At 42.8% G+C, this 72,089-nt stretch overlaps 2 protein-coding genes and 1 pseudogene across 2 annotated transcripts; 1 reads left to right on the top strand and 2 right to left on the bottom strand.

Annotated features, from left to right (window-relative positions):
- Positions 1 to 2,268: 2,268 nt before the first annotated feature.
- LOC127232948 (speckle-type POZ protein-like) lies at positions 2,269 to 3,354 on the bottom strand. The gene has a single exon (XM_051199267.1). The coding sequence runs from the start codon at positions 3,352 to 3,354 to the stop codon at positions 2,269 to 2,271; it is 1,086 nt and encodes a 361-aa protein (XP_051055224.1).
- Positions 3,355 to 37,338: 33,984 nt separating this feature from the next.
- LOC127232842 (chromobox protein homolog 3-like) lies at positions 37,339 to 37,890 on the top strand (annotated as a pseudogene).
- Positions 37,891 to 54,480: 16,590 nt separating this feature from the next.
- On the bottom strand, positions 54,481 to 58,135 carry S100a10 (S100 calcium binding protein A10). The gene is made up of 2 exons (XM_051199042.1): positions 57,959 to 58,135; positions 54,481 to 54,869 (listed from the first exon to the last, which is right to left on the bottom strand). The coding sequence occupies exons 1-2, from the start codon at positions 58,088 to 58,090 to the stop codon at positions 54,708 to 54,710; spliced, it is 294 nt and encodes a 97-aa protein (XP_051054999.1). The 5' UTR covers positions 58,091 to 58,135; the 3' UTR covers positions 54,481 to 54,707.
- Positions 58,136 to 72,089: the final 13,954 nt, after the last annotated feature.

Here is a 72,089-nt window from a genome sequence, read left to right as displayed (position 1 = left end):
GGAGTCAGTCTACCACAGGACCCAGACAGAATTCCAACTCTTAGGCATATACCCAAATGATCTATATCCATGAAACAAAGACATCTGTTCAATTATGTTCATAGCAACATTATCTGTAATAGCAAGAACCTGGAAGCAACCTAGATGTCCTTCAACTTAAAAATGGGTAAAGAAGATGTGGCACATTTACACAATGCAATACTACTCATTTGGGGGGGCAATGAAATCTTGAAATTCACAGTCGAATAGATGGAACTTGAAGAAACCATCCTGAATGTGCTAACTCAGTCACAAAAAGAGGAACATGGTATGTACTCACTCATATATGGATTTTATATTTAGATATAGGATCACCAGCCCATAATTCACACTGCCAGAGAAAATGGGACACAAGGAGGAACCAAAGAGATTCATACAAGGCCCCTCACAGAATGGGAAAGGAACAAGCTCTCCTGAGCATATTGGGAGTTGAGGGGGCAATGAGTGGAGAGAGAGCTAGGAGAAAGAGAAGGGGAGGAGATGAAAGCACATGGGACTAGGAAGATTGAGTCAGGGGAGGAATAGACGAGAGGAAAAAGAGAGAGAGAGAGAAAGATATTATAAAAGAGGGATCCATTATAGGTTTAAAGAGAAAACTGACTCTAGAGAAATGTCCAGAGACCTACAAGACTGACCCCAATTAACAATTTGAGCAACAGTGGAAAGGCTACCATAAAAGCTTTTTCCTGATGAGATTGATGAATAACTTATCCACCATCATAGAGCCCTCATCTAGTAGCTGATGGAAATAGAAACCGACATCCATAGCTAAACACCGAGCCAAACTGGAATCCAGATGCAGAGAGGGAAGACAGGACCAGGCTACAGAAACCCACACAGACAGCTGACCTGAACAAGGGGGAGCTAATGGGCCCCTAGAGTGATAGCTGGGAATGCAGCATTGGAACAACTCAGACCCCCTGAACATGGGTGTCAGTTAGAAGGCCTGGGCAGCCTAAGGGACCTCTGACAGTGGAACCAGGAGGGAGCACATTTTCCCTACTCCAAATGACTTGACAGATATTGTTGACACCTCCTGGAAGGCAACACCCTCCCTGTGGAGTGGGGTTGGAGAATGGGATGGGAGGATGGTTGGGGGGCATGGGAAGGAGGGCGAGAGGAAGGGAGGGAGGTAGAGGTGTCTGCGATTGATATGTAAAATAAGAAAAAATAAATTTTAAATAATAACCACAGCATGTGTACAGAGGACATAGTATAGACCCAGAAAAGATCTGTGAGTTCCGCTTTGGTCTCTGTGAGGCCCTAGAGTCCTATTGAGTTGATTCTATGGGCTCTGTTCTCCTGGTGTCTATGATCCCTTTGTCTCCTACATTCCTTCCTCTCTCTCTTCCCTGGGATTCTGAGCACTGCCTTATGTCTGTCATTGCATTTCAGTATGTACTCCCATCAGCTGCTGGAGAGTGTGGATTGGGATTAGCACCAATCTGAGTGCAGCAGAATTTTATTTATTTGACATTTCATTGACTTTTGTATGTGTGACAGGGAGGATGGTGCACAAATAGCTAAGCAGACCTGGATAGACTAAAATGGGCTTCTTCAAACAGAAACACCTTTGGAATCATAAAATGATTAATATGTTTTATTTATTTTATACTTCATTTAAATATTTTCTACAGAGATGGAGGTGCCCATGAGGACAAGAGGAGAACTTCATATTCTCTGGATATCCATTGACAGGTGGTTGAAAAGTCCTCTGTGTGTGCAGGGAACTGAAAAGGGGTCCTCTGCAAGAGCAACAATTCCTTTTGCACACTGACTTTGGAGATAAATATGTCTCTTTTTTTTTTGTTCCTTTTCTCTTGTAAAAAGAAAAAAAACATTCATGTTTGTTTTATCTTTGGATCTGAAACCTTGATCATATCTATTCCTCAATCCAGACAGCTTTCTCTAAGAAAACTGTGGGGATGTGCTAAAGGCCAGCAACTAAACTAAATGATCTAAGTTTTCAAGTCATTGAACAAAATTCAAACCAGTTGAGCAACAGGGTAGAGATGGGGTATTGTACACCTGAGTCATCTTTTTCCCCATCTCCCATCCCCCATCCCACTCTGCAGTTCCAGTTACAACTTATTTACTGTTCTGTTTAATCCAGAGCTATCCAAGATTCACTGTGAAAGCTTCACAGACACCATAGTCTACCCATGTGTCCTTCATAACAACACTGGCTACTATTCCTAGAAGAAAACTGAAGGCCACAGCTCACAGGGCCTAGTATCTCTTCAAACATTTGAGGGAGGGATGCAGGAAAGGACTCAGTGCAAAAGTCATGCAAGGGAATGCTTCAGCCACAAAGTAGGGATATGAGCGGACCATTGTCTTCCAGCTTGAGGTCTCAGAGACCTCTGAAGCATGAGCTGTAATGAAATCCAGTGTTTGAGTTTTCAGCTGCCCTGCACTGTACAGGTCAGCCAAGAAGAGAGTGTGGGCAGCATTCTCCACGGAGAGGTCCCTGCAGAGGACATCCTCACACATGACTTTCAAACGCTCCAGGCCATACTTGTCAGCAGCTGCCAGCAAAGCATCTGCCATGCTGTGGAGGTCTGGTGCCTTTCCAGTGTAAAGGAAGCCCATCATTGCCTGGAAGACTTGCGGCTCCATATCATGGATCTCAACGCGGTTTGTTCTATTCTCCTTCATGTCATGTTGAAACATGGCTCTGAAAACTGGAGAGCGAGCTGCTAAGATGGCCTTGTGAGCATGGAACTCCTGGCCAGCTACCACCAGGCTGCAGTCTGTGAATAGAGAATTCTCCCACAGCTCTCCTAGCTCATCTGCCATCGTGCACTTTGGAACCTGGATCCCTAGTGGCTTCCCGATCTGGTCACAGATGCTGAAGGAGTCTTGGAACACTGTCACCTTACAGAAGAGAGTGAGCTGATCTTCAGGGAGAAGCCAGTACTCATGATCCAAGAGGAAATCCCGAAGGATGAACTTTTTAAATCCCCATTTGCATCCAGGTAGGAACTTAAGTACTCTTGTGGTCCTCATTCCAAAGACTGTCTCTCCTTCAGAACTTAAGATCCAAAGCTGGAACTTGGCCCAAACATGACTCTTTGGAGCACTGATCAATACTAGGTAAACTGACAAGTAATCTGTGCTTTCTTGATCGACGCCAAAAGTGTGTACTCTGAAACACCATTTGTCATTGCCTCCTGTTGAAAACTTTGGGCTCTTAATGGGACGCTGCATTTCCTCCAGGAAAAAATGGAAGTTGCTGATGGTCCATTTGTAGCAGAAATTCTGAATGTTGATTTGTGCTAAGTTCCAGTCCTTGGCCATACTCTCCCCTGCCATTTCTGCTAGTGGTAGTTTGAAGTTCAAACTGGATCCAAAACAAACTGGGGTTTATTTTTTTCTTCACCCTTGGGACAGAATAATAAACTTGATTTAGAGTTTTAGTTTATGTTTCCTATGTGTTACAAGTTCTCTGAGGCTGCAACTTGGATATCTCTGAAATTTTCAATGCAGATTTCAAGATTAGTTTCACAGAAGACAGTCATGGCTACTGGGGACTATTAGATCATTCCATTTTCTAGATGGAATCTTACATCAGTAGGTAACTAGTTTTGAGAAGTATGCACAACTTTTGAATAGTTTGGAATATTTTGTACACTCACAAGAAAAAATGCTCTACTGGGGTCCTCTAGAGTAACAGAACATATAGACTGTATCTCTCCATATATGAAGAAAGGGGACTCATTATAATGACTTATGGCTACAGTCCTGCTAATCCCACTGTGGTTAGCTTTGAAGAGAAAGTCCAAGAATCCAGTACTTACTCAGTCCAGAAGTTGTTGTTGTCAGCTGCTCTTCAGTAGAAGCTAGAATTCAAAGAAGTATCCTCAAATGTCAGTGCTGGAATGGACTTGCTGCAAGGTGAGTGCAAGCAGGCAGACTGCAACAGCTTTCTTCTTCCAAGTATTTTATATGCTTCCAGCAGTAGGTGTGTCCCAAATTAGGGTGTGTCTCCCAGCCTCAAATCTGGATTAAAGGTGTGTGTCTTCAGCTCTTTTGATCCTGATCAGATGTTTGTCTTCTCCCTCCAAAGTCTGTATTTCAAGTGGATCTACCTACTCCAATTTATGCAAAACATTTCTCACAGTTTTGCCCTCCATTTTAGAATTTTAGTTATTTCCAGGTCTGTTCAAGTTGGGAACCAAGAATAACCATCACAAGTGCACTTTGTTTGACTGAGTTAACCTTTCATAAATAAAGAAATGGTTCCCATGCCTAAGAGTTGTAATTTACTCTTCTCCTTTTCTTAATTTTTCCTATCACCACACACCTTTAATCTCAGCACTTCGAAGGCAGAGGCAGGCAGATCTCTTTGAGATCAAGCTCAGCCTGATATACACAGATTTTTCGGGGACGACCAGTGCTTTACTGAGAAAAACCCTGTCTCTGAAAAACAATGTATTCACCCCATAAACATTATCCAGGAAGTGGCCCTTGTCTTCCCTTGGGGTTCTCAGTGTTGACAATATGGCGGTTGGAGTGAAAGAATTCCTTTGTGGTGGTGGGCACTAAGCAGAGCCAGGAGGACCCTCTGAAAATGATTGTCTTCTTTCCTGCCTTTTATTCCATCCATACTCACAGTCCCAGGCATGGCTCCACCAAATTTCCTTGGTAGTCTTGCCCCTTTTTCTCAGTTAATCCTTCCTGATACACTTAAGGGTGTACTATGAGAAGATCTAAAATACCTCTCAATTCCCTCCTGCTGACTGCCTAGATTCAGCTTCTCATTTCCTCATAGTCTTCATCCTTCACTATTGAATTCTGTCCTCTTTAATCTTTGAACTTCCAGGCTTACTCTGCTGGGCTTAACATTCTAAGAGCATTCTGGTTTGCAAAGAGTGCAGAATATATTCAACAGTCACTGAAGAGCATCTTCTAATGTGGAGTCTGGAAATTAACAAGTACAATCCCTTCAAATGAGTGATTTCTGGGATAGGGTACCCACCATCCTGACCCTGAACCAACCTGGTGAGGAATCACCTATGTCACTATGTGGCAACTTGCAATAAATACACCACAGGAAACAAAAGGGAAAAAAAATCAAACAGTCAAAGCCAATTGATTCATTTATCCTCTACTGAAAGATAGGTAGTGTTACATCCAGACTTACAGGCGAACCAGACTGGATGTGGCTGAGCTGATTGAATCAATGAACTTATTTCCTTGTGCTCTGGGCTTAGAATCTCCAAGACAAGAATAGCTGGAGAGAGATGACATGAAAAAAGCATTTTCCTCATCACATTGTAGAGTAGGATCCATCCTAAAGCCCCTCCTCCAGAGTTTCTGTTGAATATAGTCTGTATTTCATGGAAATGAGAATTATCACTCACTCTTAAGGACCAGCAGAATAATCATGGCACGGTTGATGTTGAAGAGGACAGAACCCACCAGTGGAGGAGGGAGAATATGAACTACTGAGAATAATTCTGAGTGATTGACATGAGAGGGATTTAGGATATTCATTAGTCCACACTATAGAGAAATATTGTTTGAGAGCATGCCTGACTGAGCAGATAGAAAAAACAAAGATTACGTGTTTGTTCATTTAGTGTTGCTTAGCTTTCCAAAGAGTTACATTTGGGCACTATTCTATTCTTCTTTGTTTAACACCATCAGTCCACTACGGAACAGCAACTAAGGACTCCTTTGACTCTCACTTTAGATCACTGAAAAAATGTCAAGGAGCTAGCCACTCATCAGTCTGTCACTATTAAGAAACAAGAGTGGCAGACACTTTGAAGTTCCAAATGGCCCACCTTCAACGTTGGGTGGCCTTGGGACGGTACTTTCAATCTCTCTGTAATTCTACAGGTCAAGGACAGAGTTTTTGACACTGGACCTCATGCCCCCCCCCCCCCCCCCCCCCCCGCCTACATCGTCACCTGGAAGGATTCATCTCCCTGGGTCCTGCCCTTCTGCACCCAAAATCCCCTGCCCCTTCAGACAGCCACTTGACCATCCCCATTTCCTCCTGCACTACTCCCTGCTAGGGGCTCCCGATGTTGCCCTGGGGGAGCAGCCAAAGAGACAGGTTCTGGCTGGCTGCAACAGCAGGTGAGTCTTCCTCCCAGCTGCACTCACTCCATGAGCCAGGTCACCTGAGTAGCACCTGCAGCTGAGCCTCCATGACTCACTAAGCAGCCACTGTTCTGTCTAAATTTAAGGAGGCTCCACGGAAACTTCCTATTCTCCCCCCTGACTCAAACCTTGACCTTCTTTCCTCTGATCCTCCCCCTTCTCAGGCCCAGGCCCCTGCTGCGCCCCAGACTCCACGACATGAGGACATGCAGGGGACCTCTCCTCAGAGTCCCCTTTCCCCGAATTCCATGACTCTGACTGGCCAGCAACTCCTCAGGACTCTCACTACTGAGGAGAAACAGAAAGTTAACCTAGAAGCACTCAAAACACGTGCCAGGGCCAAATGGGGCCCTGCCCACACCTAGCTCCCTAATGAGATTGGTGCCACTTTCCCACTGAATAGACCTTGGAACTACACCACTCCTGCCAGTAGGGAACAACTCCGTCTTTATCACCAGATTCTCCTTGTGGGTCTCAGGGGCACCAGGAGACGCCCAACCAATTTGGCCTTGGTAAGAGCAGTTACCCAGGGAGGGGAAGAAACCCCTACATCATACCTAGAGAGATTGATGGAGGCAGGCTTAAAAAGATATGGGGGCAGGGAGGTCAGAAAGAAACAGGAAGAAAAAGAAAAGAAGCGAGAAAGAAAACAGACTAAGGAACTAAGCAGAATCTTGGCCACTGTAGTGCAGCCCAGACTAGAGACAGGCAAGCAAGAAAAGCCCCTGGAAGACAGAAGACGCCCCATGCAGTAGAGACTATAGTCTGCTAGCCTTGTGACCACTGGCTCTCAATGCACATATGACCCACTATCAGACTCTGCTCTTGATTCCAGAAAGAATACAATTTGGGCCAGTAACCTACTTGAACCCCACCACCCTCCTGCCCGATCAGAGTCATGAGGAGAACATCCCTCATGACTTCCGGCAAGTGCTGGCTGAAGCACATGGAACACACCTGGATCTGACTGATAAACCTCTGCCGGATGAGACCTGGTTCACAAAAAATGTGAGCAAAAAGCTGGGGCTGCAGTGGTGGAAGCATGCTGCCACCCAGCACATCGGCACAGGGAGCCGATCTCATCCCACTCACCCAGGCATTATACTGGTAGCCTGTATGTTTTTGCTAATGCGCATGTACATGGGGAAATTTATAAGAGGAAGGGTCTACTGACTTCTGGAGGAAGAGAGATCAAAATCAAAACAGAAATACTGGATTTGCTATAAGTCCTATTCCTGCCTAAGAGACTGAGTATTATCCATTGTGTGGGCCATCAACTAGGGGACGATCCCATTGCCAAGGGAAACCGCCTAGTGGATGAGACTGCTAAGGAACCTCAGACCTCAGATCCTGCCTTTGCAGACTGAGGAACCTGAACGGCCTGCCAAACAGCCTCCGTTCCAGTACTCAGCTGAAGACTTAGTCATTCTGAGCAAGATGGGTGCAAAATATGACTCAAAAATCCAGGAATGAACATTCCAAGGAAAACTAGTTCCCCCTCAGAGGGAGGCTAAGACTTTGGTGACTGATTTGCACAAATTAACTCATTTGGGGGAAAAAACAAACAAACAAACAAACAAAACCCTTGCCACCTTGTTGGCCAGAGAGAAACTCTTTTTCCATATACCCCATATAGACTCCCTCATACAGCAACTTGTCAGCAAATGTGTCCACTGCGCCAAGGTAAACACTGGGAGACTAAAACTACCAGAGGTGTCAGAGCCAGAGCACATCGCCCTGGCACATATTTGGAAGTTGACTTCACAGAGATCAAGCCTGGCATGTATAGTAACAGATCTTTGCTAGTTTTTATAGACATATTTTCAGGATGAGTTGAAGCTTTCCCCACCAAGAGAGAAATGGCTCAAATAGTAGTCAAGAAGATACTGGAAGAAATTTTTCCCTGGTTTGGCCTGCCTAAGGTAATAGGGCCAGACAATGGGCCTGCTTTGTCTCCCAGGTAAATCAGCTGGTGGCCAAATTACTGGGGCTTGATTGGAAATTGTATTGTGCCTATTATCGCCAGAGCTCAGGACAAGTAGAGAAAAAACAGAACAGTCAAAGAGACCCTAACAAAATTAGCGCTGGAGACTGGCACTCGAGACTGGACTCAACTCCTCCCAATAGCTCACTATAGAGCAAGGAATATCCCTGGCCCCCATGGACTCACACCATTTGAAATCTTATATAGGGGACCACCTCCAGCCATTACATCTTTTGATTCTGATATATCTGCTTATGCCAATACCCCAACCCTACAGGCACACTTGCATGTGCTGCATGCAATCCAGGAGAAAATTTGGAAGCCCTTGGCTGTGGTCTATCAAAAAAAAAAAAAAGGACCACCAGTCAAGAGTCAAGCTTCACCCCTTCCAGATAGGGGATAGAGGGTCTATGTGCTGAGACACCAATCCAAGATGTTGGAGCACGCTGGAAGGGACCTTACACCATGCTCCTGACCACCCCAACAGCCCTAACAGTCGACAGGATTGCTGCCTAGGTATACACCTGGCATATTAAGCCAGCCCCACCTTCGGACCCAGAAGCAGCAGAATCATGGCAGCTTTAGCCCACCCAAAGCCCACTCAATATAAGACTCTCAAAGAAAACTTTTTAATGATTTTCACGCTCTTAAACCTAATATCCCTAAACTTCTATGCATCTCCTGACCCCCATGCTCCTTATGTTACTACCTGGCAGGTTAGAAATCCTGAGACAGAAGAAATTATAAACCAGATCTCCTGAGGGAGCTGATGGTTTTTAAATTTTTTTAATGGATCCCCTTCACTCACTACCCTAGTCTCTACAATCCTGGGGCTCCTGTTTACACCTGGACCCTGTATTCTTAATCGCCTACTATCCATAACCCAAGCCTTACTTCTTAGCCACCAATATCAGTCCCTCAAGCAATGAGAGGGACCTTATGTTTTAAGATTAAAACCTCACAAAAAAAAAAAAATGAAATGTGGGCATGAAACACTTTAGTTTGCAGAGCAAGAATGTAGGAAAGAGGCATGAGAATAGTTCTTGCAAGTAGAATATAGAAAATCACAAACAATGGACGTTGACATGGGTGGAAAGATCAGGAATTACGAGAACAAGAAAGGTTACTAGAGTGATGGGGCTAGTGGTTATGTGCTACGCTGATCTTGTTAAATAGGGTTAGTTACTGAATCATCAAACCTTTGTGGAATAACTGAAGGCTCTAAATGTACAGCCAAGAGAAAGCCAGAGTATGAAAGACATTAGAAACAAAGATAAAAAGTTTTTCACAGGTCTTGGCCCACAACAAGGAAATAGGCCCCATCTCTGGAACAAATAGTTCCAAATGAACAGCCCTTTCTGGGTCACAACTGGACAGCAGACAGTCTGAGGTCTTTCCAAGTCATTCTGTATTTTTTCCTTTGAAGAAGAACTGGTCACACCTGGGTGATCTCTCATACATGAGATCATACTTTGTAATCAATCTCCTTGTGCCCCATACATGTATGCTGATTTGCAGTCTTTCTCTATAAAAAAGAGCCTGGACCCTTTGAGGGGTGTGCAGCTTTCCCCAAGATTGCTGACACCCGAGTGTACACTGGTTCAATAAATACCTCTTGCTTGTTGCATCTCCTGGTTTTGGTGTTTGTCTCCCATCAGCCCATCAGGACCCTGAAATTAGGGTCTTACACATTATTATATTTCAGTATGACTTTCTCTCCCTGGCTTTTATCATGAAGGAGTATTGAATTTTGAAAAGTGCTTTTTCTGCATTTAATGAGGTGACACATTTTATTTTTGTATATTAGGCCATCCCAGTGTTTCTGGTACAAAAGTCTAGTTCATCAGAGTAAACTATCATTGAATATCCTGGGATTCAGTTTGCAATTACTTAATAATTGTTCTTTCATCTGTGTTCATAAGGTTTTGTCCTGTGGTTAAAGTATCAGTGTAATTTTATACTCATAAAACAAATTAGGTAATAATCCTTTGTTTCTAATTACTAGAATAATTTGAGGAGGATGCACATTAACTCCTCTTTGAATGGCCAGACAATTTCTGTGCCAAAACTATCTCATACAGATTTTGTTGTTGTTGTTTTTTGGGGTGGGAACTTTTAGTGGTTATGCTATTTTACCAGGATTTATCAGCCTGTTTAAAATATATAACTGGTCTTGGCTTCATCTTACTAAGTAAGCACTGTTTTTCTTTATTTCGTTTATCTTGTTGGCCTTTTACTATGATGAGTATGTAGTGTCATTAAATTCTTTTGATTAGCTTTTGTCTGCAGTCTTTTTTGGTAGATATAAGAAAGGAGTACACCAGCTTACTTCTTAGGCATGTTTTCTTGGACTATCTATTTCTAATTCTTTATTGTTAGGTAATGTCTACCCATTTTGTTAAGGTGGTTTTATTGCTTCAGCAGAAAGCAGAAAGGAGCCTGTTTTCACATCCATGGAGTTAGTCTGTGAATTTTTATGGGAAACCAAGACAACAGATGATGAGAGATACCAATGGTGATTGATTCCTAATATTTTGTTGTTAATGTTTTGGTTGTGGTGGTGATGTGTGTGTGTGTGTGTGTGTGTGTGTGTGTGTGTGTGTGTGTGTGTGTTTCCCTACATGTGCCTTTACTGCTCTCAGGTTATTTAATCCTTGTATTATTCTTGGTTGTAGTGAATCTCTTTAGGTTGGAGTTTTCCTTCTACCACTTTCTGTAGGATTGAATTCGTACATAAATATTACTTAAACATTCCTTTTTGAGGAATGTCTTAGTATTTCCATCTATGGTAATTGAAAGAATTGTTGGGTGTAGTATTCTAGGTCTGCATGTGTGGTCTCTTAGAGTCTACTGCATATCTCTATAGGCTCTTTTGATTTTAAAGTATCCTCAACACCTGAGATTATCAGGCTGCCCCACAATACTTTTTTGCAGTTTCTATTGTGATTCCAGAGACAGGATCTTGAGACATCTGAGACAGGGTTCTCAGAGCAAATCAGTGGGAAAAAAAAAAAGTGTGGTGCTCAGTGAACTCTAGGCCTGGCACTATCTGGGTTCCAGGTCCCCAAGACTACCTCAGATCAGTTTCTGCCTGATGCTTTGGAGAAATTTGATAACTCAACCTCCTGGTCTGTCACAACCTCTGCATGAGAAATCTGATTAAAACATTTGATAAACAAATATGTCCCCCAGCAGTATGTAACTCTGATGATGCAATAATCCAATCAAGCCAAATTAAACTTCAGGTTTTAATCTGAGTAAATATTCTGGGGTGGTTGCAGGAAAGAGAGGAATTCATGGGGCTTATCCTGAGGAGGGACCCTTAAATGCCCTCTGGAGGAGGAGTTTCTGCTTGACAGGTTTTCTCAGGGGTAGGATCTGGAGAGGGAGAGCTGGGGAAGAGTTGGGCTTCCACCTAAGCATCTCAGATTCTTTGGGTATACAGGCACTAATTCAAGTATGCCTACTTATTGTTCCTGTGGGACAGTGTGTGGAGGGGGATTTTGGAATCATGAGTCAGTGGGCTCATGCTCAGAGGGAGGTATGGGTGAAAAAGCATTTGGTTAGCTGCCATCCTGGAGACCTCAGCATCTATTCCTTCAGGGAGAGGAGGAGGCAAGTTTCTAGGAAGAAAACCAGTTCATTCACCTATGAAGACGTCTAGTCATGGAGAGAGTGATGACTGCCAGAAAGAAGGAAATAGAGATGTGCCCTGGACACTCAGAGAGACCCGCGTGAATAAGTAAGATATATGAGAGCAGATATGCCCTTCATTGGGACATCTTGAAAAGCAGGTCTCTGTTGCTGTATAGTACCCATGTGAGCGCATAGCTTGTGTGGATGGGACACAAAATGGAGGAATGATATGTTTTAAGAGTACGTAAGCCATGACAACTTCTGTTCCCCTGGAGATGGAAAATGACTGACTCTGTCCATCCTATAAAAGTGTACACAAGAATTAACAAATACGGGAGTGGGGTTGTGGTTGAAGTCAACCTGCCAATTCTCACCCAGTTGATTTCCTTGAAGCTAGTGCAGGGGCTGGCATATTTGGAGGGTCCCCTGCAGGTTGGGCTTGACACTCTTTCCCCAGGAAAACGCAGGTAACTGTAAAATTGTTGGAGTAGATTTTTACCTTGGTATCATAGCAAAAGGCTATGGTTTTGGGTTAAAAGGCATGAACCTTTTTCCCAAGGCCTTATTTTTTTTTTTTCCCCGAATGAGACACAACTTTAAGTCTATACTTAGAAGAGAACCAGAGGAGATTGAATTGAAGAGGTTGAGTGAGTGAAGGAGGAGGTGAGAATTGAACACACCTGCAGGCTTCCACACCCTTTGTAATGATAACCTGTCTCAAAAAGCTGGAACCAATAAAATCCACAGAAATTTAAGGACTCCTGAAAACTCTTCATAGTCAGTGCTCTAACAGTTTATTAAAAGTGCATTGATCAATGCTAAAATTCTGAACCTCTGAAGCTACATTTGAAACCTGTTAATCCTGCTTTATGAAGCCTGTGAGTGAGGCCGACTTGTCTCTGTTTTTAACAGGAAACTTAATGGATGAACTAATTAGCTACTAAAGTAGTTGTATCCTTGGGGGTGTCAGAGAAAGCTGTTACCTGGGGAGGGTATCAGTATCCTAATCATGAAACCCCACAAATCTGAGAAGGATAAACACAAGCAGAACTGAGACTGCTTTCCAGCTACCTAGGCAGATATCCCAGATTTTTCTTCAGTCATTGAGAGACAGAAGTTCCAGTCTTCAGCTGCCAAGAACAAAAGATCTGATAGACTTTCCTGTGGGGTAGGAATTTGAGGAGAGTAACCTCTTCTTGGCAAAGCAAATTAATCAATCCCCAGTGTTCCTCCCATTCACAGTCTTGTCAGCATCTTGGCAACAGCTAAAGAGCAAAGCTGTTTTTCAATGCCTGGCTGTCTTTGATACATTTTAGCAAGCTCTTGGTGGAAGTTCTTTGGTGGCCATCTATCTTTTTGGGAGGAGGAGAGGATGCTGTCAAGATCTGGCTTGTCTCTATCACAAAAAGCTTTTTATTTATTTTACATATTGATCCCAGTTCCCTTTCCCTCCCTTCCTCCCTCTTTCTCTCCCCCCCCCCACTCACATGTAGGGTGATGCCATAAAGGAGGGGTCATCTAAATCTGTCAAGTTATTTGAAGTAGGGATTAGGACTTCTCTCCTGTCTCTAGGTTAAGGGAGTATCCCTCCATGGGGGATGTGCCTGAAAGATCCTTTTGTGCACCAGGAATACATGCTGGTTCCACTGTCTGAGGTCCCTTAGACTGCACAGTCCTTCTAGCTGAGATCCGTATTCAGGGGGTCTGAGTCAGTCCCATCCTGGATTCCCAGCTATCAGTCTGGGAGCCTGTTAGCTCCCCCTTGTTCAGGTCACCTGTCTCTGTGTTTCTGGAGCATGGTCTTGTCCTCCCTCTCTTCATCGGGATTCTAGTTTGGCTCAGTGTTTAGTTGTGGGTATTTGCTTCTATTTCCAAAAGGTACAGAAGAGGGCTCCATGATAGTGGATAAGTTAGCCGTTGATCTCATTATCAGGTAATACCTTTACACTGTTGCTCAAGTTGTTAGTTGGAGTCAGTCTTGTAAGTCTCTGGACAGTTCTTTAGGTTCAGTTTTCTCTTCAAACCTATAATGTCTCCCTCTTGTATTTTTTTCTCTCTGTTTCTATCATCTATCTATCTATCTATCTATCTATCTATCTATCTATCTATCTATCTATCTATCTCTTTTCTGTCTTCTATTCGTCCCCTGACTCAATCTTCTTAGTCCCAAGTACTTTCCTCTACTCCCCTTTCTCCTAGTACCCTCTCCAATAACAGCCCCCTAGCCATGTGTCCCTTCCCCCTTCTGTGAGGGACCTTACATGAATCTCTTAGGATCCACCTAGTATCCTAGTTCCTCTGTGTGAATTATAGGCTGGTGATCCTTTGCTCTAGTTCTAAAATCGATATATGTGCCAGTACATACCATGTTCCTCTTTCTGATGGGGTTACCTCATTCAGGATGGTTTCTTCAAGTTCCATCCACTTGCCTGCGAATTTCAAGATTCCATTTTTTTTTTTCTCCAGATAGTATTCCATTGTGTAGATGTACCACATCTTCTTTATCCATTCTTTAGTTGAGGGGAATCTAGGTTGCTTCCAGGTTCTTGCTATTACAAATAATGCTGCTATGAACATAATAGAGCACATGTCTTTGTTGCATGGATCATTTGGGTATATGCCTAACGCGGGGATTACCGGATCCTGTGGTAGATTGATTCACATTTTTCTAAGGAACCGCCATAGTGATCTCAAAAAATGGCTGTATGAGTTTGCACTCCCAGCAGCAGTGGAGGAGTGTTCCCTTTCTCCACATCCTTTCCAGCATATGTGTCATTGATGTTTCTAATTTCAGCCATTCTGGTAGGAGTAAGATGGTATCTCAAAGTTGGTTTGATTTACATTTCTCTGATAGCTAAGGATTTTGAGCACTTTCTTAAGTGTCTGCCAGCCTTTTGATTTCCTCTACTGAGAATTCTCTCCTCAGTTTCATACCCCATTGTATAATAGGGTTATTTGGTATTTTGTTGACTAGTTTCTTGAGTTCTTTGTATATTTTGGAGATCAGCCCTTTGTCAGAAGTAGGATTAGTGAAAAATTTTTCCGAGTGGGTGGGCTGCTGTTTGGTCTCATCAACTGTGTCCTTTGACTTACATAAACTTCTAAATTTGAGGAGGTCCCATTTATTAAATATCCATCTCACTGTCTGTATGACTGGAGTTATGTTCAGGAAGCAGTCTCCTATACCAATTTGTTCAAGAGTACCTCCCACTTTCTCTTCTAAGAGGTTCAATGTGGCTGGATTGATGTTCAGGTCTTGGATCCATTTGGATTTGAGTTTTGTGCATGGTGATAAACAAGGGTCTATCTGCAATCTTATTCACACCATCATCCAATTGTGCCAGCACCATTTGTTGAAGATGCTTTCCTCCACGTCCTCTCCCCCCCCCCCATACTTTTAGCTGTTTTGTCAAAAATCAGGTGTTTGTAGGTGTAAGTTAATATCAAGATTTTTGATTAAATTCCATTTGTCTACTTTTCTCTTTTTGTGCCTGTACCAGGCTGTTTTCAGGAATATAGATCTGTAGTAGAGCTTAAAGTGGGGTGTGGTGATGACTCCTGAAATTCTTTTATTGGACAGGGTTGTTTTGTCTATCCTGCACCTTTTGTTTTTCCATATAAATTTGATTATTATCCTTTCAAGGTCAGTGAAGAATTGTGGGATTTTAATGGGAATTGCGTTGAATCTGTAGATTGCTTTTGGCAAGATTGCCATTTTTACTATGTTTATCCTACCTATCCAAGAGCATGGGAGATCTTTCCATTTTCTGGTATCTTCTTTAATTTCTTTCTTTAGAGCCACAAAGTTCTTATTATATAGGTCTTTCATTTGTTTGGTAAGCATTACCCCCAAAATACTATATGTAGTGTATGGATATTATAAGGGTGATGTTTCTCTGATTTCTTTCTCTGTCTATTTGTCGTCTGAATATAGTAGGACTACTGATTTTTATGAGTTTGCCTTGTATCCTGCTAGTTTGCTGACAGTGTTTATCAGCTGTAGGAGTTCCCTGGTAGAGTTTTTCGGGTCGTTTATGTAAACTATCATATCACCTACAAATAGAGAAAGTTTGACTTCTTCCTTTCCAATTTGGATCCCCTTGATCTCCTTTTGTTGTCTTATTGTTTTAGCTAGAATTTAAGTACAATATTAAAGAGATACGGAAAGAGAGGGTAGCTTTGTCTTGTTCCTGATTTTAGAGGAATCACCTTAAGCTTCTCTCCATTCAGTTTGATGTTGGCTGTTGGTTTACTATATATTGCTCTTATTGTGTTTAGGTATGTTCCTGATATCTCTGATCTCTTCAAGGCCTTTATCATGAAAGGGTGTTGAATTTTGTCGAAGGCTTTTTCAGTATCTAGGGAGATGATCATATGGTTTTTGTTTTTCAGTTTATTTATATGGTGGATCACGCTGACAGATTTTCATTTGTTAAACCATTCCTGCATTCCAGAGATGAAGCCTACTTGGTCATGGTGAATGATTTCACTGATGTATTCTTGGATTTGTTTTGCCAGTATTTTATTGAGTATTTTGCATGAATGTTCATCAGGGATATTGGTCTGTAGTTTTCTTTCTTTCTTTTTTTATTTTAATTTATTTATTTTATATAACCAAGTCCATTTAAATGAAAACAACCATTTATAGACAATATTTGGGAACTTGGGCATCATTCTTTCCAAACTACTTCCTGCTGGTAAGGGGCACTGTCATGGGGGATTCTAAGAAGATGCAGAAATCCTGGCTGTAGTCTGTAAGGCTACTTTGTCTACCTATTTTGAATGTAGGATCACCTGGTACTCTATTTCACGCAGTCTCACTTAATCAAACCACATAAGTCTGGAAGGAATCCACATCTTTTCATTTTCTGTAGAAACAAAAGTAGAAAACCTTTACCCTAGTAACTTGTCCTTGAACTTAAATTTTGCAGTCAAAGCATTTTTTTATTTAATTTATTATTTTATATGTCGATCCCAGTTCCATCTCCCTCCCTCTCTCCTTTTTACCCTCTCTGCCCTGTCACATGCACCCTACCCACCCTCCCCTTCCATCCCCCCCACCCCAATTCCATATGTAGGGGAATGCCATCCAGTTGGGGTCATGTAGATCTGACAGTTCATGTGAAGTAGGGACTAGGGCTTCTCTCCTGTCTCTAGATTAAGGCAGTTATCCCTCCATGGGGGATGTGTTCGCAAAGTCCTTTTGTGCACCAGGGATACATCCTGGCTCCACTGTCTGAGGTTCCTTAGACTGCTCAGTCCTTCTGGCTGAGACCCATATTCAGGGGGCCTGAGTCAGCCCCATGCTGGCTTCCCAGCTATCAGTCTAGTGACCATTAGCTCCTCCTTGTTCAGGTAAGCTGTCTCTATGTGTTTCTGCTGCCTGGTCTTGTCCTCTCCATATGCATCTGGGTTCTAGTTCGACTCAGTGTTTATGTATGGGTGTCTGCTCCTGTTTCCAACAGGCATTAGTTGAGGGCTCCATGGATAAGTTAGTTGTTGATCTCACTATCCAAGAAGGGTATATATGGTAGCCTTTCCACGGAAGCTCAAATTGTTAGTTGGCGGCAGTCTTGTAGTTCCCTAGACCTTTCTTTGTGTTCAATTTTATCTTCAAACCAATATTGGCTCCATCTTTTATGTTCTCTCTCTCTCTCTCTCTCTCTCTCTCTCCTGTCTTCTATTCCTAACTGGGCTCAATTTTCCTGGTCACACGTGTTTTCCTTTCCTCCCCCTCGTTTTCACCTACTTCTTTCTCCATTCGCTGCCCCCCCCACTTCCCCTGAGCTCTGGGGGGACTTGTCCCCTCCCAGTTCTGTGAGGGACTTTATATGAATCTCTTAGAATACACCTTGTATCCTAGTTCCTCTGGTGGTGTGAATTATAGGCTGGTGATCCTTTGATCTAGGTCTAAAATCCATATATGGGTGAGTACATACTGTGTTCCTCTTTTTGTGACTGGGTTACCTCATTCAGGATGGCTTCTTCAAGTTCTATCCACTTGCCTGTGAATTTCAAGATACCATTATTTTTTTCTGCAGAGTAGTATTCCATTGTGTAGATGTGCCACATCTTCATTAACCATTCTTCAATTGAGGGGCATCTAGGTTGCTTCCAGGTTCTTGCTATTACAAATAGTGCCGTTATGACCATAGTTGAACAGATGTCTTTGTTGCATGGATGTGAATTATTTGGGAATATGCCTAAGAGGGGGATTGCCGGGTCCTGTGGTAAACTAATTCCCATTTTCCTGAGGAACCACCATACTGATCTCAAAATGGCTGTACAAGTTTGCACTCCCACCAGCAGTGGAGGAGTGTTCCCCTTTCTCCACATCCTCTCCAACATGAGTCATCATTGGTTTTTCTAATTTTAGCCATTCTGGAAGGAATAAGATGGTATCTCAAAGTTGTTTTGATTTGCATTTCACTGATAGCTAAGGATGTGGAACATTTTCTTAAGTGTCTTTCAGCCTTTTTGATTTCCTCTATTGAGAATTCTTTCTTCAGTTCTGTACCCCATTTTTTAATAGGGTTATTTGGTGTTTTGTTGACTAGTTTCTTGAGTTCTTTGTATATTTTGGAGATCAGCCCTTTGTCGGATATAGGATTGGTGAAAATCTTTTCCTAGTCTGTGGCTGCCATTTGGTCTTGTCCACTGTGTCCTTTGCCTTACAGAAGCTTCTAAGTTTGAAGAGGTCCCATTTATTAATTGTTTCTCTCAGTGTCTGTGCCTCTGGAGTTATGTTCAGGAAGCAGTCTCCTATACCAATTTGTTCAAGGGTACCTCCTACTTTCTCTTCTAAGAGGTTCAATGTGGCTGGATTGATGTTGAGGTCTTTGATCCATTTGGACTTGAGTTTTGTGCATGGCGACAGACATGGGTCTATCTGCAGTCTTCTGCACACCCTCATCCAATTGTGCCAGCACCATTTGTTGAAGATGCTGTCTTTGCCCCATTGTATAATTTTAGCTGTTTTGTTGAAAATAAGGTGTTCATAGGCGTGTGGGTTAATATTAGGATTTTCAATTTGATTCCATTGGTCTACCTGTCTATTTTTATGCCAATACCAGGCTGTTTTCAGAACTAAAGCTCTGTAGTAGAGCTTAAAGTCAGGAATGGTGATGCCTCCTGATGTTCTTTTATTGTATAGGGTTGTTTTGGCTATCCTGGGTCTTTTGTTTTTCCATACAAAGTTGATTATTATCCTTTCAAGGTCGGTGAAGAATTGTGGTGGGATTTTAATGGGGATTGCATTGAATATGTAGATTGCTTTTGGTAAGATTGCCATTTTTACTATGTTAATCCTACCTAACCAAGAGCATGGGAGATATTTCCATTTTCTGGTATCTTCTTTAATTTCGTTCCTTAGAGTCACAAAGTTCTTATTATATAGGTCTTTTACTTGTTTGGGAAGCGTTACACCAAGATACTTTATGTTGCTTGTGGCTATTGTAAAGGGTGATGTTTCTCTTATTTCTTTCTCTGTCTATTTGTTGTCTGAAAAAAGTAGGGCTACTGATTTTTTTTTGAGTTTATCTTGTACCCTGCTAGTTTGCTGAAGGTGTTTATCAGCTGTAGGAATTCCCTGATAGAGATTATTGGGTCGCTTATGTAAACTATCATATCATCTGCAAATAGAGACAATTTGACTTCTTCCTTTCCAATTTGGATCCCCTTGATCTCCTTTTCTTGTCTTATAGCATTAGCTAGAACTTCTAGTACGATATTGAAGAGATATGGGGAGAGAGGGCAGCCTTGTCTTGTTCCTGATTTTAGAGGAATTGGCTTAAGTTTCTCTCTATTCAGTTTGATGTTGGCAGTTGGTTTGCTATATATTGCTCTTATTATGTTTAGCTCTGTTCCTGTTATCCCTGACTTCTCCAAGACCTTTATCATGAAAGGGTGTTGAATTTTGGCCAAGGCTTTTTCAGCATCTAGGGAGAAAATCATATGGTTTTTCTTTTTCTGTTTGTTTATATGGTGGATCACGTTGATAGATTTTCATATGTTAAACCATCCCTGCATTCCAGGGATGAAGCCTACTTGTTCATGGTGGATGATTTCTCTGATGTCTTCTTGAATTCGGATTGCCAGTATTTTATTGAGTATTTTTGCATCGATGTTCATCAGGGATGTTGGTCTGTAGTTTTCTTTCTTAGTTGTGTCTTTGTGAGGCGTGGGTACCAAGGTTATTGTGGCCTCATAAAAAGAGTTTGGCAATGCTCCTTCTGATTCTATCTTGTGGAACAGTTTGAGGAGTAGTGGTATTAGTTCTTCCTTGAATGTCTGGTAGAATTCTGCATTGAATCCATCTGGCCCTGGACTTTTTTTGGTTAGAAGGCTTTCGATGACTGGTTCTATTTCATTGCGGGTTATAGGTCTATTTAAGTTGTTTATCTGTTCTTGATTTAATTTTGGTAAGTGATAGTTATCCAGAAATTTGTCCATTTCCTTTGAATTTTCAATTTTTGTGGAATACAGATTTTCAAAGTATGACCTGAAAATTGTCTGGATTTCCTCTGTGTGTGTTGTTATGTTCCCCTTTTCATTTCTGATTTTGTTAATTTGCATGTTCTCTCTGTGCTTTTTCATTAATTTGGATAAAGGTTTGTCTATCTTGTTGATTTTCTCAAAAAAACCAACTCTTCGTTGCATTGATTTTTTTGTATTGTTTTCCTGGTTTCTATTTTGTTGATTTCAGCCCTCAAGTTGATTATTTCCTGGCATCTACTCCTATGGGGTGAATTCGCTTCTCTCTGTTCTAAGGCTTTCAGTTGTGCTGTTAATTCTCTTATGTGACTATCCTCTATTTTCTTCATATGGGCACTTAGTGCAATGAACTTCCCTTATAGCATTGCTTTCAAGGTGTCCCATAAGTTCGGGTATGTTGTGCCCTCATTCTCGTTGAATCTTAGAAAGTCCTTAATTTCTTTCTTTATTTCTTCTTTGACCCAGGAGTGGTGCAATTGCACATTGTTCATTTTCCATGAGTTTGCCGGTTTTCTGCTATTTGTGTTGTTGTTGAATTTCAATTTTAAAGCATGGTGGTCTGATAAGATACAGGGGACTATTCCTATTCTCTTGTATCTGTTGAGGTTTGTTATGCCACCTAGTATGTGGTCGATTTTAGAGAAGGTTCCATGTGGAGCAGAGAAGAAGGTATATTCTTTTGTGTTTGGATGGAATGTTCTATAGATGTCTGTTAAACCCAGTTGAGACATAACTTCTGTTAATTCTTTTGTTTCTTTGTTGAGTTTCTGATTTGTGGTCCTGTCTAGTGTTGAGAGTGGTGTATTGAAGTCTCCCACTATAAGTGTGTGAGGTTTATATGAGCTTTGAGTTTTAGTAGTGTTTCTTTTACGAATGTGGGTGACTTTGTACTAGGGGCATAGATGTTCAGAACTGAGACTTTGTGTTGATGGAGTAATTACAGTCCTTAATACCAGACTGCCTTATCCCTACCATCTAATTTCTTTTTAAAATGATGACATCCATTGCTTCTGAAATTCTATTAGAGCATTATCTCTAGACACAAAACAAAAGTCACAGAATTTACTAACAACTTTCATGAATATGTTCTGACCAAAGTATAGTAAATCACCAAACATCCAGAATAATATGTAATAGTTTTCTAACAGTGCTGTATCGAATGGGCAACAGTCTAGAAGCATAGGAATTCATTAATTTAAGTGACTTAAGGTCAGGGATTCAAAGGGGCTCACATAGAGCCATCAGTAGTCTTCTGGAGGCTGTCCCTATTTTGGCCTCTAGAGGGCACCACTTGCCTTGCCTTGGCCTTTTCTAGGCCACAGTTGTCAAAGTATCTTGGCTGTTGATCTTTTTTCTGACTTCTTTGTGTTTTCCTTCCAAAGTCATTAGGACCCCTGTGATGCCATTATTCTGCTCACAGAGCATACAAGATGATCTTATCTCAAGACCTCAACAATGGAGAATCTGGGACGGCCAGAACTTCAAGCACAGCCTTGATTTAATAATGAGTATGAGGTCAGCCTGGCTTACTTGAGACCTACCTAAAAACAGGCAGGCAGACAGACAGACAGACAGACAGACAAGTAAATAAATGAATCAAATAAAAATTTAAATATATAGAGAAAAGAACTATCATGATAAACTGACACCAACAAAGTCAGCTTAGACATGTGTAGTAAGATCATTTTCCAGACACTGGATCTCTTTGGGACATGGTTCGTTGTATCACTAGTATACTTAAAAGAAAATTTAATCTAATTTTTCACTTTCTTCCACTTTTTTCCCCAAAACAGTCATTATTTACCATTTCCAAGGAAAAGATTAATGCTAGGGCTAGAAAGAGGGCTCTGTGAGCACTAACTCCTTTTCCAGAGGACCTGGCATTCAATTCCTAGCATCCATATGTGGGTTCATAACCATCTGTAAGTCTAGTTTCAGATAGTGCCAGGCCATCTTTGTCCTACATGCAGGCCCCACACCTGCATCTCTAACTGGAGTCTGAGCACACAGAACACACACACACACACACACACACACACACACACACACACACAAAAGAAAAAATAGTGAAAAGTTAAATTAAAATGGAAAAAATAACATCTGGAACTTCCTTGCTGCAGGAAGAGGAGTTGATCAAGAGTAGTGTGTCTATTGGCCCCCTGAACATGGATATCAGGGGGGCTTGGCAGTCTATAGGGCCTCTTATTGCATGGGAAATAAGATTCTGGGACACAATACAGCTGACTGGTGTTTATTAGGGGAGACATCACTTACACCAGAAACAGATGACTGCCGAGGGTTCCTGCTCCAAGGATGCTCTCTGTTTCCCACCAGGAAGTAAAAGGGGGAGCTGGGTCCAAGTGCCCAGACCTAGACCCCACAGGTCATGTCTGCACCTGTCCCCATGCCCTAATGGGTGTGGTTAGTGCAATAGGTGTGAGCAGAGTGGATATCTCTCTGCAGCCTCTGGCAGTGGAACCACTGTTTATCCCTAGTGGACAAATGGACTTTGGGAGCCCATTCCCTATGGAAGGATACTCTTTTCAGCCTAGACACAAGGGAAGGGCCTAGGTCCTGCCTCAAATGTTGCAACAGACTTTGATAATCCCCCATGGGAGGCCTTACCCTCCCTTAGGAGTGGATGGGAAGTGGGGAGGAGAGATGGGGGGTTGGATGGGAGGACAGGAGGGAGAGGGAACTGGGATTGGTATGTAAAATAAGATTATTTTTAATTTACATTAAAATTAATTTAAGAAAAGGAAACAAGAAAAAAAAGAGAGGTGAATCTAAATCCTACTCAAGGGCTATATCAGATAGCAATAATAATAAAACTTCCTCTTCTTTTTGTTTCTGCTTTTATTGGCTCATTCATGTTAGTAAATTGTCATAAACAAGCAAATCTCAGTGTCTGCCAAAGTAATATTCTAACAAAGCAAAAGTAGCCAGGGAAGTCTATTTCTTTCTACAAAATGGATGTGATGACAGAAACCCAGCTGCCAAGCACACACTGTCAGATCTTTGTCCTTAACTCAATGGGGAACTTGGCTGTTCCTTACTGTCTGAGGTTCAGCCTCAAAATCTACACCTATAGGGTAATTTGGAAAGCTGAAATGGGGAAAAGAGAGCAAAGGGACTGAGTAGGAGAGAGACAAGTGAGAGGAGCAGATGCCTGCCTGTTTGCATGAAAGACTGAATTCTCAAAAGAGAGGGGAAGGAGGAAAAGCAAAAACCAAGGTAATGCCTAAACCTTTTTCCCCAACATCTAAAACCAGAACTGTAGTTCTTGTGAAGATGGTATGAACTCTGATGAGTTGATATTTCCACTGTTGAGCAACAAAGGAATCAAAAAGTACCAAGAAAGACCATTCTGTAGGAAAAAAAGGGGGTAGGTTATTAGGGGAACAAACTGCAGAGCTGAAGAGGGCTGTTGGGGTTATCGGGAGCTAGATGCTCTTTCCCTGTCACAGGTGACCACCAATACGGTGTGGTCATAAACAGATTTCCTGGCAAACAGACACACAGCATGAGGTTTCTGAGGCGTGCTGAGTTAGGTTTCTGTCTGACTGGTATGAATCATGCCCCAAAGTGACTTAGACAGATGGCTTTGACCTGAAATCTCTGAAACTGAGAATCAACCTTTGCTCTTCTGAGTTATGTTTCTCAGGAACAAACTTGTCTCAGTCACAAAAAGCTGAGTATAGTGGAGATTTAGTGTGCTATAATCAACACACCAGCAGGTGGGGCTGTCTGGCTTCCTGAGGCTCTACAGGAAACTTTATCTCTCCCATCTTTTTTAATCTCTTTTCTGTTCTTGTTCTTCCTTCTTTTTGTGGTTGCATTTTTAGATATGGTTTCACTGTGTAGCTCATAGAACTTGAGGCAATCTTCTGCCTCTTTCTTTGAAATAAGGGCAGAACAGCTGTGCAGCCACATCAGGCTTGCCTTTTGTTTCTTTACCCTTGAGGCTTTGAGGAGCCAGTCACATATACTCCTCAGCTTTGGACTCTTCTCCATCTTCAAAGCTGTCAGTGCTGGGGTTCTCTGTGCCTTTCTTTAATAATTCTATTGTCCTCTTTTGGGACTGTGGTAGCTGTATTAGGCAGTAGAATTGTCTGATTCATATTAATTCCATTCTTAATTCTTAGCTTTATGATGTAACATATTTATAGGCTCTGGGTTAGGATGTGTCATCTAAGGACAGCATTATTATGGCTACTTTATTAATACCACTATGTTTACATCTTTTTCCTTCCTTCCTTTTATCTGATGATGTTTCAGGGATGGGATTTGAGGTTTTCAGGGAACAGATTTTTCACAATTTCTATTTTCTCATTGATATAGTAATTGTAAGCTGATATGCTGTGAAAACAACTGGCTTCTGTCTTGATGAAGCCCTGGGAGTGGGGGGGGGGGAGGGAGCCAATGCTCAAGAGGCCACACCCTATCCAGGGAGCTGACTACAGCTTGCCAGTTCAGTAGGTCACTCAGGTTACCCTTACAGGCAGAGATGACATCATAATCCCTAGTGCATACACCATTATTTTCCTGACTCTGATGAGTCATTGATCCAATGGTCCTGGTAGTGTGGTCTCTATGGACTAGAGATCCTGCAGCACTTCAGATCCAGTAACAGTAGCTGTGGTCCTCAAGACAAGTCATCTTGATGGTGTCGCTCAGTCCCACAGGCTCTGATAGCTTAATAACAGCAGTGTTGCTCTACCTCAGGAGGGGCTTCATTTCTTGTGAATGTAGATGTGTACCCCATATACATGGTGTCTTTTTAGTCCTCCCCCACTGTGAGGCTATGCTTCTCCAGAAAAACCAGGTTGTCAAGGATTACTGGTTTTTTTCTAACTGTTCTCAATTAGAATATTCATTAATCTAAACAGTTTAGTTACTGGCACAAGTTGGCAATTAATGAATTCTTTTTAATTTTTATTTTAAGCACTTTACACTTGTGTGCATGTGTGTGTGATGGTAAATGTATAGACATCAGAAAAAAAACTTGTGCGAGTCAGTTCTCTACTTCCAATAAGTGAGTTCTAGGCATGAACTCAGTTCATCAAGCTTTCTAGCAGGCTTTTATGGACGCCAGCCCCCAAATCATGACACACGGAATTCCTTCTCAAATGAATGAGCAAGTCAACTCGATGGAATTCAAGTTTTTTTTTTTTTTTTTTTTTTTTTTTTTTTTGCTTGTTTTTGTCTTTGTTTAATTGCAAATGAAGCTGCCTGCTTAATTTACCACCCCAGGCTGTGGCCTCCTCAGTGGCTCCCTGTAGTAATCTTCAAGCTTGTATAATAGCAGCCTGTACCTTCTCTCTGAAGGGAAGCATGATACTCTACACCGAGCTGTACACCATGTTTCCATCTCAATTTTTATATTGTATTATTATTGTGTTTATATGTACAATGATATATGCTTGTGGGCATGCATACCATGATGGGGGTCAGAGGCTAACTTGGTGGAGTCAGTTCTCTCCACTTTTGTGGGAGTTTCAGGGATTGAAGTAAGGTTGGCAGGCTTACCTGGCAAGTGCCTTTATCCTCCTGAAACATCTCACTAGTCCCATAATCTCTTTTGTAAAGAGATTCTGTCCTTTCTGAAAAAATAGCTAAGTAAAAAGGGCATTTGTCTGACTTTGCCCCATAGGACTCCATATTTGTACACAGCAGTGCTACACTTGGCAAGCACATTGTCCTTCCCCACGTGTCATATTTCAGATGACATGGGACACATTCAGGTGAGATGGCTGGGGACACTCATCCAGGTACAAATTCCTTAAAGGCAGAAGAACAAAGAGCCCTTAGTCCCAAATTTTGGATTAATCTGAAACTTGGCATGAATTAGTTTCTTTGGTCACAGTACTTTAAGAAGGAAAAGGCTATTGGAATACCCTATTTACAGGCAAAGAAACTGAGGCACAGTGTTTTGACCAGTCACGCAGCTCAGAAATGGCGGGATCCAGCTGCAGGATGAGCACATTTTGGACAAGGATGTTTAAGCACATTTTGCTGACCTCCCTGACTAGCCCAGTGCTAGTCTAGATTAATCACACTTGTTGATTGTGACAGGTGGGTTTTGCATGTGACAGCATAGTTGCTGTGCTTCTAGCACGATGGGCAACCCAAATTATACCAAAGAGAGCAGATGCAAGGATAAACAAAACTGGGTACATACACAGAACCAAAAACTATTTAGCTATTTTAAAAAAAAAAAAAAAAAAAAAGAATGAAATTCTGTTATTTGTGACAACATGGAGGAACTCAGAAGGTACTGTGGGAAGTGAAATAAGCTAGACATCACATGATCTCATTCATGTGTGGAATGTGAAACATCTAACTCACTGAAGGACAGAGATGGTGGTTACTAGAGGCTTGGGTATTTAAAGGAAAGGGGGAACCAGGAAGACATTAGTCAAGGATATGACTTTCAGTCACATATGGAGGGAAAAAAAATGAGAATGAGGAAATGCAGTGACAGGAAGCAGATGGGTAATTACTGGGCTGGGGAGACATGAAGGGGTGACTTGGGAATGGTTGTCAATGGTTATGGTGTTTCTTTCCTGGATAATGCTCTGAAATCAATTGTAGTGATATGTGCATAACTCTGAGCAGAATGAAGACGATTGGCTTGTACACTTCAGAAGAGAAGTTTGAACGATGTACATGAGATGCTCTGTCGTCACTCCATCATTAACCAACAATGATGGGATATTTAAGCTAATTCCTTGCCTAGAAGATGGTTAGGGGTAAGACCGGTTTGCTTTTGAATCAAGACTCACCCACACCTCCCTTCTTAGTCACATGCTAGATGAAGGAAGAAAGTGCACATTTTTTTCCTTGATTCTCAGGTAAAGGCTCTGGAGTCAGAACTGATAACCCAAGTTCAAGCAATCCAAGTGGCCAGTTTGATGTCCTGGCAAGTGAGCATATCTCATGAGGGCTTCATGGAAGGAGTGAGGTTGTACTTGGAGCCTCAGTGGCACCTGCCCCCACAGCCATACAAGTCAGTCTGTGTGTTCAATTTCAGGTCATGAGAGTGGACCAGTGCTGTCCTGCCCCCCTGCAGAATCCCTTTGTGATGAGAGGGGGGCTGGCTGAGATGCCTGTGCCAAATACTGTACAGATAGCTGTGAAAGCAGAGAAGATACCATGTGTAAAGATGGAGCTAGTTGATGGCCCAAGAAAGTGTTTGCCACGCCTCAGAGTGGGCTTGTCCATCTTGGCACCCAGGTCTCCATTAAAACGCTTCTCTGCTTATTTAGCAGAAAACTGCCTATTTAGAAACCTACACTCTTTAGTCTCTGAAGTCTTGATAAAAAGCAAACTAGAGTCAGGGAAAAAAAAATCAGGCAAACCCAGGATAACTTGTGAGGCTTGTCTGTTCCCGTAGTGGGGTGATTAGATACAGCAAGGGCAGTCATATCCAGGAATCAGAGTAACTAATCAAGTCCAGTCAATCACCATGTATGCAACCTGAACTCTAGCAACACTGGCTTCTTCATCTGTGAAACAAGAGTGCTGTGAGCCTAAGAGTGCCTGGTTTTAAGGCTTCAACAATTCCCAACATGATAAGAAAAGGGGTCAAGACCAGGCTACAGAAACCCACAGAGACAGCTGATATGAACAAGGGGGACTCATGGACCCCCAGACTGATGACTGGGAAACCAGCATTCTACCGACTCAGACCCCCTGAATACAGGTCTCAGTTAGAAGGCCTGGGCAGTCTACAGGACTTCTGACAGTGGAACCAGGATGTATCCCTGGTGCACGAAAGGACTTTGGGAGCATATTTCTCCATGGAGGGATACTCCCTTAGCCTAGAGGCAGGAGGGAGAGCCTAGTCTCTACTCCAAATGACTTGACAGATTTTGATGATCCCTCCTGGAAGGCATCACCCTCCCTGTGGAGTCGGGAGGGATGGTAGGAAGGTCAGGGGCATGGGAGGGAGGGAGGGAGAACTGGGATATATGTAAAATAAGAAAAAAATAATAATAAAAAGAAACCATCAAAAAAAAAATTCCCAGCTATATTCCCTGTTGTTCCCAGTGCTACCAGTGGTCACTACAGAGACATGCACTGCACTGAATAGAACAGTGGCTTTACTAAGAAACAATTGTGTTCTATTTTGGCCTCTCTGGTATTCCTCTGCATCTTGAACTGTTGTGCGGCAGTTCTCCTCTGGAGCCGAAGGGTCTTTTCCTGTGAGTAATGGTTCTAATTAATAACTAGTCAAACAGATTTCCCCTTCCACAGCACTGAGTCAACCTAGGGAGAGAGGGCGGGGGTTGGGCTGTTGCCATGGAGACACAGAATATTTTGTAAAAACACTTGGCCCTGGAGGACCGTTGATGAGTCACACTAAGGGATGGGTGGGGAAAAGGCAACTGCTTTCAATTATAAACGTCAGACTGAGAGTTCACTAGGAGACCTCCAGCAATAAATCAGAGGCGGCTGTGGCTGGGACATCTTGGTTTGTTATGTGAATATTTTCTCCTATTTCTTTGTCAAGGTAGAAGTTCTAAGTAGACATTTGTTCTCTAGAAGTTTTGTACTCTCATGTGTTGAGAAGCTGCAAGATTAGTTCTAATAAAATAAATGTCTGCTTCCTTGCACGGTCTACATACAGCTAACCCAGTGGAGAGATTTTTGTGGCCTCGTTCTGTTTCCTGTCCACAAATATTCCTGTGTACAAGTCAGATGTGATGAACACATTCTTGGATGGTTTCTTTTTAGTTGACTATGAGTGGGGGTGTTTTTCAACTGGAAGGATCTAAACAACTCCTGGCCAACCTGATTTCATGCTGTAAAATCCATGCCAAACTCCTCTGCAATTTACTACCTGGTTGATGTCAGCAAGTCTGTATTAAGCAGTCAGAGACACAGTATTACTTCCTGTATCTTGGGAGGATATGTCACAAACCTCAAGTGGTTAGTTTGAATTCATGTTGTTCAACCTCACTCACTACCATGGCATACTAGGCAGAAACAGAATATAGACATGTCCTTTAGAACATGACATGATAATAAAGTCAGCCACTCAGTTGATTATCTAGAGTTTGTTTAGAGACAAGGTCTCAATCTGTAACCCTGATTAGCCTGGGACTTGTTATTGATCCTGGGCTGACTTTCAGTTTGTGGTGGTCTTCTTGCCTCTTTCTCTTAAATGCTGGAATTACAGATATAAGCCACCACACTGGTGTTTGCTTTATTTTTGATAGGATCTTGCTATGTAGTTCTTGAACTCAAGATCTTTGTGAGTTGTGAGAGTATGGACCTGTATCACTATGACTGGCCTAGTTAGATCAAACTGAACTGTGGCCACAGAAAAAATACCATGCTGAGATAAGCAAATATACAAATTGCCTTCCGATTTCCTATAATCTAGTGAGAGAGATCACAGGCTGTGGTAATTAAATAAGATGGGACATAACAAGGTCCTTATAGGATGAAAAGCAAAGTAAGAGGAGGAATCCAAGAAAGGAAGAAGACCAGGACAACAGTGCAGAGTCTGGGTTCTTACTCAGAAATCTGGTCCAGTAATGACAGACCAAAGGAAAGTCAGAAGCAAGGAAAAATCACAGCACTATCAAAATATAGGGTTCATTAGCAAGACCTCAGTGATCATGAAGCCAACTGGTAAAACTGCAGAATCCAAACAGGAGGCAATTTAAACACTTGGGAGATCTGGGCTCTGGTAGGAGAATTGCCATGCGATTGGGGCTAGCTTGAGCTACAAACTTTGTGAGTTCCAGGCTAGTTTGGGTAGTAGAATGAAAGATCCTGCATCAAACAAAAGCTTGATATATGACCCTCTCGAGCTAGGAAAAGATGAAAATAATATAGAATCCAGCCACTGTAGATCACTGAAATAAAGCATATACAATAAAGTAAAAACCCAGCATAGTTCTGTAAAGAATGAAGAATCTAATAAAGTATCATAATGAAGTGATTTGAGAGCCAAGTGGAAGATAAAATTAAGAAGACAAGTAAAGTACATTGAAATTACAAAGTCAAGTAAAAATCTTAAGAGCATAATTTATGTACAATGATATTTCTCAAAAAGGATCACTTAACTTTGGTGATTAATAACTAGAATGTAAAGACTTATACTTCAAATAAAAGAGATTAATAACAGGATTTTCACTTTTAATCCTCTCTCTCTCTCTCTTTCTCTCTCTCTCACTCACTCTTCTTGCAGCAGGGTCTCCATATATGACTCTGGCTGTGCTAGAACTCAATTTGTAGACCAGGCTGGTCTTTGACTTGCAGCAATCCTCCTGTCTCTGTCTCCTAAGTGCTGTCTCCTGAGTGCCACCAGTGTGCTATCACACCTGAAAATTCAGCCTTTTACAAATCTGTGTGTGCATGTGTGTGTGCAGTGCCATGGCAAAATTCAGAGGGTAACTTCACACACCAGTCTTTGCCTTCTATCTTGCATGATTCAAGGTCTCCTCTTGTTTTGCTTCATATGCCAGAGTAGCTGGCCCACAAACTCCAGCAGATTCTCCTGGAAAAGCTCTGGGATGACAGACTCTACTCCTGCTACTGTGGCTTTATACGGGTTCTGGGAATCTGAGCTTAAGTAGCAGGTACCTGGCCAACTAAGCCACCTCCCAGACCACAAATGGAAATGTTTTAATGAATTAATTAAATTTATTACAGCTCCAGGCAGCTATTGCAGTTCATGGAGTTAAGGTTGGGACATTTTACCCTGGATAGTGGCTGGTGTAACAGCTCTCAACTCAAGGGTGTTAGAAGCCTTGAGCGTAGGCCTAGAACCTGCCTGGAACTTGTCCAAGGACTGTAGTTTCCCTCTCCATGTCTCTGTATTTCCTCAGTCTGTCATCTATGCAGCCTCTTATCTCTCATTTCCACCCCTAGCTGCTGTCCAGAACTTATGCCCCTATCCTGGTTACTTCTGTGGTCTCCTCTTGTGTTAGCTCAATGTTTTGTGCTAGAAGCCCTCTGGTGAGCCTAAGTTTGTAACACTAGAGGGCAGCACAGGAGGGTGTCTGACTGAGGACTTGAACCATGTTGGCCTTGGTGAAGAGGCTCCTAGAGTTCACTGGCGTTTGTGATGCTATTTGAAATAGTCATGTCTAGAAGGATGGAGCTGTAATTACCTTCCAGAAAAATGTGTGGCTTCCTCAAGGTACTCAGAAAATGTGGGCTGGCACAATGGCTCTGTAGCTACCTGGCAAGAGGGGCTTCTTGGTAATATTCCTCCATTCAAGGCATCTGGACACTAGAGACAGGCCCAACAACTATTACTTAGAGGCTAATCACCCTTCCCCCTCCATCTTAGCTTACTTAAAGTAAAGTTGGGAGGAGAATTTGGGTAGGTACTTTAATCCCTCTAGGCATTAAAGGAAAGAAGAAACATTTTTTGGGACTAGGGGAGTTAGATGGCAGAAACTAAGGTTACAAAAATTGCTGTCCCACAAGGTAAGTCTGTAAAAGGGAATAATACTTAGGAAGAACCAGTGGAAAGCCGCCTAAAACACCTTGCATTCATTTTGTATCTAATGAAACCCATAGTAGCTTGGAATGAAATTGTTCTGGGTCTCTATGTTACTTTTGGTGCTTATTATCATTAATCAAGACCTTTAAGAACTCATTGCTGAGGGTGGGCCAAAATTTAGAAACATTGTGTAAGGCACATAGAACAGGAGCAGTTAAAAAATAAATACATATAGGGAAAACACCTCTCATCTGATTATCTAGGCATCTCTATGGGTGATCCTAGCACATCATGTCCAGAGCTGGACACCCCAGGATAATGAAAACTAAGCCCTGGAAATAGAGGGGACATGAATGAAGGAAATAGAATAGCCCTTTGTTGGCAACAGTTGGCAAGGAAACAGGGGCTATGGTGTTGTAGTAATAAAGGGATGAATCCTAGCAAAATTCAAAACGGTCAAGGAAACATCCCCCTTTACAACCCTGAAAATCAATGTGGACATCTGTGGGCCAAAAGACTAGGCCAAGAGTCCAAGCTCCTGTGCATGATCTTGGGGAAGTCATTTGCATCTTAGCATCCTTTACTAAAAATACAACTTGGCTAGATGACCTCAAGGCTCCCTAGTAACTCTAGCATTCCATGATTCAGAGAAAGGGAAGTACCTTCTTTACTAGCTCAGACATGCTCTGTTCACAGCTCCACCCTGGTATCCCACTCAGCCGTGACTAATTTCACACGGAGGAGAAACTACTACCTGTTACTATAGACAAACCCAGACTGGAATTTTTATTGGGTGGTCAGGAAAACAAATGAGGAAACAATAGCAAAATAGAACCAGGTTCCCTGCCCTTTCCTTGCCAGAAGTTGTTCATAAAGGAAACTTGAACAAGGAGATACTAACTTTCAATTCAGGTGAATAATTGTAGTTTGGTGGATTTTTTTCCTTTCTTTCTTTCTTTATTTTTTTTTTCCTTTGAGACGGGATTTCATATTTCATTGTATAACCTTGGCTGGCCTGGAACTTGCTGTGTAGTTCAGGACCACCTCTGAGACCCACTTGCCTCTTCCTCTGCCTCTCAAGTGCAGGGATCAAAGGCATGAGCCACCACACCAAGCTAATTTTCTATTGTTAACAAAAATTCAGCAGCTTATCTGACACAAATATTGTCCTACAGTTCCATAGGTCAGAAGTCTGCCATATTCTTATTAGGCTAGAATCCAGGTGTCCACATATACCACGTTTTAAGACTCTAGAGGAGAACTGCTTGTAATCCCAGTGCCCAAGAGGTTAAGGCAAGAGAAATGATAGTTTGAGATCTGTCTGGGCTAGATACTGAATTTGAGATCAACTTAGGTAACTTCTATTTTGACCCTGAGTCAAAATAAAAAGGAATATGGTTTGCTGGTAGATCAATAGCCTGGCATGTATGTAGCCTTAGATTTAATCCCTATCTTCAATGAGGATGTCTCCTTGCCTATCTTGATTTTTGGTTGAATTTGGATATTTGCATCTATTTTTGTGTGGGTGCTTTGTCTGTGCAAATATCTATGCACTATGTACGTGGTTGGTGCTTAAGGAAGCCAGACAAGAACATCATGTCCCCTGGACCTGGAGTTGCAGACAGTTGTGAACTGCCATAGGGGTTCTAGGAATCAAACTGTGCTCCTCTATAGGAGCAGTCAGCGCTCTTAACTGCTGAGCCATCTCTCCAGCCCTTTGCTCTATTTTCAAAGCCAAGAACTGGTGGCCAACTCATAGCCAGTTCTCACCCTGCATCTTTCTCTTTCTTCTTGCCTCTCATTTTTCTAATGAAGCTAGGAAGGCTCCTCTGCTTTTAGAAACTAACATGATTACATTGGTGCTACACAGACAAGACCATATCCTTTGCATTTCACCATCCTTGGCCATTAAGCACACAAAAGTTTCCGTTGACACAAGATAACCTATTCTAAGGTTTTGAGGATTCCATGCAGGTGTATTTGGGAGAGGGAAATATTATTGTTCCTCCCTCCTCCACCACCATCAACACCACCACCCCGCCCTCCTCTGCTTCCAGGTAAACATTATTTTAGAGTTAAGGAAACAAATAGATATGGTGGCACATGTCTATTTTCCTGCACTCAGAAGGCCAAGGGCAAAGGGACCAAGAGTTAATTGCATCCTGGACACAACACTAGTGAGTTAAGGGGAGCCTGTCTATATGTAAAACAGTAAAAGGGAGAGGGGGGAGGAGGTGGAGGAGAAACAGCAGTGGCAACAGCAAAAGCTGTGGGGCTGGAGAGATGCCTCTCTCGGAAGATCAGTTTGGTTCCCAGTCAGGCAGTTCACAACTGCCTGTAACTGCACAGCCCAGAAGGACCTGATGATGCCTCTGGCCACTGTGGGCACTCACACACACACCACACACAGAGACATGTATAATCACAAATAATAAAATCTTTGGGAGGAGTGAGAAAAAAAGAGTTACTTTTTGTCATATATGCTAGGCCATAGGTTGTCTTCTGAGTCATTCACTAACTATTGAACCTGGGGAGATAAAAAATGTTATCATTTATTAGTATTTTTCATGGAGTAGCCTGGACAGGATCCCAGACACTGAAAATTCTGGTTTTGTCCCCCCCCCCCATCACAAGGAATATAAAAATAGTGTGCCTAATTTTGTGGGTGTAAAAATTTCTTGAAATCAGGTTTTAATAGCTAAATATATATCCTGGAGCTCTTCATTCCTGCCCCAAGGAGTTCTTTGTGTCTATAGGGATCTTTTAGAAAGAAAGTCTAGTTCTGCTCCAGTGCTTACTTTATTTCTACCTTCAGCACTAACTCCCCCCCCATCCTCTCCCTGCTCCCACCCCCACACCCCCCATCCACACCCCCAGCCCGGGGAATGAGATCTGCAGCACTAACAAGAATGGATAATGGATTCTTTGACATGAGACCATAAATAAAAGGTATAAATTTCTATTTTCAGGCCGTCCATCTGCTTAGGCTGTGAACTCCATATTAGGTGCTGTCCTGTTAGCTTTGTATCAACATGACACAAAGTAGAGTCACTAGGGAAGAGGAACCTACATCAAGAAATTGCCTCCATCAGATTTTACCCGTGTGTGTGTGTGTGTGTGTGTGTGTGTGTGTGTGTGTGTGTGCATGCGCGCGCCTGCATGCGAGGTATGTTCTTGGTTGATGTTTGATGTGGGAAGGCCCAGCTCACTGTGGGCCATGCCACCCCTAGGCAGGTGGTCCTGGGCTATATAAGAATTCAAGCCAATCGAACCAAACCCTTAAGCAGTGTTCCTCCATGGTCTCTGCTTCCTGCCTCCTGGATTCTACTTCGGCTTCTGCCCTGGGTTCCCTCAACGATGGATTATGATGTGGAAGTAAAACCTGACCTCCCTAAATTGGTTTTGGTCAGAGTGTTTATCACAGCACTTGGAAGAAAACAGTACAGATTGTTTTTAACTCTCCTTGGACCCTCTATTCCTAAGAACTGAGCCTAAGGCTTTATAAATGATGGAGAAATGTTCAGCCACCGAGTTATGACCCCAACCCTACTTACTATAGGAATAGCAGAGATGTATTCATTTAGTATTTATTGGGCACCTGCCCAATAAAATAGAATCTAGGAGCAGCCCACAGCTGGCTGATGAGGCAGGCTGTCTTTATGGCTCTCAACTTCCAGCTCTGGGCTCAGGTGGACAGGTTGGCCCTACTGGACTGGAACTTTTACATTTCCCATGATCAGTAATGAAACCCAAGTTTCCTTAGGGTGATGTCTGCATACTTTATTAATTATTAAAATACTGTCCCCATTTTACAGCAGCAAAGAATATAGACACTGTCCTTTAACTTTTCCTTAGTAGTTTTTTGGAACAGCATTTTGTCTTACATGCTCTGGCCCAGAAAGGAAACAGATTTTGTTTTTAAGAGGATGGAAAAGTTGCATTTCAAAGCTTTCTACTCTGCGGTTTGATTCTGATCAGCAGAATTGGGGAAACACTGTTGGGAAAAGTGGTTTTCTTAATCTTCTGTTAAAATGCACATAGCTTGTCTGAATATAACTGTGACAGATTCTTGACTTAGGCAATTTTTCCTTCACAGAAAAAGATATTTCAATTCTGATTGTGAGCAAACACTAAGAAAGAGGCCAGACAAAAAAGACAAGTAGGCCAGACTCTAAGCCCAATCCTATCACTTCTTAGCTAGAGTTATTCTGTCACTTAACCTCACTAATGCCTCAATGTCCACATCTCGGAAACAAGACAATAGCCACTTTAGATAGTCAAGGTCCTTAGTTCACAACAACAGAAACCAGTTACACACTTTATCACACACTAAGGTTGCTGGGTTGTTTTCAGGCCCTGTAGAAAGGAAGATGAATAGGCCAAAGTAGGCCACATAGCTGCAGACATAGGAAGTATGACACAAAGCCAGTCTGAAGGAGCTAATGCTGCCTGATTGGTACTTCCTGTTCCTCTCTGCTCAGGGAAGCCAGTGTAGTAGATTCTGTAGTCCCCATGTTTACCTAAATCCAAGTCCCTGGAATGAGCAGGATGCATTTGTTTGGTGAACTTAGATCATTCCTAGCAGTAAAGGAGTTTAGGAAGCCAAATCCACTGTGTTGCAGTTTCTGTGGAAAAGGTAGATTCTTCTTACCTTCCTGTCCACTGGAAGAAAAATTCTATAAACAGGAAGGAGTTCCCAGACATCAAGAACACTCCTCCACCATCAAAAGGAAAACGGGGGGTGGGGGGAAGACAGGAAGAAAAGAAGGAAGGTAGGAAGTTAGGAAGGAAGGAAAAGGGAGAGAGGGAAGAAAACGGGAAAGAAAAAACATTAAGTAAAAAAAGATGGGGAGAGAGAGAGAGATGGAGAGAGAGAGAGAAGAGGTGGAGAGTTGTCTTAGTAGTAAAATCATTGGCTGCTTTTCCAGAAGTCCCAGGTTTGATTCCCAGCACCCACATGGCACCTTGTAACTGTCAAGTCCCAGGGGATCTACAGCCCTCTTCTGGCCTCTGAGGGCACTGCATGCACATGGTGCACAGACATATATGCATGCAAAACACCCATACACATAACAAAACCGAAACAAATAATCAGAAAGAAAAGAAAGTGAGGGAAAAAGAAGGAAGGTCAACACAAAAAAGAAAGGAAGAGGCTCAAGAGATGGCTCAGTAGCTAAGTCCCCAAGTTTGGATCACCAGACTCCGGCAATTGGAACGAGCCTGTGAGGGAGGTTCAGGGTCTTGGAAGCTTAAAACCTTCCTGTGGCAACTTCCTGGATGAGGATTTTAGAGAGAGTGAGTAAGCTGACATACACACAGCATTTAACGCAATTGCTTGCATCTATTGTAGTCAATAAATACTGTTTTCCAGGGTCCTTCTGATGGTGAACAGGACAGGGTCATGAAGAATATATAGTTAAAGCTAAGCTTTGAAATTAGGATGCAATACAACTTTTAAAAAAAATGGTAACACAAACCTGAAAGAGAGAGAGAGAGAGAGAGAGAGAGAGAGAGAGAGAGAGAGAGAGAGAGAGATATTCTGATGCTTGGATCCATGTCCCAGAGCATCTAAGCAGTGAACTCTTCAAGTCTTCAATTAAAAAAAATGGCCTCCAATAAAACTACATTGCAAAAAATGGGAAAGAAACAGAATGGAAAGAGTAAAACAATTGAAGAGGCAGAGCCTGAAAAATTTGTTTTAGAAAAAGTACTGGTCCAGTGTGTAGTGAATGGGAAGGTGGAGTATTTTCTCAAATGCTGATAATTTCACAGATGCTGATAATACTTGGGAACCAGAAGAAAATTTAGATTGTCCAGAATTAATTGAAGATTTTTTAATTCTCAAAAAGCTGATAAAGAAAAAGATAATACAAAAAGGAAATCTTTATCTGACAGTGAATGTGATGATATCAAATCAAAGAAGAAGAGAGAAGCTGCTGACAAACCAAGGGGTTTTGCCAGAGGTCTTGATCCTGAACGAATAATTGGTGCCACTGACAGCAATGGAGAATTAATGTTTCTCATGAAATGGAAGTTCTCAGATGAGGCAGACTTGGTGCTGGCAAAAGAGGCAAATATGAAGTGTCCTCAGATTGTCATTACCTTTTATGAGGAGAGGCTGACTTGGCATTCTTGTCCAGACGATGAGGCACAATAATTGTCTGCATGTGTATATATATGTATATATATATATGTATATATATGTATATATATATACATATATATATATACATATATATACATATATATATATATGTATATATGTGTGTGTGTGTGTGTGTGTGTGTGTGTGTGCGTGCGTATACACACACACACACATATAAAATCTGAATCTTGGGTTTTGAATTACTAGTGTAGAAAAATAGCATTCTAATGAAAATCGAATTTGATATGCTGGTTTTGAAAGTATTGATAGTAGTTGTGATATTTTTGGATAGTTTTACAGCAAACACATCAGAATTTATGTAATATTGCATACAGTAGTTTATTTACAAAATCTTGTCGTTAATAAACTCCCCCTTCAGAAAATGGAATTAATTAGACAAAGTTTTAGTTTAATAACAAGATTTAAGTTGGATGTTGTTGTACATGCCTTTAATCCCTGCACTCTGAAGGCAGATGGATCTCTGATTTAGACTAGGTCAACCTGGACTACACAGAGAATCCCTGTCTCTTAAAACCAAACAAAAAGACTTAAGTGGGCATGTAAAGGTTCCTCTAGTGAACCATTCCTTTATAGAAAGTTGAAATCTACTAAAAGGTGTTCATGAAATATCTGTTTGCTGTAGAAATGTAATACAGTTAGAAAATATGTTGGCAATTTCAGACCCGCTGACATAAATGAACAAAATTTGGTAATATAAATTAATGACTTGCATGCTTTTTCTTTACACTGACTCATTCCTTACTGGTAGGATCAATCTTTTCAGTATTTGGGTTCTGGTTCAATGAGCCAGAAAAGTAACTTTGTAGTATCAGAATGTCATCTAACTGTATATTTACTTTATTGTAAATAATGGTGAATAGTGGTCAATAAATAGATTTATATTCCTAAAAAAAATAAGAAAGAAATTAGGATGCTTGACTTAAGTTAAAGCTTGATTTTAAGCCAAGCTTAAAAAAAAAAAAAAAGATGTTGTATTAAGGCATTGTTTTCTTTTTTTAAAAAAAAAATGTTTATTTTTGGTTTATTTTAACTGAAAGGAACATGAACATGAAAACTTTTCTCCTACAAAGTTTTTTTTTAAAATAACAAAACCAGGTGACTTAGTTTCAAAACCTGTTACTTGTTATAAAGATGAAGTAAAAGAGAAGCTAAACAATGTTTGAATCCCCTTTTATTTCTAGAAATTGTTCAGACTGGCCCTAAGTTGTGTTGATTTCTCTTAGGACACTAACTTACTGCTGCCTGATCTTCCATTGGCACGTTTCTTTCAATGTGAGAACATAAGTAAAAGTTCAGTAGAAATGAACTAACTTACCATGTCCCTAAATGAATTTAAATGAAATTGCACATGGTTTTTCTGATCACCAAGTGCACTGAAATTAAATCCCCTAGAGGCATACATTTGGCTTAGAAATATTAATCTGCTGGCTTCCATGAGCAACAAAAGAATGTCGCCACTCAAGGTTCACTTGGCATTATTTGTGACTCCTTCCTACACAAACGTACTCATTAATCCAGTTATCACATGCTTGCTGAGCTCCCAGTACATCTTGAATATCATGTAAGGCCATGAAAACACACTGATGATCCTGGTATTTAAATTGTTCACAGAACACCTTGTGAGACAGATACATAAGTGAGCAACTGTAGAAGAATTTTACAAGCGTGGTAATCAGTGCATATACAAACAAAAGGGATGGCCTGAAGAAGGAAACAGAGGGAAGGACTAGCCTAATCAGGAAGGAAAAAGGAAGGGTTGCTAGGAAAAGGTGTTCCCCTGAGGGAGGCATGGCATGTACACTGGCAGGAGGGCAGGGTGGCCTGTGCTTTGGGGAACATTGGATTGAGGCCTGTAACTGTGCTCATAAAGAACTAATTCTCACCAGGCTACATGGGTTCCTAGAAGTGAATCAGAGTGGCAGAGATGGTAGAATGGCAGAAGGCACTGATGACCACTACAGCTTCCCTTCCACACTATAGAGCTTTTGGGAATGATGCCCTGCCCAGAAAGGTATTCTCTTTCATCCTAATGATGCTCTGTTATCCATTCTTGGCAGAGGCAAGTAAACGGAAGGAAGGAGCAGAAGAAAACTTAGTGAGCATAAAATGCATATGTAGGCTTTCTCATTCATGACTTTGCCACCTCTTCTGACTGGCAGTCATCACTGGAAGGCAAGCTGTCAGACCTGAATTATGCTGTTTGACTCAGTGGTTGCCCTACTCAGATGCAACCTGCCTCTACTGTTGCCAAATTACAGAATATGTTAGTAGACTTTGGGAACTTGTTGCTCAGTGATGGAGCCTACCTATAGATCAATTCAAAATTATGAATTACTTTGACAGTGACCCCTCTTCAAAGATAGCATGGTTTCTGTCAGTTTTGTTAGAAGCTGCTGTACATGTTCTTGAGATGGAGGTCTGTGTTCACAGAGTGACTCAGGTGGGGTTGGAAGGAAGTTGGTCACAGCATCTCATACCCTTCTGAACATGTCTTTCTGGTCTAGCTGCTATCTTATTTGTAACTTGTTTGGGCACATAAAAACAATTTCTGGTGCCAGATATGTGCCAGGCCTGTTTACAAAGATTTACACTGTACCTGGAAGTGTGGTAGGTTTCTCTGGTACCATGATGAGCATCAGAGAGATTGTCTGAACTCTGAAATTTACACAGTATTGATAGAAACAGATAATCAAAGACATTTTAGCAGAAAATCTATGCATTTCAGAAAATCACAGGATACTCTTAGAGCAGATAAGTAGAGCATGGAGCTGGAACTTAGGGTTCAGAGTCCTGAGGATGAGCCCTAGGGCTGAGCACTTGCTCTGCCTCTACTCCCTGGCACCACTGAACTGGAACCCAGCCCAGGGGTGGTACTGAAGTGGATGGTTTGGATTTCAGTCAGTCAGATGGTGATAGTGGATAGTGTCCTAGAAAGACTGTGGGCAAGGGCATGGAGGAAGAAGACCATGAGGAGATGAAAGAAGTTCTGTGGACTGTGGGATAGAGTGCAGGTTGACAAAGACAAGGATGATGCTGAGAACAGACTCTGAAGCCTGATGATAAAGGGACTTTTAAACTACATCTGAGAGAGTGGAGGATCCCAAAAGGAGAAACTGAGCCAACTGTTTAAATTATTTATTAACCAGCGGGTTAATCTATATGTATATTTCTGTCTTAGATAAGGGTCTCAATACATTGTCTAGTCTCACTGAATTCCTGGATCAAATGATTCTCCTGCTTTAACCCCCTTAGTAGCAGGAATGGCGAGACTGTATCATTGCCTGGTTTGAGCACTTTATTTGAAAAGTAATTCTCAACAAGTGCAATAATGAAGAGCCAGAGAAATAAGAAAGAAAGAAAAGCCCATAAAGGATGTGTCAGCAGATTGCTGCTCCGAGTACTTAAAGCTCAGTCACAGAGTGGTTGTGCAGAACAGGCCTGTCAGCAGTGATGCTGAGCTGAGGAATAGGGATGTTGGTCCCATACTCTCATCCCTTGCTGGTTGGGGTTGCTCCTGGGGTTTCACTTCCTGGCACTGTTTGCCTGCCCTGAGCTCCTGAGAGAATGCCTCAGGCAGTGCAGTACAGAAAGCCATTGTGTGAGGGAACAGTGGGCAGGTGAAAGCATGTGCAGATGTGAGGGCAGAACCCTGGCGGCCTCTTCTGGAAGACTGGCTTTGTCCTGAGGACATGCAGGATCCATTGCAACATATTCAAGTATGCATTTTAGAAAGTTCAGTTTGGCCCAATGAACAAGGAAGGTTGGGCTGGGACAAAACAAAGTAGGAAGGTAAATTGAGAGCTAATTGTTATGCTTTGCTTTCTGCAAGTCTGTGTGAGTTTTCTTGAACCCTGAGGTCTGCTTTCCCACCTGTCTAGAGAGGTAGTGTGTGAAGGCAAGCAGAGTATTGTAATGTGTACAGTTTTTCCTCTGCCCCTGGTCTGGTCCCGCTGCCGCGCCAGCCCCAATTAACACACTGAGACTCTGTATTTGATATTATGCTGTTGGCCAGTTACTTGTTTCTTATAGGCTAGCTCTGTCTTAAGTATTAACCCATTTCTATGTATTTCCATGTGGTCTTACCAGCGAGAGGCAGCTAGCGGTTCTATTCTCTCCAGACTCTCCATCCTTCCCCTTTCCTCCTTCCTCTTTCCTCTTTCTCCTAGTCCCGCCTATCTAGCTTTCCTATTGGCCAACAGTGCTTTATTCATTAACCAGTATGAGACACATATACAGAATGACATCTCCCATCAGAGTATTTATGATGAGTGTGAGAGACCTATAGAATGTGCTGGGTGGGGGGGGGGGGGCTGCCATTATGCTGACATTGAGTTGGGATTTTGTGGACCCATCCAGGAATGGATTCAAGGTAGGAAGAAAAAAAAAAACTCCATGCGTTGTCCTTGACAAAGACAATATATAAGGAAGAAAGGGGCATATTAACAGGAAGAATAAGAACCAACTGAGAGGCAGGAGGACAATCAAGCTTGAGATGTTAGGAAGAGTGTTTATAACAGGGAATGACCTACAAGAATGGACTTTGTGGATGGCCAGATTAGTCAAAGACAAACAAAATAAGAACATATGTTGAGGATGCTGTGTGGACATAGGAGTGTATGGAGACCAAAAGCACTTTCACAGCCTAACCCAAATCAACACTCATTGACCTGCAGTGTACTTAAAGTTCAAGTTCTCAAAGCAAGTGTCCTGAAACTGACCAAAATGTTCTTAAGTCCTTGTTTTATGGCTTGATAAGCCAGTACGCTGAGAGCTTCTGCCAGACCAGCACATTTGGTGCCATTTGGTTGAGATCTAGCAGACAGCCTGCCCTTCATTAATGTTTGACCTGCTCCGTACCAAAGGTCTAACTAGAATGAACAGCCTTGCTCTGCCTCAGTAAGTACCACATCTTACAGATTCACCTTGTCCTCATCCCAACAACCCTGCCACGTGACTACTATTGTCCCTGTTACAAATGAGAAAGCAGAAGCTCAAAGGGGTCAAGAATCTTGCCAGAGGCCACAGAAAAGGTGGTGAAGCAGGAATTTGAAATTAAGTCTTTGTGACTCCAAAGCCCTTGCCTTCCCAACAAAGCACTGTTATGTCACACAGAGACAGGAAGGGACCTGCTGGTTGGAGCATGATCTAACTTGCTTCCCAGGATTTTGTCTTTCTTCCTTCAACCTTTTGAACTTAAACTTAGAAAGAGTTGCTGGACTAACCATAGCAAATGTTTATATAGTGCCAACCTTTGTTCCAGGAGTTAGAAGAATAATGACACAATCCTAGATCAACCTTCTGAAGTAGGTTCTCTTATCTCCATTTACAGAGGAAATAACAAAACAGGCACAGAAGCCGGGCAGTGGTGCCACACACCTTTAATCCCAGCACTTTTGAGGCAGAGGCTAGTGGATCTCTGAGTTCGAGGCCAGCCTGGTATACAAAGCAAGTTCCAGGACAGCCAGAGTTGTTACACAGACAAAGCCTATCTTGAAAAACAGAAAATGGGTGGGGGTGAGTCACAGAGAGGCTGAGTACTTTGCTCAGGATTATGCAGCCTTCAAGTATCAAGGCTACTCAGAAAACCTGACTCCTCAGTCTGGGTTTCTAAATGATTATTATGCTGCTGTCTCAGGCAGAGACTGATGGTATCTGATTGGAGATGACTTGACTTTCCTGATTTCCTGATCTACTCAATAGTTCTTTGGCTAAAGGCATAGAATTTGGAGTCAGAACTGGGTTTGGATAATGGATCTACCACTCAAAAATTTGTGTATCCTTGGTCAAAGCTCATAAATTCTTGCAGCTCAGTTTCTCCTTCAGATATGTGGAAATAGTAAAACTACTGTTTCTCTGTGAATGAGAAGACGTGTGCTTATAGCTAAGGAGTACAGTTGTCAACTGAATGTGGGCGATAGATATGGTGTATACATTGTATGCACTATGTGCATGGATATGTGTGCAGTGCACACGTGTAGAGGCCAGAGAGGACTTTGGGTATCATCCTCTACTGTTCTCTGCCTAATTGGTTTAAGACAGGGTCTTCAGGGTCTTTCTCTCAACTCGGAGAACCACCATTTTTTTTTTTTTTTTTTTTTTTTTTGTGACAACCAGCAAGTCTCAGTAATCTTTCTGTACCCCAGTCCAACACTGACTGCAGGTGTTCGCAACCACTCTTGGCTTTTTACGTGGGTTTCGAGGAACTGAATTCAGGTTCTCTGCTTGCAAAGCAGCTGCTCCTGCATACTGAGGCATCTCCTTGGCTTCTGGTGTTTCCTATTTTTAAAAGCATGCCCCAAAGGCCATCACAGGCAAGACTAGGCTACAGATCTGCTTGGCTTCAGAGCCCCAGCATGTAATCACTATAGAAACAGAGTCTCACATGCTAGACAGACCTTCTTTGACTTCCTCAAGGCAATCTGGAGGTGTGTTAGTCTCTAGTTTTTGACTCTTGCCCCTTCCCATCTTACTAAAATGAGCAATCAAGCCTGAGAAGGCAGTGCCAGGACCAGAATGGAGGCTGGAGACGATGGGGCAGGAACTAAAGCTGTGAGAGACAGGTGGAGACCACAGGAACTGCCAAGATCACACAAAGGGTCCACAACACTGCTGACAGATCCCAACAGGGAACTTGAAATCACAAGCTAGTGCCTGGCCAAAGCAAAGATTTGGCTCACAGATACCTTACTAGTCATTGCAAGAGTTCTTTTGTAATTCTGCCACCCTCACCCCAACCCCTCGTGGTCAAATTTCCATACATTTTTAAGGTGCATCTAATACTTGCATTTTCTGTCCATTTTTATTAGTCACTGAAACCGTTACCCTTTAAAAATTCTCTTTACACAGCTGGGCAGTGGTGGCACACGCCTTTAGTCCCAGCACTCAGGAGGCAGAAGCATGTGTATCTCTGTGAGTTTGAGGCCAGCCTGGTCTACAAAGCTACATGGAGAAACACTGCCTCAAAAAAAAAAAAAAAAAAAAAAAAAAAAAAAAAAAAACAACAATAACAACAAAAAAAATTCTTTACACAAATTTTAGAGAGCTAACATAAAATTTAACGATTTAGTCATTTGCAAGCATGCACATCAGTGGCAGTAAGCACATTCACGCTGTGTAACCAAGCTCCAGATCTCTCATCGTCTTGCAAAACTGAAACTCCCTGCTCATTAAAGAACAGCTCCTTGTTCCTCTTCCTCACATTCCAGATCTCTGGTGAATATCGTGCCAGTCTCTATGAGACTCCAGCTGCTGTGTGTTAAATGCACCACTCAACATCTGTCTCTTGGTGGCTGCCTTATCGCACTTAGCACAAGGTTCATCTGTGTTTTATCAAGTACTGCTTATGTCCTTTTCTGGCTAAATTTCACTTTTTTTTTTTTTTGTATCCTGGGTTTTTCGTGACATGAGAATGGTACTGGGAATTTTGCTCTTCAGGGTTTTAGGGTGCTGCTTTAGTGTGAAATTCTCTGGAATTCTCAGGGAGGTCTAAGAAAACATAGATTAAGGCAAATCAGTGTCAAGAACAGAAGTCAACATGTTGACATATAAACTGGGGGGTGAACATGCCCTAAGGTTGAACAGGGGCATAACTAAGAGTAGAGATAGAGAAGTCAGAGCCTGGGAAGAAGGATGCTGGCAAGATAGTGAAGAGCTATGGGGGTGGAGTAGATGGCGAGAGGTGCTAGAAGCTTGCTATGTGTGGTTGATCGGATGAAAAGGGCTTGGCCACCACCAAAGTGCTGTTATTAGCAGAGGAAAGCAAAACATCTATCAACCTGTCTGTCTGTCTGTCTGTCTGTCTGTCTGTCTGTCTATCTATCTATCTATCTATCTATCTATCTATCTATCTATCATCTGTCTCTCTCTCCTGCATGTACCTTTGTATGTGTATGTGTGTTTTATAGAGGGTAGCCAGAGAGTGCAGCCAAAAGGAAAACCCCTCCAGGAGGGCATTTTATTTGGAGGCCCATGTTATGCACACAAGCTCTATTTTAATGTAAATCTATTTCAAATGACTTCATCAGGTAAAAAAGGTAGTCTAGAAAAAGTGCTCCTTCTTTAAGATGTAACTTGGATTGTCACTGCTGTCCCCTCACCCAACACCCTGCCCATGCTGTGCAAAACATAGACTCAGGGACCTTGGCGGTGGGATATTTTCTATCTTCCTCACCCACATTAGTGGCTTTAGTATTCAAGACTAGACTTATTTGTGTGATCACTACACATATTTAAAACAATAACTCATTGAACTAATGCACAAGGATGTGTTCACTAAGGGCAGGGAAGCTTTTTTAAAATATATAAAAGATCCTTGTAAAGCTCACAGGCTCCAGGGTAGAAACTGTTACTGGTATTTTGCTAAATGTTCATACTGTCAAGTGCCTTCTAAATATTTATGTACACACTCTAAACCTTGATCAGAAAATCTTAAAATAAAAAGAGAGGAATTTGTTTATTTTGTTATGTTACTTGGATGAGGGTTTTGGCTGCATATATGTGTACACTATGTACATTGCCTGGTGCCTGTAGCAGGGTCCCCTGCCACTGAAGTTACAGGCGGCTCTGAACCTCTGTGTGGGTGCTGGAAATCAAACCTAGTCCTCAGCAAGAGCAACACATGTCCTTAACCACCAAGCAGTCTTTCCAGCCCCAAGAGAAACTTCCTTATGCAGTGGATAGCAGCCAATGCAAAGATGCTAACCTGGTCAAAGTTCTGAGAAAACAAGACTGAATGCTAAGGCCTACAGCCCAGGGTACAAAACGAAAAGATCTCAGGTGGAGGATAGGGAGGAGAGGATAGGGTGGAGAGGACAGAAGGAGAGGGCAGGGGGAGAGCGGGGAAATGCTGTCTTCTGAACATGGCACACTGTTGTACTCACAAATTCACAATAGCTGTGACCACCCATGTATGAGCTGGACAAGGTCAGCCACACCAAATTCTCACACAGGTTGAGGAGATAATCTCCATGCCCTGCCTCTTGCTGAGGACTCATTGGCAAGTTAATTGCTGTGGGGCAATTGAGAACCATCCTTTATTGAGTGTGGCCACCAAGTGGTTTCCATGCTCTAGGGGAGGACTCCGTGCACACGCTCATCTGAAGTGCACTAATTGAAATTATGAGGCTTTTTCTTTTCTTTTTAAGGAGACATGAAGTTAAAAGAGGGATGTGTTGGGAGGGATGAGTGGGAGCTGAAGGGAGTAAATAAGAAGTGATATGATTGTATTTTGTTGTATGCACGTATTAAATTTTCAAAGAATACCATTATCTTTAATATGGGAATTACTTTTAAAACTTTAATTTTATTCATTTCCTGTATGCATGGGTTCAGATTCTAATAATGCAAGAGAACATGGAAGTGCAGACCTCCTGCTCCCTCTCGCCCCAGCTACGCTGCTTCTTTTGGGGAACACTCAGTTCTCCCAAGTTTGTCTATGTTCCTCTGGAGATTTCTTTTTTTGCATGTCAAACGAATGATGCATATATATTCCCCATTGGCATTTTCCTCAACTGGATGCTTAATAGACAGGCACAAATATAGCAATTGCTCTTTCATGCAAACTTGCCTCAAAGACCATTCTCCATGTGTAGCTCTTCCTCGGTTATTTCCGAAGTTGTACCATAAGCCTGGCCTCTCCCATGTCAGCTCAACTGTGGGTGTCCCTCCCTCACACACACACACATCTCAGATACAACTCAAGCCTATGCCTACCCCTTTTCTAGTAAGGTTTAGTTCCCGACAGACCTAGCTTCCCACCCACATTAGGCTGCTCAAGATGCATCTTTCTCTTTTCCACAGAAATCCTTCCTTCCATCATATTCCAACTCTCAGAGCTATTTTTAACATGCAGCATGGTGTTTCTGTGTTTCACATACTATTGCTTTGAAACACGTGCCTTTTGTTCCACCAGACGGGAAACTTGTAAGACAGGGTGGGGGGGGGGTCACATCATCTATGTTCTGTGGTGCTTCAAACCCATCATTGAATGGAAACATCAATTCCGTGAGAGTTTCAGAAGACCAAGACTGACTCACCCTGGTATATCACAGTGGCACATCATTGAGTAGCATCCAAAGCTGAATCATCTGTCCCTTCTAGAAGAGCAGGCTGGAGGCTAAGCAATCTGCTGCTCACTAGGCTGTGATGGACAAGATTAAAAGAGGCCAAAGGGTGGAGCCACAGAGATTGGAAAGCAGCAGGCATGAAATGACTGCCAATCTCTGTGTGGCTCTGAATAACAAGGCAAATAAGGCTTTGCATTGACCTCCCCAAGTTCCCTGTCCAGAGACTTAATGGAAATCATTTTTCTACCCCATTGGCAGGATGATGCCACTGCATTTAAGAAAACCCACTGCTAATGTGACCAATATCACTTTTACACAACCTCTTTTCATATTTTTCTTGAATTCACACATTAAAAATATTGTTCAATAGCTACAGTCCTGTGGACAAGCTACTCTTCAGCCAATCTGCAGGTCTTGATAAAAAGCCAGATGAGTGTTGGGCAGTGATGGTGCATGCCTAGTTAATCCCAGCACTTGGGAGGCAGAGGCAGGTGGATTTCTGTTCCTCTTACTCTACCTCCCCTAGTGCTAGAAAGACAAGCATGTCCCAATCACACCAAGCGCCAACCCTTGATGGCTTACTTTGGAGACAGGGCCTTGCCATGTATTCAGGCTGACCTTGAACTCATGGCAGTCCTCCTACCTTAGCCTCTCAGAGTGTTGAAATTTCAGGCATATGAAATCATGCCTGCAACACATGGTGTTCAAGATACATTATTTTGGAGTTTTTGCTTCCCATATTGGAAAAATAGAATTACTGCAGAAAAGTTAGATGACAAAGCAGTATATATAGAAAGAAAATTAAAATAATGCCAAATATATTTATGGCTATGACACTCCCCTCCGCCAGCAACACCTACCATGGAAAGAAAACTTAGATGTGCCTCCTCTAGTCTTCGCAGTTCATGTGTGCATGAGCAAGAACAAGCACACACCTTTCAAATTAAAGCAATCCTACTATAAACTAATTTTACAGCCTGTTTTACTTGGTATAGACACATCTCCATTTCATTTAATATTTTCAAAGTCATGGTTTTCACCTAAAATTGGGTTATATCATGAATCAGGTTATGCCTATTCTAAGTCCTGCTGGATCAAATATCTTTGTCTATGAACTTTTTTTAATTTTTATTTTACATGTCGATCCCAGTTCCCTCTCCCTCCCTCCCTCCCTCCCTCCCTCTTTCCCTTTCTCCCCTCCTCACATGCACCCCTGCCACCTTCCCCTGCCATCCCCCCCCACTCCACATGTAGGGTGATGCCATCCAGGAGGGGTCATCTAAATCTGTCAAGTCATTTGAAGTAGGGACTAGGACTTCTCTCCTGTCTCTAGGCCCCCTCCATGGGGGATATGCCCACAAAGATCTTTTGTGCACCAGGGATACATCCTGGCTCCACTGTCTGAGGTCCCTTAGACTGCTCAGTCCTTCTGGCTGAGACCCATATTCAGGGGGGCCTGAGTCAGTCCCATGCTGGCTTCCCAGCTATCAGTCTGGGGACCCATTAGCTCCTCCTTGTTCAGGTCAGCTGTCTCTATGTGTTTCTGCAGCCTGGTCTTGTCCTCCCTCTCTGCATCTGGATTCTAGTTCTACTCAGTGTTTAGTTGTGGGTGTTTGCTTCTGTTTCCAACAGGTACTAGATGAGGGCTCCAAGATGGTGGATAAGTTAGTCGTTGATCTCATTATCAGGGAAGGGCATTTATGGTAGCCTTTCCACTATTGCTCAGATTGTTAGTTGGTGGCAGTCTTGTAGGTCTCTGGACATTTCTTTAGGTTCAGTTTTCTCTTCAAACCTATAATGGCACCCTCTTTTATGTTCTCTCTCTCTCTCTATCTATCTATCTATCTATCTATCTATCTATCTATCTATCCATCCATCCATCCATCCATCCATCCATCTATCTATCTATCTATATCTTTCTCTTTTTTGTCTTCTGTTCCTCTTCTGACTCAATCTTCTTAGTCCCACGTGCTTTCCTCTCCTCCCTTTCTCTTTCTCCTAGTTCCCTCTCCACTCACAGCCCCCCCCACTCCCCATGTGCTCTGGAGAACTTGTCCCTTCGCCCTTCTGTGAAGGACCTTATATGAATCTTTTAGAATCCACCTTGTATCCTAGTTCCTCTGGTGGTGTGAATTATAGGCTGGTGATCCTTTGCTCTAGGTCTAAAATCCATATATGAGCAAGTGCATACCATGTTCCTCTTTTTGTGTTTTGTCTACGAATTTAGTGTCTTTCCTTACTTTACTAAAATAAAGTCCCCAAATAAGAAATACTGGATCAAAGAAAGTGCATCAAAGGGCCACAGAATTAAAGGATCCCATTTTACCAACTTTTGCATGTTCAAAGGCTGCATAGCTTACATTCCTGACAACAGTGACCCAGAGTAACCATCACTTGTCATCTTTGCCAGTCTCTGTTGTGTTTTATTAAACTTTTTGTCTGCTTTATCTATTATCTTGCAGCTTAGATCACAATCTTCAGCAGCTGCTGTGGCCATCTGCTCCTCTGCCTCTGCCACAGAACTTTGCCTAGTGCCACTCACATAGTGCCAAGTATGTGAATTTCTATCCTCTACTTCTCTCTGGAGTTAAGAGCTGGATAAAGTACTTAGTCAATTTGAGAACAAAGGTTACAGTCTTGTCCTCAGTATTTCTGACTCGGGAGGAAAAGACCAAAGTATAGACTGTTGGCTGGTGTGTGGGACGTACACAAGGGAGCAGGTTTGAGAGAGAGCATTAGCTGGCTGGTTTCCAGGATCAGCTCTCCAGTGTGTTTGAAAAGGACTTTCTGCACTGCTGTCTGTTTCTCCTTTACAACTGGGTGTGGAGAGGATGGGCTCCAATTTACCATTCAGTCATGTAGTAGAATGAGTGGAATTTTCCAGCTGGTTGCTCTTCTTGGTGCTTGGCAGAGTTACAGCTTTGCCTTCTGGGAGCTGTTAGGCTGCGAGCCCCAAAGCTTAGCTGGCTGTCTCAGCAGGTCAGATTGTGGGAACTCTGTTTTGGTTGGCACAAACAGCCATGTAGTGTTTCACACCATAAATGCTGCTCTTACTTTCCTTGTGCTAGCCTCCCAGTAAACATACTGACCAATGGGGCTAAAGTAAGAAAGGTGGTGTAGCCCTCCCTTCAACACACATGGGCACACCCATCCTGAACCTCTCTGGCAACAGGAACCTCTCTGAATGCCAGCCAGAGTGTGGGGGAATCTGCTGGGAAGAACACACTGCTTCCCCCAAGTCTACACACCCACTGTGAAGAGCAGATGTTATTTAGGATTCCTTTCCTCATCCTGACTTCTTTCTCCTGCTGGGATAGCTCTTGTTCTGTTGTGAGTAAAAAGCCTGCACTGGTAGGAGTGTCCAGCTGTTGGCCACATGCAGCCCCGGAGGGCTAAGAATGCAGCCCAACACAACATTATAAACACTGTGAGGATATTTTTTGTGACTTTTTAAAAACTTGATTGCACTGTTTTTGAGTATGATGTAGATGACAGTAGTATCATGCTGCAATGTTAAAAGGTTGGACACCCCTGACAGCATGCATGTTTTTCATGGATTGGGTTATCTGGGCACATGCTCATCATCTTGTGTTAATCTTACCTTCCCACTTGTGGATTGACCACTAACCATGCTCACTAAAGGCAGTTTCCCCAAGAGGCAGAGAAACCCAAGTGGTAAGTCTGTACTGACACAAATTCCCATGGAAGAGAGAGTCTTTCTCCACTGTGATGGGCCAGTTGATTTCTCTATTGTCTATGGCCATGAAAGACCTTACTTATTAGGGTCTCTTCTCCTCAAAGTCATTGTTTCTTTAATCTCCACATTGGAAGTTTTCACTGGGGCTGAAGAGATGCCTCAATGGTTAAGAATGTTTGATGCTCTTCTAGATGACCCTGATTCAATTCCCAGAACCCATATGACAGCTCAAAACCATCTGTAACCCTAGTTCTAGGAGATCTGATGCCTTTTTCTAGCCCCCAGAATCATACACATGGTAAACAGAAATATATCCTGGCAAATGGTCATATATATATATATATATATATATATATATATATATATATATATAATAAAAATATTTTTTTAAAGATGGCCATTATTATAAAGAATGAAGGCAGCCCCCCTCCCAATAAACCTACCTAGTAATAAGCACTGGAGACTCAGAGTAGCAAAAGTGAGGCAGTTTATTTCACAACCCTGCAAAGTTGGGTGACTCTAATAGAGATACACTGGCGAGATCTTGCAGAGGAGGACAAAAAAAGTTCTTAAATACTTGAACACAGGACCCTCCATCATGTTTCTCATTGTCTGAGCAATCACTAGCGTGCAATCATATCATTGCCTGCCCCTTGCATTGTCTATTTCTCCACAAAGTCACGTGGGTTTATCTCTATGTTTTACAACCTATTTATTTTAAAGCTTGTTAGAGGCATGAACTTGCCATGTCTGCAGGTTGTTAGGCACACTTGGTCATTAGTAGTTTTTTTAATCTAGGCAGGATCCCCGGTTGTGGGTTCAGTCTCCATGAATCCCTATGAGCCCAAGTTAGTTGATTCTGTGGGTTTCTTGTTGTGTCCTTGACCCCTCTTGCTTACAATCCATCCTCCCCCTCTTGAGATCTCCCTGAGTTTGGTTTAATGTTTGGCCCTCTGAATAGTTGTGTAGCTTGGTGTTCGTGTGGGTTCCTAACAGTGGGAGCAGAGGCTGTCTCTGACTCTTTTACTGGTTTTGGGGACCCTTTCCTTCTTTTGGGTTGCCTCATCCAGCCTTGATAGAAGAGGAGGTGCCTAGTCTCACTGCAGCTTGATATAATATGGCTGATTGACATCAATTTGAGGCCTACTCTTTCCTGAAGAGGACTAGATGGGGGTGGGGTAGGGGAAGGTACTGGGGAGGAAGGAGGTTAAACTGGGGTTTGGGATGTAAAAAAAAAAAATATGTAGATAGAGTAAAATAATTTTTTACTCTAATTTCTAGGGTAGGTAGGAGTGTCTAGACTAGCAAACATTAGTGGGGCCTGGTGCCTCCATCCATAGCTAGACCTAAGTGGACTCAAAGCACTTTGAAAAGCAACCATTAGGCTTTATTTCCTTCACTGTGACAGACAGGGTGGATCTGCAAGCCAACACAAGTGTGCAGGGTCTGATAAAGATCAAACTCTATTTCTGACTCCCTTTAAGTTAGAGCTTTGTTGATTGAAGCTTGGATATGGGACCAAGTCATATACAAAAGGGTGCAGGGCAAAAGGCATCTGTTGTCTGTGTGGGCTACTCCATTGGCTGTAAGGTCCTGGATTCGCCGGGTCTAGCAATGGCTTCTCAGTTCAGTGGGCAGCTTTCTGACCCAGAAGCAAACACAGTCATTTCTGGGGTCAGTCTAAACTCCTTAGCCAGCTGCCTTGGTAAGCCTGCTGATATAATCCTATGCAAAGCTATGACTTTTCGTACCTTATTTACCTGATTATGGGGGCAAAATGTTGCAATTTTACTCTTGTCTTTAAGACAGATTTTTCTCTAATGCTAGCTTTGAACTATCCTGTTTTCTTTATCATTTTTTCCATACAAAGGTGGATGAGTTTGTACTGAGCTTTCTTCTATAATTACATTGGAAGTTTTCCCTGGAATGACATTGATGTGTCCAATACTAAAAGTGACTTTTTCTGGGCATGGTATGTACCTGTAATCCCAACACTTAGGAGGGAGAGACAGAAGGATAAGGAGTTCAAGCTTACTCTCAGCTACTTACCACTTCAAATAACACATTTGAGGCCAGTCTGGGAAAGTGTGGCCTGTTTCAAAGAAAAATGTTTTAAGTGTTTCCATTGTTGTTGATGCAGTTAATTCAACAGTTTAGTGCATCAGTTCATGGAATTCATATATTATCTCTCCATTAATAAGCATATAATATGCAATGTGTGTACCAAAGCTCATAAAAAGCATACCAAAGACTAGGGAAAACATTGTATTATTCGTCAGCATCACTACTGTTACTTGATTTTCATCCAAAATCCATGCAGTGTATCTATGTCACACCTAGCATACTTCTTCACATCTGGGAGTTAACTAGATCACTGTTGTTGGGATTTTATCACTGAAGTGTCATGTTATAACCCTTCCTCCTTTGGCTCATTTTCTGATAAGCTTATGTTGGCCCTAGATTTTGCTGTAGTTTTGCAATGAGAAAATGGGTTTAAACATCTCAGGTATCCAAGGTGCCGGCTACAATGGCACTCATTTAAATGGCTAAGACTTTGCTGAAGAGTTACTGAATTAGAATGTTCTTGAAAAGCCCACTTGTAACACTGTGTTTTGGTTTCTCATATAGACATAGCTTCATGAGCAATAGGAAAAGCAAATTCCAAGCCTGAGTGGAGAGTGTGTTCTCATTTTGCTGGTTCTACGAGACAGCCCTACTGTGTGCTGGCTGCCAAAGGCCAGGCTGACTCTTCGTGAGCCAAAGAAGCAGGGAGGAAGCATTTTAGAAGGAACAACAAACACACCACCTTAAATTCAGAACTTTAAAAAAAAAAAAGACTCTCTTTATTGAGGGCAGGGCAGCAGGATGCAAGCAATATAAAAACCCAAAGCTTCTTTGTCACTGAATTAATTTTTCTTTCTCTGCTTGTCGAATTGGAGTTGGATGTTATTTGCACATTTCCTGAGGGTCCTGATCTGCTCCTCAGGAGCAGTGAGGCAGGTTCCTCAAGGGACCCTGTGGGAAGGAGGACCAGGGCTCCGTGTGGCTTACTTCTTCCCCTTCTGCTTCATGTGTACTACAAAATAGTCATTGCATGCAATGATGAGCCCTGCAACCAGCGACAGAAAGCTCTGGAAGCCCACTTTGCCATCTCTACACTGGTCCAGGTCCTTCATTATTTTGTCCACAGCCAGGGGGTCCTTTTGATTCTAAAGTAAATAAATAGACAGAATAAAAAAAGAAGGAATGCACAAAGGAAAACAATGTCAATTAATGATGTAGACAACTATAGCTTATCTGATCCAAACAACCATGTGCATAAGCTTATTCTCTCAAGTATTTACACTCTTGTCTTAGGTCCATTTAACTCATCAGCATGGCTTCTTTTTTGGGGGGAGAGGGGAAATCCCCTTTCAGGAATGTCATATTTAGATTGTGCCTAAGAACCAACATTACTATTTTCTACTTCAGACTTTAAAAAAAATAATTCATTCCTGATAGCATGGTCCTTAAACAGGGAACTCTCCATGAAGAAACTGCCTCAGGTTACTCTAGGAGTAATTTTCAGGTCACTGTTGTGTCTGTTCTAAGCAGGTGCTAATGAAGACACGGGGCTTTAGCTTTAGAGCAGACACAGAAACCTCTTTTTTTCCTTCCCACAGCTGGGACCCAGCAAGTGTGCGTCGTATCTATCATATTAGCTGTGTAGCCGGAGTCCATCACACAGTTTAGTTTGTCTTCACATATCAACGACGAATAGATGAGTTTGGATGTGAGTGCCCTCTTTAGGATGCTTTCCACTCCTCATGGACTGAAACCAGGGCCTCTGCATGCTAGTTACATGCCCCCGGCCCTCTTTCCATTCTTCGAGTTGGTAAACCCATGCCATCATATTCTTGTCATTGGTATTCTTGTCCTTGAATGTTATACATTGGACAAGTTTCAAAACAAGTGTGTGTGGCAGGGAGGATAACTCAGTTGACAAGGTGCCAGCATGAGAGCCTGAGTTTGGATCCAAAGCACCCACACAAAAGCTGGTGCAACAATGCACTCCTGGGATCCCCACAACAGGCAGACAGAAACAGAAAGGTGCATGAGGCTTGCTGGCCAGCCAGTCTAGCCACGTTGACCAGGTCCAGGTTCAGTGAGAGACTTTATTTCAAAAAAATGTGATTGGCCTGTGAGATAGTTCAGTGGGTAAGGCTACTTTTTGCTATGTTTGGTGATCTAAGCTAGATCCCTGTAGCCCACATGAAGGAAAGAGATGGTACTTTTCCAAGTTTTTGTCTGACCTCCACATGCTTGCTATGGTACACACACAAAATAAAGAAATGTTAAAATAAATAAAAGCAGAGAGTGATTGAGATACGATAACTAATATCAAACTTTGGTCTTTACACCCACACTCAAATGAATTTGTATGACAGGATCATAAACTCCTTCATGCATAGCCTGAATGCGTGGGGCAGGGAAAGGCTAGGCAGATGCCTTGACTTTTATCTTGTTTCAGTGGTGCTTAGCTTGATTATCTCTTTTGCTGCCATACTGATTAAAAATGCAAAAGTGTGGTTACTCCTATAGGCCCCTGTTATCTCAGAGAGGGAAATAACCTCTAATGCAGCAGAGGTGGTTAAAGGGCACAAAGTACTTACAAATTCCAATGCCTGCATAATTCATGGGGGAGCTGACCTCCAATATTTTAAGTGTGCTAGATACTTGCAAATTGCACTTAAAGATCTTTATGGTAAAGGAGTCATATTGTCTAATGGTAGGGTAGGACTGCAAACTCCTACCCTAAACTATCAGCTGAAACCTGCTCTATGTAGTTAATTCTGGCCTCACCCCCTGCTTCCTGGCTGTGGTCAGAATGAGTGAAATTTGGATGACATAAGCCATCTACTTTAGAAACAAAATGCAGGGGGTATGTGTCTAGATTTATGACCCTGTCTGTGCCTGTAATAAGCTATTCTGCTGTGTTTAGCACACCCCATTGCAAATATTCTTTATGTTTCTCATGTCACAAAGCCTTGAGCATGAAAGGCTCTGTGTTGAGAATGCCTCTGTAGATGTGATGGGCTGGCCTACAATGAACACATTTTGTTCTTGCACTTTATGCTTGTCTAGAAGATCATAGCAAGTTAAAAGTGGACATGCAGATAATTGTGTTCAGCGCTCTCAATTTGGAGAGGAGGGATCCAGGATTAGAGAGTGGAACCAACTCTATTGTTAGCCCACAGCTAGATCTTCTGAGCTCTTGCCTGGGACTGCATCACAGTGCTTTATGCCAACAGAGGAACTGTACATTCCAGCTCACTGACAGCACTGGGGTGACTGCAGCTCGGGAGTGGTCAGGCCACTTATTTAACCAATGATGACGATGTGTAAAAACAGTCTTCTCCAAAGCACTGTGTTTATTAGTGTAAGAGCCAGGGCCTTGGATAATGTGATATTTATCAGGTAGATGTCAAGAGGCTAGATCCAGCCTTTTACCATCATTTCCCTTTACCTTTCAGAAACTAATGCATTATTAAACACCCAGTACAAGAATCATCCTCTCTTTTCAGGAAAAGATGGGATTGTGTCAAGCAACGTTTTGTCTCAGGTGACATTAAATTCAACAGCTGTCTCTTAAGAACCCGCAAAGTCAAAAGACAACTATGCCTAGTTGACGTATTGTCTTAAATGGCATATCTGAGGAGTCCTGGTCTTCAGGGACTATTCAGTCTGACCATGCTTCTAGGCTCCTAAGTTGACATTTTCACTGTATAAGGCAATTATTTCTGGAGTGGCATTTCCCCCTGATTCAGCCAACAATTAACATGATCTCTTTATGGGTTGGAGCTGGAAAAAGAAGAAAAATCTTTTTGTGACTAGGGTTTTAAGAAGATTTAAGTAAAGGGAAGTTTCCAGTAGAACCCTGGCTTCACATGAATGGGACCCTAGGGTCAACATGCAGCTCACACCCACACACAAAAGAGATTCAAGTTGTTCAAGTGGCATATGAAAAGAATGTGGAACTGCTATCATTAGTATTAGAGACCAGAGGTGTGGCACCCCCTGCTCCTTGACAGACACCCTTCTGACAAATCTTTTCCCTCCGGTTGTTCCAGTGGGTGTGGATATTTTCATCTGCATATTGAGGTGGAGTCTTTTCCACTTTGCTGCCACTGTGCTATCCTAGCACTGTCTACTAAATAAACGAATGAAACACTTCCAAGTAGAGAGCCTACAGGGATGGGAGCACAGGAAGGACAAGGTAAAGATTTTTATGTCTGGTTCTGAGACTCTCCACACTTACTTCCAAAAACCCAGGGAACTCCCTTTCCATGAGCACTCTGAGGTCCTCCTTTGTTAAGTAGTCTTTGTCCCCAGCAAATCTGTGAAATGTAAGCATCATGGTTTCCATGGCATGCTCCATCTGAGACGGCATCTCGAAGAGGTCTGTTGAAACCTGTTAAAGGACGAAAAGAAAAAGGGTTTGTCTTAACCTTTAAATTATATGCTGAAAGTCTATAGACGGTGATTGGAAAGAATAAAATAGGTATAATCACCTTTCCAACAAAATTCAATCAATCTCAGGCCCTGTTTGAGGTCTTTTGCTGGTGGCAATAGACACTTCAGGTATTGGACCTTAGAATGTAGGATTTGCCTGGCTGTCAGCTACTCTGCATGGTTCCTAATCAAGATGAGAAGGTCTAACTTTCTGGAAAAGCAAGACAAGGGCTGCCCCTTGTCTGGAAAACGCTGGGTGAAAGATGATGTTTCCTTATTTCCCTTGGCACTGAAAATGCGACTCTCAGAAATGGCTGAAATCCAACAAGCCATGAGTCCAGCCTGGATAACACAGAAACTCCATCCTGTCACGCATGGCATAGGAACCTGGACCAACCCAATTTCAGAGATTAGAAATGTGCTTACAGATGGATGTGTCTGCTGGAAATGTATACTCTGCTAACCCTCTGAACTTGTCCTCTGGCAGTCAGTGCAGCTGCCCTGCCTGAGGACAAGCTTCATAAATTCATTATCACGTTCAGCAGGGAAGGAACAGGTAAGAGGGTGTACAGGCTCCTTTGGGAGCTGGATATGTTTTTGGTAAGACTACACACTGTTTTCCTCATGAGCTGGGATACAGTGAGAGAGCAAGGCCCTTTCCTAATGAGGAGTTTAAAGAGAGGAAAGGAATTGTTAGGTCACTGCATGTTGGTATAATGAACCAGGGCAAATGTTCAGTCAAGACCGCCTAATGGAGCTCAGTGTCCATATATAGTTTTGAGTACAGACGGAGGGAGAGGTTGGTGGCTTCTCCTACTGAAGAGCAACCATTCCTGCTGCTGACAGATGCCTGTTCAGTACAGATCCCCTAGAACCTCACTCGAGTCATGCCCATCTCCTATCACGGAACTACATCCCCCGGCTCTCTTTTCACTTTTTATTTTGAGACAGGGTGGCACTAAGTTGCCCAGGATGGTCTTAACTTGAGATCCTCGTGCCTCTGCCTCCCGAGTAGCTGGTATTACAGGTCTGAGCCAATAGGCCTGGCTTCTAAGTATTATCTTTTACAAAAATCAAAGTTGTAGTGTGGAAGGCTAGCGTTGAAAAGTTAGATTTAAGGATTGTAACTTTTTCCTCTTCATCTCCAAGAAAGTAGACGAACCAGCAACAGAAAATGTCACTTCTGAGAACACTGTCAATCAAGATCTGGCATGATTCATGCAGCTTGAATAGCAACAAGTTTACACTTCAAGGTGTCTAATGCCATGAAATTCAGAAGAGCCACTCCTTTTTTCCTCTCGCCATATACTGTTCAGATCTGCCCCACCTCCTCACTCCCAGAAAGCTTAGCTGGAGTCTGCCTTGCCTGGATTGATGCTGCCTCAGCCCTTCAACAATCCAGGAAAGGAGCCAGGCACAAGGGAAGTTTAAAATGTCCATCCCCACAAGAGCTCTCTGACCTTGCCTGAAGGCAAAGATTCCAAATGACATCCCAGATGTTAGAACTGGGTGGACACCCATTGTACTTTCCTCACAGGCATCAGGAAAGTGTATTGCAGAGCCAGAGAAGGAAGAGGAATGGGCAGGATAGGGATCCCCCAAATAGAAAAACAGGTCAAATTAATTCTCCCCGGAAATGCGAGTTGATAGCCAAGGAGGTTCCAGCCTCATTTGAGCATTCTATTCTCTTCAGGAGGGTGAGGTCAAGCTGCCTTAGCCAAGAGCAGGTGCTCAGGTCTGAGGTCGGTCTACTCCTTCCTTCCTTCCTTACCCAGCTGGTTATGAAATGGCAGAGTCCCTCCCTGAAGCTCCATGTCTGCCCTTTGGTCCTTCCTTCCTTCCTGTCTCCCCTAGCTGTTTTGTTCCGCACACCAGTGAACTAAGTGGCTCTCTGCTTGTTCAAGAGACCTGCAGTAAGAGTACAGAGATAGGAGCTGGCCAGAAAGGGAAAATAGTTGAATTTCACAGGAGATACCAGAGGGCTACAAACAAGGAATTGTTCTGGAGAAAGTTTTAAAATAAGGCAAAGGATCCAGGTGTGGTAGGAGCAGTCCCAAGAATTATGAACCCAGCACTAAGGGGTGTGATGGAGCTAAACAGGAAAAATAGCCTTCTAGGCCAGTCTTGGCTATATAGACCCTGCCTCAAGAATCAAAACAACAAATCAAAAAAGTGAGACAAAGGAGAATGTGATAATGCTGCTCCATTGGATGAATGAACCATACAGTCCTTCTCCGGTGAAGTGGTCCCAACCTCACCACCACTGTTTGGGTGGGGCTCGTATTACAAAGCTTACTACAGACAGCTCCATAATCATTTACTAGAGTGCGAGCTTTTCAGGAACCTGAATCTGGCACCTCCATGCCACCGAACAACCCACAGACTCCACTCCGGATGGGCTGAGTCTTCCCCTTCTACTTGGGTAATACTTTGTCACAAGGGCCTTGGGACTCAGACTGAGAAGTAGGGGACTCTGTTCTGTGACCCTGACACTCCATCCCATACCTGGTATGCACAATCTGATGGCAACCCAATCTGCCTTGGCCCTACAGCTGCCTTGGTCCAGAACCACATATTACTCTGCTTCAATTGAGAGATGGCTAAATACCATTTGTTAAATGGATGGTTCAAAGTAGCTGAGACACAGATAAGAGTTTCCTTAGACAGCTGATAGCTTTGCAGCTCAGAGTTCAGCAGCTAGAGGAGATGAGTTCTGGGAAGGGCGGGGAAAGGGGCCTGAACAGGGTTCACCTATGAATGGCATGGCAGGGTACAGAGAGCACATTCCAAACACAAGGGAAAGAAAAAAATGTGTGTCCTGCTAAGCAGGTCTGGTCAGAGGCCACGCTTCTCACTCCTGCTCTTTTTCTTGTTTTCATTTCTCACTCTTCCCACTGCCTCACTGGCTCCCAGGACAGACCTCTTTCCTTGAACCGTTTTATGTGTTTATGCCCTTCACATGTTAGCTTGAGCAATGGGTCTCAACTGTCTCTCTCTGCAGAAAACAAGTAGGGTTTTTTGTTTCTCTTACACACCTCACTTATGAGGATAGGCACCAACAATGCTGTCATTCTGTCCATTGGTCTTTCTGGGAGGGGCAGAAGGCAGGAAGGAGTCCCTCTTCCTGAGCCCTGAACAATCCCAAATGTCTGTCCTGGACCTATGCCTGGGTCTAGGCTATAAATCTCAGAGGCTGGAGGCCTGATTTACTTTATTCATCTGTATTTTACCTAAATTATACTTTTCTTGAAGCCACCCAGAATTAATTAGGGTGTGAGTGAATATAAACATTCATTATTTTAAAACATTTAGAGTTTCTGTTCTTTTGTTTAAAGAAATTTGAAGAATCCATCTTTCCTTCCTTCTTTCTTTCTTTTCCTTTTTTAATTGAACCCAGAGGATGTTCTTGAATCTGACCCTTAAAGTATGATTGGAAAAGGAGTGAGTTTAAAATAATGTATTTTGGCTCAGGTTCTCTCACCAAATAAAACTTGCTTACTACAGACATGACATGCAAAAGAAAGTTCCAGATGCAATTCAATAGGAAGAAAGAACTGAGAAACCTACTCTAACCCAACCAAGAACACTCATTTTTCTGTGAGGCACAGTCATGATTCAGCCAAAACCAAACAACAATAGCTACAGTGACATGTGGGAATTATTTAGTTGAAGGGGTAGAAAGTCCTGAATATTGTCTTTGAAATGAAATCCACCCTTCCTCTACTCACTCCCTCCTTCTGTCCTTCCTCCTTCCCTCCCTCCTTCCTTTCCCACTTCTTTCTCCCTCCTTCCCTCCCCGACCCCCTTCCTGGAGAACTAGAGCCTCACACAGGCTCTAAGCATTTTGCTTCCTTTTGCTTTTGATGTATGATTCCTAAGTTGCCGATCCTGAGAAATTTGGAGACTTAAGGCACAGCCCATACTTCAGTCCAACTTTTCCCAGCACTGTGAACATTAATTTATATTTTATAATTCTGAAAGAATCCCATTGTTTTCTTTAGCTATGCATAAATGTATGGACTGTGTCCAAGGAATCTCAGCTTAGTGCTCAAAAAATATCTCTCTCTTGAGCTGTCAGTTGAAAGCAGGGAGGCATCCTGCTTCAGCCCCACCCAGCCCAGGGCCTGACCACACTGGAGTGACGAGGCTGGCCAGAGGCCAAGCATAAGAGGACAAGGGCCCATCTCATGTTGTGTCCAGGAAGACAGGGAACAGATCACCCAGACATCAAAGTGAACCCAAATATCTGCTCTGTGCCAAGCAGACCAAAACGCCCTGAAATGTAATCTCTGAGTGCTGGATCAAAGGCCACCATCAAGAAAGACCCCTTTAGCTGTCAGGAGCATCTATGCCATGTAGAAAGGATGATTAAACGACATTGCTAGGAATCTGTGGGGAGGACTGGAGTAATGAGGTCTTGGTGAGTTTCATGAACTTGTCCATGTTCCAGCCCCTGGCACTCCCGTTTGCATTGCAATTTGCTGAAACACATTGAAGGACAAGCTCTCTGCTGGGCGTTTCCACCGTGATTGAAGTCTAAGAGGTAAAAATCCACTCCTGGAAGCTGAAATGCAAGCTTCAGGGGGGAAAACATGCTGCAAACCTCTTAAGCAGAGAAGCAAATCCCAGTGAATCTGAGGCCTGCTGATCAACGGTCTTGTCACCGTCCTGGGAGTCTAATTACTACCCTCCCAGGCAGCTCAGTCAAGAAGCCCCTCCTTCAGGTTGGTGGCCAGTTGAGTGTGACTCATTTCCCCTTGGAAACTGCCCTGGAAGATGGCACAGTTCCTCTTTTCCTTCAGGGAGCATTCTGTCCAAACCATCCAGAGTATCAACCAGCAGGCCGCACCCATGCTCTCACAGCTGAGTCACAGGCCTCAGATCACTAAGAGAATCCTGTAACTCTGAGCTAACCCCACCCTGCAGAGTCTAGCTTCCCTAGGGTGGGAGTGGGAGAATGAAGGGAGGTGGGTTAGTGGGTTTCAGAATTTGCCTCTGGGATTTTTGCTGATCTGTTACTTTTCTATTTGCCTTGCCATCCTCTCAACAAATCTCCAGAGTCCTCCCAGGCAGGTCTGGAAAAGAGGTCATTTCTGTGGCCAAGCTCAGGCCGTGAAGTAGGTACTAATGAACATCCATCTCACAGCACCACACCAAATTAATTAATCCGGGACTGAAGATTCTTCACCAAGCCAGCTCTCACTCCACCTCTTTCTGGTTCCCTTTATTTAATACAATAGCGAGAAGGAAACTTGGTAGAGAAAAATCCGCCTCACTCCCTCTCACCCCAGCACTTATTCATGACAACAAATAGAAGGGCCCCCCTGAGCCCTAAGATCCTTCCCCTCCAACTTGCAACTTGCACTGGAAGGAAATTCCCCAGCTGTCAAGCTGCTAGTAGTGCTCCCTGGTGTGATTGGTTAAGGCAGCACTGGTGTGGAAAGGAGCCTAAGAACATCTGGACTGAGGTCTGCCTGGAGCCAAAGCTGCGAGGAACATCGCCGCTGGGACAGAGAGAGAGCGGAGTCTGCTTAACTCTAGATAAGTCTTAAGACTAGTTAGACTAGTTACAAAGTAAGAAAGGTAAGAGTGAAGAACAGTACTCCAAAAGGGAGGAGGTCAGAGGAACAGCGGCCCAAACGCCAGGGTGGGGTAGCTGCAGACAAGCAGCGCCTCCGCCGCCAGCGGGTCTGGGGGTGTCTGAGAACCCGAGGGTGGCCCCACCCAGGCCCAATGGACGCGCCGCATCGCAAAACCGGGCTGGAGTCCCGATCAAGCGGGTATGGGGTTCCCCACGGGCAGGTGTGGGGTGCAGGACTCACCTGGGCCCCGAGGCACAGCAATCGTTTGGGAGAGTCAGACACACAGCTATGAGGCAGCACTGAAGGCCAGGCGTCTTTGTATGCGGGGCGGGTGCAAAGGGTGGAGGCGCCCCAGAGCGGGAGGAGCCTGGAGGGCAGGCAGCAGCGCTCCCCACCGGCTCCTCCCTTCCTGCCTCCCCCAGCCGCCTCTCTCTCTCTCTCTCTCTCTCTCTCTCTCTCTCTCTCTCTCTCTCCACACACACACACACACACACACACCCTTCCCACTCTGCTCTCCTGAAAGAGGAACCTAGCTGGTCCCCAAGGACAGTCCTATTGTAAACGTCCTGGAGAGCAGAAATGCTCTTAGTCTTAGTCTTGAATATTTCAGGACATCCCCACCCAGGGCCATGCCCTTCCTCTCGGGTTTAGTTTTTAGAAAGTGGGTGAGTGTAGAAATAAGAATCCAGCCGTCCTGGGGCGGGGCACACTGGCCCAGACCCAGAGCCAAGCGGTTCTACCAGAACCTACAGGTTTAGAAATCATTTTCTAAATGTCTAGGAGGAATGCTTGGCGCCCTAAAGACCTGGGCAGCTCTCAAAATAGGCCACCTAGTTTGCTCTTGGAACTGGTCTGGAGGTCGGTCCTGGGGTCTTCAAGGTTAAGCACAGAAGCTAGGCCCCTGAGCTCCTGCCGGGCTTTGGTGGGTGCTCTTAGCTCTGTCTGCTTCAGGGGCACCTCAGAGCTCTTGGAAAAGGGTTCACCTTTCCAGGTAGAAATTGTACCTTGAGTGTCAGTACTGTAGGCATGGCTAAAAGCAGTTTCAGGGCCTCCTTCTTGACTCTTCTTAGCCTGAAAAGCTGTTTGGAAGACATTACTGGAAGATATTTGGAGAAAACCGGGTTTTCACTCACCCACCCCTACTTATTTTAATTGTGGTTTGGGGTTAAATACAGACTACTATCAACTATTGGCGACACAGCCCAGCCTCTAGTGCTGGGGTTTCCCCTGCTCCCAGAGGAAGTCCTGGATGGATGAGAGATTCCAAAGGAATGAACAGAATCAGGGAATCCTCTAAAAGCCACCACGTGACAGTCTTGCCTGGGGTCAGGAAAATCCAACTTGGTTCAGCTCTCTTTTCTCCAGGGTCTCCTAAACTTCAGCTCTGGCTCTTCAAGAGGACAGTTCTTCCAAATCTTCCTAGAGGCCTCTGAGGCCCCAGGCCATCCATACCAGGAGAGAGTGGAGGAAATCCTGCCCCTTCTCTCTGGTCCCAAGGAAGATACAATTGGATTTATGGTATTCCTACTCACTGGCTTTCTTCAGCTGGGCCACAAGCCTTAAAATGCCCAGTGTGTGCTAGGCCCTGAGGATTCAGAGATGCAAGAACCCTTCCTGTTCTCTCAAAGAACCCCAACTTTTCTGGGGAGATAGTAAGCATAATTCCCAGCAATTGCAGTATTTACAAGAATGTTGGAGAGTGGCTTCTAAGATCCCTGGAACAATCTGATTCATGGAGGAAGCAGCATTTGATAGGAATTCAACAAATTGTCTAGCTGTCACTGTAACTCTTTAAACTGTAAAAACATTACAACCTGGGGCTGGAGAAATGGCTCAGAGCACTAGCTGCTCTTCCAGATGCTTGAGTTCAATTCCCAGTAACCATATGATGTCTCACAACCATCCATAATGAGATCTGGTGCCCTCTTCTGGCCTCCAGGGATACACATGGGGACAGAACATTGTGTACATAACAAATAAATAAATAAGTCTTTTTTTTAAGTTACAACCTTTTAAAAATTTATACAGCTCATTGTGTTAAATGAATGTTTTCTTGAAATTATTATGTGCCTGCGTCTGTGTGCATGTGTGCATCCCTACTTGCATGTGTACCAGACCACAGTTTTTAGGAGCTGGTCCTTTTCTGGTTCTGTGGGATTTGGAGAATGAACTCAGATCATCAGGCTTGCACAGCAAGTGCCTTCACTCTCTGAGCCATCCTGTGACTCAAGCATCATATTCCTTTTGTAGCGGGCTTGGAAAACATAGCAACTAAAACCATAAGTAAATTTATTTATAAATGTACAAACCAAAGGATAAACATTTTCGTGTATTTCTTTCTAGTCTTTATACAATTATGATTATACTGATTTTAAAAACCGGTAGCATTCTCTTTTTGTTCTACAACATTCCTCCTCTCTCTACCCCTCTCTGCTTCTGAGGTGGTGGAGATTGAACCCAGGGATTCTCACATGCTTGGTAAGCCCTCTGCTACTGAGTTACATTTGCTTTTCTGGGCCACTGTTCATCAAGAGTATCATGTTCACTCACTCACTGGTCCCCTTTTCATTCAGTTAGCATCTGTTTTCCTCAATTTGCTAGAGGACTTTAGGATTCTGAAGCCCTGGTGTGTGCAGACCCTCAAAGGTTTTGTAACTGTGTGAATGCTGAGGGTACATGCTGAACAGGGCCAGCAGGATAGAGAAGGTTGCAAATGTTCCCTCACTGACCTGCCCTCCCCCATCCATGGAGGTTCTAAGCCACACTGTGTACTGATAGGTCAATGAAGCTTCTGAGGATTATGAATCTTTAGGAAGCTGGGTGTGGTGATGCATGTTGATAATCCCAGTACTTGAAAGGCAAGAAGATTGTGCCTTTGAGGCCTGCCTGAACTACATAGTGAGGCAGTCAAAAACAAACCAAAACACTCCTCTCCAGGAAAAGTGATCCCAGCCAAGTTCTTTCTGCAAAAGATGGCTATGTCTTGTCAACCACATGGGTTAAGTGAGGCCAGTCCTGCTTCCCTAGTAAAAGTTGATTGGAGCAGAGACCAGCTCCTGAGCTGGAGCTGCTCAGTAACGGATGGAGTTGGGGCAAGCAATGATGGGGAGATGAGCAGAGAGCAGTTAACTGAATGGCACTGGAGGAATGGGGGGAGGAGGGCTGAATGCAGTGTGGTCCCAGGAATGAAGAGGAGGCCATTTACAAGTTGCCCACCAGGCTTGAGGTACCTTCGAGTGTGCAGAATGCTAGCAGCAGGGGAGTTGCTCTAATACTAAGGCAAAACTAGACATCCTTCCTCCTTCTCCATGAGACATAGTAATAAAACCTGGTTTCCAGAGGCTCTTGGCCATTTTGAATTTGTGGCTGGAGCACAGAGGTGTTGGGTTATCCACTAGAAATGTCTGTTTCTTTTCCACACAGTAGGACTGTTTCTGGGAAATGGCCACTTAGCCTGGGATTATGTTTCTAGCACCTCTTTTGTATCCAACTGGGACTATGTGACTAGTCATCCACAGAGTGAGATTGCAAGTGATGTGAGTCATTTCCAGACTCAGGCAGCAAAGGTGCTTTTTGTTTATGTCTGCTAGGACTCAAGGCTCTAGAGATAGAAAAGCCACAGCTGGGAAGAGCCTAGGTCCTCAAATCACTATATGTCAGAAAGCTACTTGTTGACCAGGAACCCATCACTGGTTCAGTTATGTGGGTAAGAAAGACATAAGACTTAGGGAGGTTATTTGTTATAACTTAACCTGAGTGAGTAGAGAGATGGTCTTCTGAGTGCTGGTATTTTTGGCAGCACAAAGTCATTGACCAATCCATACTAGACACTGATGGGATGAAGTGTTCATAGGACCTGGAAATTATACTGTTTCATCATGTATGCTAGGTTGTGCTCTATACCATGCAGAAACCTGTGCAGCCTACCTGAACATTCTGTCTACCCAGAGACAAGGTATGCATAAATCATAGCTGAAGAAATTTTATCTGTCAATTTTAATGCTCTTGGAGGTGTCATAACAGTCCTGCAGGGCACTTCAGTTATGCCGACCTGGTCAAAGACTTTTTTTCTGGCAAAACAAAAAAGGAAAAGAAAAGAAAATTATCTAAATAAATATGAATGTAACAGTGTACCCCAAAATAATAGCTATTTCTAATTATTACACTATCACAAATAATAAATCACCTAAGGTATAAAAGGACAAATTTTGAACAAATACCTTTGCCCACATGGTTACTTTATATGCATCTTTTTGTGAGTTTGCTGTATGTGGCTCTTAAAAGAGCTGTAGCAAATAAGCATGTTTTTGATGGGGGAAGATAGGAGGAAAAAGCAGGTGTTGGTATGGACTCAGGAGTGCATTGATTCCAGTAACTGCCGCAGGGGCATGGGAAAAATGCAAAGTTCTTAAAGTTCAGAGTCCCCAGGACACTAGTGCCTTTGTTGGCACCTGTTTAGGAAGTAGGAGCTTGTTTCTAAGGTAATGAGAAGCCACTGAAGAATGTAAACAGGAAGTGAGCAACTCTCCTACTTAACACTGTGTGCACTGTGCTCTAGGCACACCACCACAGCTAGACAGAGTTTCCTTGTGGGTAAAATGGGATGGGTCCATCTCCTAGTGCCCAGGGCAAGACCAAGAGGCACCTACTGAATAAGAAGTTGTCCAGCTCACTCTCAACAGGTCCCAGCTCTTCTGTGTGATCTTCTACTTTGCAAGAAGTGCAGCTAAAAAAAAAAAAAAAAAAAAAAAAAAAAAAAAACAGGCTGGGCTGTTTGCCACTACCAAAGGTGTGGAAGGGACTTAGCCAAGGCTACACAACTTATCTCTATCTTAAAATGGAAGAATCCAAGACTAGTGTTACTGGCTTTTTTTTTTTTAATATATATAGTTCTCTCATTTAAAAAAAAAGACTTATTTTTCATGTGTATGTATGTGTGCCATTGTGAGTGTATGTCATATGTGTGTAGGTCCCTGCACAGGTCAGAAGATGTTGCATGCTCTGAAGCTGGAGTTATAGATGTTTGTGAGCTGGCTTGAGTGAATGCTGGCTAGGGATTAACTCCTGTTCTCTGAAAGAGCTACAATGTCTATTAACCATTGAGCCACATTGCCAGTCCTCCAGAAGTCCTCTTAGCTCAAGACTAGAAATCACCACTTCCTATGGCAGGAAAGATGCAAATGTGAATGATTATAATCTATTAGATATGTACAGAGTGACCTATTCATTCACACAGTCATTTGGCTACTAAAAATATACCAATGACCAAGACAGAAAATTCACTGACCTGATGAGCTGTGCTAGATAGTTTTATGTCAGCTTGACACGAACTAGTATCTTCTAGGAGGAGGAAACCTCAACTAAGAAAACTCCTCCATAAGATGCAGGCTGGAGGCAAACCTGTAGGGCATTTTCTTAATCAATGATTGCTGGGGGATGGCCATTGTGGGTGGTACCATCCCTCAGCTGATGGTCCTTGGTGTAATAAGAAAGCTGTCTGAACAAATCTTAAAGAACAAGCCAGTAAGCAGCACTCTTCCATGGCCTCTGCATCAGTAACTGCCACCAGATTGCTGCCATAACTTCCTTCAATAATAAGCAATGATATGGGAACATAAGCCAAATAAACTCTTTCCTCCCCAATCTGCTTTTGGTCATGGTGTTTTATCACAGAGATACTAACCCCAACTAAGAATTCAGCCTTTCCCAGTGAAAATGCAAATTGAGATGAAAACTTAAATTTGTTAGTTGTAGCGAGGACCATAAAGGAAAAAAACAAAACAAAAACAAACAAACAAACAAAAAAAACCAAACAAGATTCTATGAGAATAATGGATGGGACCTGTTTTAGGTAGAAGGTCAGAGAAGGCTGGTCTGAGTTGGGAACATTGAAGCCCAGGTTTAGAGGAGGAAGAGGCACTAGGGTTTCTGGCAGAAGTGGGAGGTTTCCAGAGGGAGGGAAGAGAAGTGGGGTGCATGTTAGTGTGATAACAACTGAAAACCACCACTGTGCCTGAAGCACCCTGAATAAAGGGAGTGGTGACATGAGTGAGCCTACAAAGGCAGCGTTTACATGGATCTTTCAAATATTTTGCTGGCACAAAAAAAAAAAAAAAAAAAAAAGAAAGAAAGAAAAGAAAGAAAGAAAGAACCCACTACCAACTAGGGCAGGCTCTCAGATTAAGATAAACTTGGGAGTGAATCCTATTTTTCTTTGTCCTTCACTAACTATGAGTTCTTGAATATGTTACCCAGCCTCCCAAGGCCCAGCTTTCTCTTATGGAAAGAGATTTGATAGCAGACACCCACCTCATCAACAAGGAGTTTATGAATATAAGTAAGGAAGCACATGTGAATACTTAACAGAGTTCCTGGCACTTAGTAAGTACTCCACTCAAGTTAGATATGGCTTTTACTAACAGGTGGAACATGGGAGACAGGCAGGCAGAACTCTGTTGAACCCACTTACGTGGTGTGATTGCATTATGCCGTGGGAAAGTTTCTGCTACATCTTTTTCTGTACCTGTGACTTAGATTTCAAATTCCTACCCCGAAGGAATCTGGGCTATAATGAGGTTTATAATGAGGTTATGATGGGGATTATGTTAGGTGATTTATGTACAGCCATTCTGAAGGAGGGGTCATTCACGCCTCATAAGTATTTTGAAATAATTTTTTAAAATATTTTAACTGTTTTAAAAATATTTTCCTGGATATTTTCACTCTTTAAAAACTTTTAAAACTTATATTAAGTGCATACAAATGTTTAAAAGTTTTAAAGATATATATATAGTGTGTGTGTGTGTGTGTGTGTGTGCGTGTGTGCTGTGCTGTAATGTGTATAGCTCTGCACCACATTCATGCAGTACTCACAGAGGCCATAAGAAGGCTTTGGATCCCTAGGATTGGAGTTACAGATGGGTATGAGCCACCCTGTGGCTGTTGGGAATCAACACCAGGTACTCTGGAACAATAAGTAACTACTACTCTTAACAACTGAGCTATCTTTCCAGCCCCCTTTTCCAGTTTGTTAATAAGCCAGTGGCGGGGGTGGGGGGTGGGGGGTGGGGGGGATGTAGAACCAGAATGAAAATCAGTCTAACATTTGCGTTTGCTTTTATCACCAACAGGAATAATAGCTGGCTAAAAGAAGATGGAATTTTCTACTGTCTTCTAGTCCTCAGCAAAACTGATTTCTCAGTTCTTACCATGACTTTCTTCCAAGGAGGAGAAAACACATCCTGCACCTTGAGTTGAGTAATTAGGCTGGGATGGAATGCCAGCTTGTCAGAATCCAGTACTTGGCATTGAGGGAAGAACTGCGAGCCACAGCGTGCCCTTGTGGCTGTCAACTGCCAGTCTAGAAGCTTTCCCTTCATTAAAACAAACAGTGGCAGAAACCCTGGGGACCACACCAGCGGGAAAGAGTTACTTGAACTATGGCTACTCTGTTAATTAGTAAAAGTGGAATGTGTGGTGGTGTTCAGACTCACAGAAATTTTACTCCTTCGAACTCCAGTGGCATAAACCTCTTGTAAAACATTGGGTGACTCCTTAAAAGTAGGAGCCTTTTGGGCTGGGTTCCCAGTTCCTTCTATTGGCTGGAAACTGGGTGTTGTTCTGGGAATGGGTGTGTCGTCTAGTTAATGCTGTGGGACCCTCTGGTGGCCACAAAGAGAATAGCTATTCAGTGGAGTTTGTATTATCTTTAGTGGCTGAAGTAGAGACAGTGTTTTATTCAGATCCAATATGAAGCTGATAAGATGAACTACTTGGCTAAACACAGGCTGATGAAAGTCTGCATCCTGCCTTGTGTGCTCTTGTCTTTGGTAAAACTTCTCAGAGCCATGGGGAAAGGAATGCTGTATGCACCGGATCTTTTTTTAAACAGATAAACACAGAGATGTTTGGTTGAACTGTATTTAGTTCCAGATGTGTCAAAACTCAGTTTGGGAACAGAATTCAGTTTTTTTGCAAACTTCAAAGTAAATTCATTTTCATCCCTTCCAGCAGAGATTCTCTGACAGTCAAAAACCTAGTTGCTGGAGAGGATGTGGAGAAAAAAGAACACTCCTCTATTGGTGGGAGTACAACTCCCACTTTGGAAATCAGTATGTCGGTTCCTCAGGAAAATGGGACTCAGTCTACCTCAAGATCCATCAATTCCACTCTAAGGCATACACCCAAAATATGCACACTTATGCAACAAAGACATCTGTTTAGTTATGTTTATAGCAGCATTATTTGTAATAGCCAGAACCTGGAAGCAACCTAGATGCCCCTTATCTGAAGAATGGATAAAAAAAAATATGGTAATTTACACAATTGAGAATGGAGAACTACTCAGCTGGGGGG

The sequence above is a fragment of the Phodopus roborovskii genome, unplaced genomic scaffold (genome assembly GCF_943737965.1).
Source record: "Phodopus roborovskii unplaced genomic scaffold, PHOROB, whole genome shotgun sequence".
Classification (NCBI taxonomy): domain Eukaryota; kingdom Metazoa; phylum Chordata; class Mammalia; order Rodentia; family Cricetidae; genus Phodopus; species Phodopus roborovskii.
Note: the sequence above shows the minus strand (reverse complement) of the source record. Positions and strands in the feature narration are given on the sequence as shown.

Excerpts from the sequence above, each read along its gene's own strand:
- LOC127232948 (XM_051199267.1), bottom strand. The coding sequence starts at position 3,354 with ATGGCAGGGGAGAGTATGGCCAAGGACTGGAACTTAGCACAAATCAAC.
- S100a10 (XM_051199042.1), bottom strand. The coding sequence starts at position 58,090 with ATGCCGTCTCAGATGGAGCATGCCATGGAAACCATGATGCTTACATTT. Across the intron at positions 54,870-57,958 it reads AGTTCCCTGGGTTTTTGGAA|AATCAAAAGGACCCCCTGGC; the intron begins GTAAGTGTGGAG and ends TATTTACTTTAG.